Source organism: Pogona vitticeps, chromosome 2 (genome assembly GCF_051106095.1).
Source record: "Pogona vitticeps strain Pit_001003342236 chromosome 2, PviZW2.1, whole genome shotgun sequence".
In the NCBI taxonomy this organism is placed as follows: Eukaryota; Metazoa; Chordata; class Lepidosauria; order Squamata; family Agamidae; genus Pogona; species Pogona vitticeps.
This window is the reverse complement of record NC_135784.1, coordinates 245,897,337-245,969,425: the sequence shown is the minus strand read 5'-3', so window position 1 is coordinate 245,969,425 and position 72,089 is coordinate 245,897,337. Positions and strand designations below refer to the sequence as shown.

Here is a 72,089-nt window from a genome sequence, read left to right as displayed (position 1 = left end):
AGAGAAGGGGATGACAGAGGATGAGATGGTTGGACAGTGTCGTTGAAGCTACCAACATGAATTTGACCCAACTAGGAGGCAGTGGAAGACAGGAGAGCCTGACATGCTCTGGTCCATGGGATCATGAAGAGTTGGACACAACTAAACAACTAAATAACAAAAATTACCCAATTAAAATGCCTTTTTATGCAAATGTAGTACTCACAGATTACATGGCTATTATAAAAGGGAGTTGCAAAACACTGCCTTAATTGTTTGAGGTTTTGTGTCCCTGAAGGAAGCTTTTGCAGAAGTGACAACTACCTCCAGATGAGGCTTTCAGGGTAAAACCACACCCTCTTGCTCATGGAATTTTAAGGGATCATCATCTTCAGTTTATAGTTCTTCTGTGCTCTCCACCCTATTTCTACAATATACGGTTTCATAGAAAAAAAAGGTAAAATCGCTGTACATTGTGTAGGAGGAGCACTTCATCTGTTTAAAGCATTCAAATACTGTAATCATTGTTGTAGTCAGCATGGTTAGCATTTTTCAGTTGTATAGAATCATAGAATAATTGAGTTGCAAGGGGCCTGTAAGGCCATGAAGTCCAACTGCCTGCTCAGTGCAGGAATCCAAAGCTTTTGTGAAGCTAAATTAGTCTTTTTTGCTGTCTTCCATCTTTTTTTCTTGTTGGAATTGTTTGTAGTTGTGCCTTTAAAATTTCCTTTTTTTAAAACAACTCACACTCTAGGACTCCTTTCCCACCATGGGACTTTACCTGTCATAGTTCTGAGTTTATTAAAATTGACTTTCCTAAAATCCAGCATATACATGTGGCTATACTCTGCTTTTTTTTTCTTTTGAAATCAAGAACTCAAGTAGAACATGACACGGTTACTTTCCCCCAAGAGTTTCTGTTGACACTTCTTCCACCAAGTCATCTTTATTGGTTAAGATTAATTCCAGGATAGCTGCTACTCTAGTTTCTTTATCCAATTTTGTAGGAGAAAATAATCAGCAACACAAGCCAAGAATTTCTTGGAAGGTCTATATTTGGTGGAATTTGTCTCCCAACAGATATCAGGATAAATGAATATATCCTATTACTACTACACCATGTTTCTTTGAAATTCTTGCAATGTGTTTTCCAAAAGTTTCATCTTCTTGATTGAGTGCTCAGTATTAGATTTCAGATACCCTGGTCCTTTTGTTTTTTGCCCCAGTTATATTAATCCAGATGTTTTCAATGGGACAACCAAGCTCATCCTCCTATATTTCTATGTGGGGATATGTGTTTTTGACATATATTGCTATTCTGCCTCCCTTTCTAGTCTTTCTGTTCTTTTTGAACAATTTGAACAATCATTCAGTTCCTGTATTCAGTCATGGGAATCATCCCACTAAGTTTCAGTTATTCCTATCAAGCCATATTTACACTCCTGAGATAGGATTTCCAGTTGTTCTTGTTTGTTTCCCATACTTCTGGAATTTATCTATAGACACCAGAGATTGTGTGATTTGCAGCCTCCTTTATTTCCTACAATTTTTTGAAGATTGTTATTGGGTCCGATTAGAGGTCCTTGTTCTGTTCTTCTTTGTGTACATAAGGCTTCATCTATATTTATCTCAGAGCTTGTGTTTCCCGCCCTCTTGTAATTCAGTTTAAAGCCCTCCTAATGAAGTTCTTCATGCTGTGGCCAAGCACATTTTTCCCAGCTCTTGTGAGGTGCAACCCATTACATGCCAGCAGTCCATCTTCCAGAAAGTTTGGCCCATGATCCCAAAATCCAAATCTCTCATGTCAGCACCACCTTTGTAGCCAGTCAGTTACCCAAAGTATTTTCCTTTCCCTTACTATTTCTTTTCTGAGTATCGGTAGGATGGACAAGAAGGCTACCTGTGCCCCACATTCCTTGAGTTTCCTTCCTAGAGCTTCAAAGTCTGATAAGATTTCTTCATAGTTCCTCTTGACTGTGTCATTTGTTCCCATGTGGATGAGAAAGAAATATGTGTCTGTGGGTTTTATGCGTGATGGCAGTCATTCCTTCACAAACCTAATATGTTCTCCAAGGAGACAGAATACCTGATGGGTCCATGGATCTTTCCGGAATATTTCAGTTCCAGTCCCACACAGTAAGACGTGTACTACTACAGCTACTCTCCTCTTCTTCTTTTTGTGGGATGTAGGTTCAGTGACTGTGTGTTTTGCTGAGCTTCAGCCTTTCTCATGTCTTCCTGTGGGGTCTCCTATATGACTTCCTCTGCATGCTGTCTGGTAGGCTGCTCTTCAAGAATCTGAAAGCGGTTTTGCAGTTCCACTAGTGAAGAGTGTCTACTTCTCTTGCTCGTAACTGTGACACTTTCCCATGGTGCTTCCTTCTCTCTCCTCACCCTTTTCTTGGGTGCTGTTTGGTCTTGCTCCAGTGCCCCCCCCCCCGACTGCTACTGCTGCTGTAGAGTTCTGTCTAATTACTCTTCATCTTCTCTTATACTGTAGCCTTAAGCCTGGCCACTCAATCCTCCATTTCTTTCAATTTTTTCTTCCACAAGTGCTGTCAGTTTGCACTTCTCTGGCACAAAGACAAACAGTGCACGGGCCTTGCAGGTCACACCACTAAAGCATCTCTTCCCGCCATAATCCCTACCTTTTGGCTTTCTTCTGTTTGCCTATGAATGCCCTTTCCTTTGTCTTGTCTGTCTTAAAGTCTGCTGGGAAAGTCCACGAATATATGATTATATACAGAAATCAAATTTATTTTTAAAAAATTAGAAAAAAATTTTTTTTAAGGGCCTCTCCTGCTGAACTCCCCCGTCAAACTTTTGTTTGCTCTGTCTATTTGCTTGTTCTTGTTCTCTCTCCCTCTCAGTTTTATCCTTCTGCTGTTCTCTGTTAGGAGTCAGCAAACAGAAAGGATTGCCCCGTACTCCCTGCTGCTGCTTACTGCCTTCAGTAGCTATCAGGCCATACTCCTTTCCTTTAAGCTGAGCACGCAGTGCTTCTGAATTGGGGATTCCCAGGGGTTACTCTAGGTCACTTGTTTCTGTTAAACTAAATTCTTCTCCTCTCTACTTGTTCTCCTATTTTCTTTTGTATTTTTCTCCACTAGATCCTTTCCTTACTACCTTTCCCCCATCAAGCTTCTATTTGCTGTCCCTGTTCACTTGCTCTTGCTTGGTCCTTGGGGTCTATCTCAGTTTTATTCCTCTGCTATGTGAATTAATAAATAGGTAAACACAGCACTTTAGCTTTTTTCTTCTTTTTTTAATTGAAACAATCACAAATACATTGTATTGTCACGTTTTTGAATTTTGAATTTTTAAAGAAATAATTGGATTAAATTTTGTATTTTCAGAAAGCTGTCAAATTATGTCAAAATGTGGAATTTAAATGTAACCTTAGTAGGACCATTCTGAGCACACCTGCTCAGAGGTAGGTCTTGTTTTTCAGTGGATCTTATACTGTATTCAGTTTGATGTACAATATCTGACTCCCATTAAATCAATAAATAACCATAGGTAACAGTAAAAAGGAAGAGAGGCGAAGAGAAGAAAGACTTCTTTTTATGGTAAACTCTCGAGGTCTATTGTATTTGTGGGGGAAAGAAACTCACTTAAAGCAGCAGTTACTGTTTCCAGTATCTTGTTTCAGTATCATTTGAACTGCAGGCTCAGTGCACATTTACCACGCCTGTGTTTTGTTCCATTTGAAACACCGAGCTGGTTACAGTTAAGCGTTTTCTCCCTCTTTATGCTGCACAGTTCAGCACTGGACGCTGCAGCCTCCTATTGCAGTGCAGGTCACGTAGCTGTGAATGAACCAGATGGCATGAATAATGTGCTCTTTATTCAGCGATTGGATAAAAATGAATGCCTTCCACACCTACGTACATCCAATCTCCACTGCTTCCTGTGTGCTTGTTCTTCCTGAAGCTTTAATTATTTATCCTGGGAGAGAAGTTGACAGTTACAAGTAGTCACGACTCACCAGATTAACCATCCGAGCGCCAAGCTTCATTTTCATACCGAGCAGGTTCAAATGCCTCCTGGAATCAAACTGCTATTAGTTTTCAGAAACAAAATGTCTATTTAAAAAAAGACAATTCCAGTGTATATGGAAGTATACTGGTGTTTTTTTAAGAGAGAGCCAATGGCCAGACATTGCTTGCACGATAATTAATTTTATATTCTTGCTCATAATCATTTCTAGAGTTTAGACACTGATGTGGACTGTAGGTAATGAAGATGTATTTGAATTGTGAAGTGGGATTTAACATTTCATGTGCTGCCTTGCATCAAGTCTTCCCCAGAAGAAACTGCTCTGATTTCCTCCTGGTAAGAAGCCATTAGCTTAGAGAGCAGGACTAAAAATACAGCGACTGAGTTTTAGATCAAGAAAGTGTAAACAACTTGTTTATGCTTATTAATTAATTTATTATTTGATCTATTTTCTTCCAAATCTGGGCTTCTGAAGGCTCATAACAAGTCTAACTTCCACCCAGGTAGATTTTAAGGAATTGCACTGAGTAACTAATGCAGAGTTTTCTGACCCCATGAAAATTGTGAAATATTGTAGGGTACAAAAATGCCCTTAAAGGAATAAATGCTGAGCAGGGCTGTTGAGAATAGCACATTTTGGAGATTGCTCATTCATCAGGTCGCCATAAGTTGGGGGCAACTTCACAGCACATAACAACAATGAACACGTGAACAGGAGTGTTTGTGGGTGCAGGAACAAGGTATATCCAGTAATATCTGAAAATACATTCATATAAACTAGGTTGCTTGTTTCAAATAGTTGAAACCCCACCTTTTCTGCCACAAACTGTATACAGCACAAATTCGGTGCTGCTCTTATTATTTCCATTTCAAAATTACAAAACCTTCCAAGTTAGGAAACCAACAAAAACCATGAAGGAAAACAGCTATCTTTGTTTATTTGCAAGAAATCCTAGCAGTTATGGTCTTGTGGAATTATTTTCTCCTTCAATAATAAACCAGAGTTGGGTGACGGAAAAATCTGCCAATGAAAGGCTGTTAATCTTGGGACAGCTCTGATAGTTCTTTCAAACCATTTTTCCACGCGTGGTATATCACCTGCGGGCATTCTTATCCACTGCCCTAGTACAGGAGTAATTATCAGAGTTAGGTGAAATGTATGCCTTTTTCTGTTAAATGGTGCCAATGTACATCATGTCTTTGGTTAGCAGACTTTCTGGGAGTTCTCAACTGTACAAAAATGATCTCCCTGCACATTCAGTCCAACATGTCAAAAGGGTTTAATCAGTGTTTTCACCATACTGTAATCGAGCTGGATCCTATAAACAAGCTGTACATCTCTGATGGCTACAGAAAAACTACACAATTTAAAAGTTGACAATGAAGAAACTGAAATAGAGATTTTGTATACTTTGGTTCAACCATCAATCCAAATGGAGATTGCAGCCAAGAAATCAGAAGAAGGCTGACTCAGAAGGGGCAGCAAAGAAGGAACTAAAAAAGATCAAGTGTAAGAATGTCTCACTGGAGACCAACTTGATGGCACACAACAAAAATATATGCAACTGAGAAAGTAAATTGAGTGTAGTTGAAACCAAAATTCTTTCCTTCTCCCATATTCCATGCTTGTGACTCACACAGGTGCAACTATTGGGACTTCCTGAGTAAGCCATGCCCTGGGTGACTTATCCCTCTTTGTGTGACTCAAGGTAGTGAGCACTGTATAGTTAAAAGTCCAGACAAGAAAGGTTTCTACTGAAAGGGATGCTGAAAGGGATGCTGACACACTATGTGTGCATGCATTACACATCAAAAACTTACAAGTTTCAAGGAAAAAATATGAATTTTCTTCAAAAAATCATTTATCTATATAGTTTCCTCTAGAAGGAACTTTTGATATGGATAGAACTGTTCATCTTCACAGAGCATTAGAGTCAAGCCAGAAATGTTGCTTTCAACATTTAGAAGTGGCCATAAACATTCTTGTGCGTAAAAGGGCATATGTTTGTTTTATTTTGCACTTATTTTCCTTTTTTTAAAACGATTATTTTTGAAAGAGGAATTTTATCTTAAGCTCATTTTTTATTTTCTGTTCTGTCTTCCTTTTCACCGACACATGAGTATTGTACAAAGGAATCCATTGGAAACATCCTGCATTGATGCTGGTTACTGTATTGAGAAGTTATATGACAATGACTATTTTAATAAACAAATACAAGTTGGAAATGACATGTACCAGAACTTTGGTCTAAGAAGAGGGAGGGGGGATGCTTTTTATTTGCTTCTAGCTTAGATCTACAGTATTTAGTGCACTCCTATAATATTTTTCCTCTTTGGGTAGATAGTAATAAAGAATATGATTTCCTATTTGAATAAAGTCTAGAACTTGGAGTGAGCATACATGGGTTTTAGAAAAATAAAAGATTAATGATTGCAACAAAATCTTTGCTTAGTTTATGTTTGTCTATTCTTGTTTCCAAATACTCTGATGCATACCTGTACCTAAAATTACTTCATGTGGGGTTTTATATTAATAATATGTTTTTAGAATCTCAGCCCTTGAAAAATACCAAATATATATGGACTGATGAGAAATTCTGAGGTGGAATATGGATAATAATGTTAACAATGGATTGAAGGATTTGTTGCAAAATGCCAAAATGATTGCTGCTGCAAATCTTACTTTTGAACTAGAGCCCTTGTCCAGAAGGATTAATATTTAGTGCAAAAATAATGGAATTCATAAGTTTAGAGCATGCACAAATTTTAAAAAAATGTGTCATTCAGTATGTGAAGAACTTGAGAGCAGAGTCTTAGAGGGTTGCTTGGTGAGACAGATCAAACAATACCGCCTTGAATTGTTTCCTGTTCATTGTCTGTGTGACCGAAACTCATTTTTCTGATAGTTTTTCTTACGGAGATAATGCATTCATTTCATTTATCTATAAAGTAACAAGGTCCTTAAATGTGGCAAGTTGTTGAGTATATTCACACATGCCAATATGTGTGGGAGGACGGGCACGTACATATGCTGCACCATCAACTGCAACAACAGCAGATTACTAGGCTAAGGGAATAACTCTTGGGCAGAATTAGGAAAGAGGGGGAAAGAACACCTAAAAGTGATCTTTGAGAGGTAGAATGGTGTTGGATCAGATATGAGGCACTTCCCCTGGGGAAAAGTAACTGTACAACTGTATGGTAAAATGAGGAATGTGAGTGAGTGGGACATGGAAATCTATTTTAGGGGAACACTGGAATATGTGGGATCAGAGTACAAAATAAATGAACTTGCAAATCTTGAAGAAACCTCCAGTCAATACTTGATTCTCTCTTCTCATTTCTCCTTTATTTACTTTTACTGTATTTTATTTTCTTGGTTTTCACATTTTCATTTGTAGATTATGTAATTTTATGTAACTATGTGTTTTTATTAATTGATTGTATTATATTGGAAGCCACTCAGAGTGGTCATATAGACCAGATGGGCGGGATGCAAATCAAATCAAATCAAATCAAATCAAATCAAATCAATCAATCAATCAATCAATCAATCAATCAATCAATCAATCAATCAATCAATCAATCAATCAAACTTTGTATGAAACCTTGTTTTGCAGGTCTTTGGAAGTGTAAGTTCCGTAAACCTGTTGTTATGATCCCCTTTGGAGGATCCTATTCATCATTTATAGACATATTTATGGAATATAAATGCAGTGGTGCCTCGCTTAGCGAGGTTAATCTGTTCCGGATTAACCCTTGCCCAGTGAAACATCACTAAGTGAACTTAAAAAGCCCATAGGAATGTATTAAAACTGATTTAATATGTTCCTATGGGCTTAAAACTCACCGTTCTGCAAGGTTCCTCCATTGCTGTGGCCATTTTGGATGCCTCGTTAGCGAGGCAAAACAGCAGTCGCCATTTTGTTTTAGCGGCGGCCATTTTGGAACTGCCGATCAGCTGTTCGCTATGCTTTGATCGTGTCCACACGATCATCGCATAGCGAAAAAAGCCCATAGGGGCTATCGCTGAGCGAACGCTCCGGCGATGGCCCGCAACCCCTCGCTATGTGGTTTCATCACATAGCGAGGCGCTCGCTATGCGAGGCACCACTGTACTCTAATCCAGTGGTCCCCAACCTTGGGCCTCCAGATGTTCTTAGACTACAACTCCCAGAAGCTTTCACCACCACCTCTGCTGGCCAGGATTTCTGGAAGTTGAAGTCCAAGAACATCTGGAGGCCCAAGGTTGGGGACCACTGCTCTAATCCATTCCCTGTCTTAAATTGGCATCCAGGTGTAGTGCTGGGGTATTATTCAAACAACAAGGCAATAAAAATTATAGAGAGCTGACTAATGCGAAGAAGGTGGTGCAGGGCCAGAGTGCCTGAATTTCTCTGAAACACTAGACTGGCCATTCATTCCTCCAGTAGGCATTGTTGTTGCTATTAAGCCCCATCACGTCACCTCCGACTTATGGTGACCTCATGAATAAGCAATCTACAGAATGCCCTGTCCTCAACATCTCTGCTCAGCTCTTGAATACTCAAGTCTGTGGATACCTTTAGGGGGTCAGTCTGTCTCACATTTGGTCTTACTCTTTTCCTGCTGCATTCCTCTTTTCCCACCATTATTGTCTTTTCCAGAGAATTCTGCCTCCTTATGATGTGCCAAAGTAGGAAAGCTTCAGTTTGATCTTTTTTGCCTCCAGACATGATTTGATCTAGGATCCACCTGTTCGTCATTCTGGCAGTACAGGGTATTCACAAAGCTCTCCTCCAGCACCATATTTCAACAAAATCATTTTTTACCATGTCAGCTTTCTTTACTGTCCAGCTTTCACAACCAAACATAGTACAGTGGTGCCTTGACTTATGAACGTCCTGACATACAACCATTTTGAGTTGCGACCAGCTCCAGCTGCAAAATTTTGTTCCACTTGGCGGCCAGAGCTTCGAGTTGCAAACAAAAGAGGCAGGAAAAAAAGGCGGGAAATTCAGATTATAGGACTAACTGTTGGTTGGAGAACAGCTTCTTTGTAGCTCTTTCGCCCCAACAGTTAGTGTGCACGCGTTTGCAGAGAGGCTTCAGATTGCCTGGTGCTGCATTCTGCTTCTGGGTGTGAGTACATTTACAGGGTTTTGCAGGGTGGGTTTGGGTTGGGGGGTTATGTTTCTGTGCTCTGATTTTTTGTTTGTTTGGTGTGTGTGTGTTTCCAGACTCTCTCTCTCTCTCTCTGTGTGTGTGTGTGTGTGTGTGTTCGCGCACGCTTATTTCATTTTCTCCCCAGTCCTATCATGTTCCAATGGGGCTGGCTGTGGGGGGGGGGCTTATTTTTTTCTCAGACCCATTGTGTTCCAATGGGGCTGGCTTTGTGTGTTTCTGTGTGTGTGTGCACATACTTTTTTCATTTTCCCCCCAGCCCCATCACATTCCGATGGGGCTGACGGTGTGTGTGTGTGTGTTTTTTAAATTATTTTTCAGCCCCATTGCGATGGGGCTTGCAGTGTTTTTTGTCTGTGTGTGTGATTATTTTTTGTCTGGAATGGATTAATCGCATTCCAATGCATTCCTATGGGAAATGGTGCTTCGACTTACGACCATTTCACATTACGTCCATCTTCTGGAATGGATTATGGTCGTTAGTTGAGGCAACACTGTGTAAGGGTACAGTGGTACCTCGACTTACAAACACCCCTACTTATGACCATTTCAAGTTATGACCAGCTCCAGCCACAAAATTTTGCTTCAACGTGCAGCCAGAGCTTTCACTTAGAGTACAAAAAAAAAAAAAAAGGCAGGGGGAAAAGGCAGGAAATTCAAACAGTTGGTGGTGAAGAGGCTGCTTCTTTGTAGCTCTTTCGCCCCAATGGTTAGGGAAAGGGATGTGGTGGTGGCGGCGGTGGTGGTGTCTGAGCGCTGGGAGGCTAAGCTTGGCTGGGGTGGTCCCTTGGGCCTTTCGCCCCTCAGCAGTGGCAGCGGCGGTGTCCAAGCACCAGGAGGCTGACTTGACTGGGGTGCTTCCTCCAGCTGCTCACCTCCCGACGGGCTCCAACAAGGTTGGGGGCAGCGCTCCTCGCCGCCTTCCACGGGCCAATGCCGCCGCTGGTGCCTGACGCCAACTCCAACTCCAGCTCCAGAACTGGCACCAGTGGCTGTTTGCTGGGGCAGCTGCGTTGGTCCTTCCTGCTCCTCGTCGCCCTCCGCTATTTGAATGTCCCACCATCGGCCCACGGAGGGTGGCGAGGAGCGCCGAGGAGCACTGAGGACTGATGTGGCCACCCGGTGAGCAGCTGCTGGTGCAGATTCTGGAGCTGGAGGCGGTACTGGGCAATAGCGGCGGCATCGCCCCACGGAGGGCAGCAAGGAGTGCCGACCCTGGCCTCATTGGAGCCCATTGGGAGGTGAGTGGGCGGATGGAGCACCCCGGCCAAGCTCAGCCTCACGGCGCTCGGACACTGGCGCTGCCCCAGGCTCCGCCTCCCGCGCTGGGCCACCACTGGTGCCGGTGGTGCTGGTTCCAGAGCTGGAGGCCGTGTCGGGTAGCAGCAGCATTGGCGGCATCGGCTTGGGACTGCCTGGTAAGGTAAGGTGCCGGTTTTTAAAAACTGTTTTTGTTTTTGTTTTGTAGAGCTGGGTGGGTTATGTTTCTGTGGTGTGTTGTTTGTTTTTTGGGGTGTGTGTGTGTGTGTGTTTTGCAGTCCCAGCGTGGGCCTTGCTCTGTTTATGTATTTTTATTTTGTTTTTGAGGGGTTTTTTTGGGGGGGCGGATCAATCACGTTTCCCATGCATTCCTATGGGAATGCATGCTTCGACTTACTGTACGACCATTTCAACTTACTTCCATCTTCTGGAACTGATTATGGTCATAAGTTGAGGCACCACTGTATCTTGGTCTTTGTCTCCAATAATACGTCCTTACGTTTGATGATCTTTTCTAATTCTTTCATTGCTGCCCTTCCAAGTTTCAGTTTTCTTCTGATTTCTTGGCTGCAATCTTTGTTTGGATTGGTGATTGGACCAAGGTACACAAAATATTCAAACATTTCCATTTCTTCATTGTCACCATTAAAGTTTTTTCTGTAGTCATGATTTTTATCTTTGCCATGTTCAACTACAGTCCTGCTTTGGCACGTTCTTCTTTCACTTTCACTAACAGGTATTTAAAGTCATTGCTGCTTTCTCCCAATAAGATGGTGTCATCTGCCTGACTTCAATTATTGATGTTTCTTGCACCAATTTTTACTCCTTCATCTGAATCTTGTCTTACTTTCTGTACGATATGTTCTGCAAACAGATTAAAACAGATAAAATGCACCCTTGTCAGGTGCATTTTGCCTATAGGACACCATGCTGTCTCTCCATATTCTGTCCTAATGGTACCTTCTTGTCTATAATGCAGATTATGTATCAGGACAATCAAGTGCCAAGTCACACCTATTTCTTTCATAGCAACCCATAGCTTGTCATGATCCACACAGTCAAGGGCTTTGCTATAGTCTATAAAGCATAGACTGATCCTCTTCTGCAATTCTTCAATGCGCTCCAGTAGGTAGTGGATATTTGCAATATGATCTCGAGTGCCTCTTTCTTTCTGGAATCCAATTTGAACATCAGGCATTTATCATTTCATATAAGATAAAGGCATTTGTTGCAACACTGTAAGCATCACTGTGCTTCCATGGGAAATTAGAGCAAAGATTTTATAGCTACTGCACTCCTTGGCATCTCTTTTTTGGGGGTATTGTAATGTATATTGAACATTGCCAGTCTGTGGGTCATTGTTTTGTTTTCCATATTTGTTGGCATATTCTTGTTAGGATTTTGAGATTCAGTCTCTGTGGCTTGAAAGAGTTCTGTTGGTATCCTATCTACCCTGGTGTAGCAAGATTTTATGAGAATTGGGGTAGCAAAAGTTAATGAAAATTGAATTTGAAATAGTTGGTAGGTTGTCCTGTAAGGACACAGGTGTGGTGGTGGTTACTGTAGAGGCAAATCACAATTTTTATAATACACTTGTTGATCACCAATCTGCGTATTCCCTGTAGGAAAAAAGAGATAAGGAAATAGCCAGAGAATGAAAACACAGTGGGCTAGCTGTGTTTGTTGCAGGGCTACAATATGTGGTACTTTCAGGGCGACACAGTGTTATAAGCCATTTAGGACAGTAGCTCTGATGTAGCAGTGCCTTTGTAACTAATGTGTTAAAAAACCCCAGAAAGTGTGCTATTAGGGGAGACTTTTTTGACTTTTGTCCAAAGAATTTTGTGCTGCTACCTCGCTAGAGAGTGCTGTTCCAAGTCCTCCTTACAGAGCACGTTACCATTGTCTTTCGAGACTGAAGGATGCCTAATTTTGCTAGAGAGCAAATAATCAACCTTAAGTGCAACCTTTTGAAGTTACTTTCCCATGCTTCAACGCAGCTCAGCTCATCTTATTCCAGAATGTGAGCACCCTTCCTACTGTAAGCACCCTACACTTCCTTTCTTCGTGTGTCAAGTTTTTTAAAAAAAATGTTTTGTTGAATCCTGAGGTTGTAGGATAGAAGTCTGCTGCAGAATGTCATAACAAAGTCTGATTTTCTAATTTGGTCCAGAGGGAGATACTATTTGGGCTGAATGTCTGTTAGCTGCCTGGTATCAGCTATCCCCTCTGTGTGTACAAACTGCAAAAAGAAAGTATTTGCATTTCTTGTTTTGATGTATAACTTGTAAAGCTGTCCTTAAGTATCCAAGCTCTAGTTAAATCCATTTGATTAATGTAGAATGTGCCCATTCATACTCAGGGACTATGTTTTATTGCCTGTTACATCAGCCTAGTATAACTCTTTACACTGTGCTGTTGTGATTGCAGCTGCTCATCGAATCAGATTCGGGGGTCTTGCACTGTGGTTTGCCGGTGGTGGTACAGTATTGCCAAACTGTCCTAATTGAGAGGAACAAATTCCAAATGCAGACAAGGCTATAATGTACTTATTGGGCCCAGTCTTAGCAACAAGATTGCCATGGAAACCGTGTCTATAAAAGAGAAGTTACAAGGTTTTTTTTAAAACAATTGAAATATCAAATTCTAAATTCATCAAACAAACCAGAAATTGTATTCCTGCCCTCGTTCTGGTTCTTTCTGTTATGATTAGCTGATGATTACTTCATCCTGTTTCTACGTGCCCACTTTCAGAATGTTTTGGACTCGAAGATTTTGCTACTGATTTGAAGTTTGCTGCTGTTATGAACTCTCGAGTCACCTGTGGCTTATGGTGATTCTATGAATGGATGACCTCCAAAGTGTCCTGTTATTGATACAGTAGCTCTGCTCAGCTCCTGAAAGCTCGAGGCCATGGCTTGCTTTATGGAGTTAATTCATCTCATACTTGGTCTTCTTCTTTTCCTGCTGGCATGCATCTCTGGGTGGCTTCTAGCAAGCTCCCCCTCTGTGTGCTCATATAAAGCCACTTCTCTCCCCTGGCTTTGTTTTTGAAATTTGAAGGGAGAGGAAGCAGGTGGACTACTCTTTCCTTGTCTTTTTAAAATTTAAGACAAGTCACCCGGAAAAATCAGAAGCTGGAGCGTTGTGGTGCCAGTGCCCCTTGACTGATATACAGTGCAGCTTTTTACCAGATTAAAAGTTGTCCCACGAGGATGCCTACACTAACCCAAAACACCGTGTGACTTTGAATCGACTTCAAAAAAACCCCCGATTCAGCTCCTGATTCATGTCAACAGTGCAACTGAGTCCTAAGAGAACATTCATAAGGAAAGGGGCTGAGGTCCTATGCTGTGCTTAAGAAACCACAGAGTCTCCTGTGTCGAGAGGGCTTGGATGTTCAGCACCTGCCCCCTGGTGGTATCAACTGTCTTTGCACTTTGTTCTGCACTGAGCAAGCACCGCCTCTGTTCCACAGGTTTGTACTACTGCTGCTATTTCAGATGTTTTCTTGCAAAAGTGTCTTTCCTGTATGTACATACAAAACTGCAGCTTTGGATTGTGTGCAAATACAAGCCGTAAGAGCACAGAAAGAAAGAGCTCTGTTAGACCAGAGCATAGTCAGTGTCCTGCTTCCATGATGACCAAATGGATCTCTTTTTAGAAACTTACGAAAGTAGGATCTGAAGGTGACATTGTTCTCTAATAAATGATATCATTTCTAGCCATGCACACTGTGCGTACATACCTGAAAATCTGAATAGTGGCTCATGCATCTGGTGAAGTGGGCTACAGTTCATATTTTAAAAAAAGCAAAGTGTGCTGCTTATATACCACCCCATAGCGCTTCAAGCACTCTCTGGGCGGTTTACAAGGTAATTATGCAGGCCACACTTTGCCCCCCCCCAAGCATACTGGGTACTCATTTTACCGACCTCGGAAGGATAGAAGTCTGAGCTAACCTTGAGATGGCTACCTGGGACTGAACCCTCGGTCGTCAGCACAGTTTTAGCTGCAGTACAGCAGTTTAACCACTGTGCCATGAGGTTCCTTTAAACTTTTGCTACAAGAAATGTGGTAGACTTAGTCTTTAGGATGTCACAGAACTCTTTGTTGGCTTTTTAGCATCCTGATTTTGAAACTGGCATGTAACCTTTATGTCTAGTAGCCATTGATAATTGTTCCTCTATGAAATTATGTAGTTTCCCTTTAAAATACTTTACACCACTCACCATCACCACATTGTGGTACTGAAAACATACAGATCGGTGTGAAATATGCCCCTTGGTCTCGCTTAGATTTTGCACCATTTTGTTTCTTTGGATGACCTTAGGCTGAAGTTTTATGAGAGAGGGAGAAAAACTTCAGTGATCTAACCATTTGCTCCATAACATGCATAATTTTGTACACTTTAGTTATGTTCTCCTCCATTCATATTTAGCTTTTTTCTAAACTTAAAAACCCCAGACATAGTAGACTTTCCACATATAGCTGTTCCGTGCAAAGCCTGAATGGTTCTCAATGTACCTGAAAATGTTAACCCATAAATGTCAGGATACATATCGTCACGTTTCTATCTCAGTTTATTCTGCATAAACCAACCAAATGCATATTTGGGGGATGAAATATTTCCTTATCTGAACACAAACTACAAAATGTTATTTTTAAAAAAACTTGAAATTTTTTTCAAGGTGAGATGGATAGTAATTTGGAGATTATATATTTATCCTTCATAGTGCTATATTGTACCTAGAAAAATCCTACCTGTGTGTGAAATGGAATCGTCCACTATTTAGCCAGCCTTTGTTGAATGAGTCATCCAGGCTGCCTCTTATTGGTTCAGATAGTTAGCATCCAAGGGATTGCCTGGCAGAGGCTGCAAGGCCCTGCTTCATTCACAGAAATGCTGGTATGCTAGCCAGCTCTTTCATTCACATATATAGAATTCCATTCACATTTTCCAATTTTTTTATCTACTTCTAATGAAGGAAGTCATTTCTGAATGACAGAGATTTTGGCTTGTTACTGAACACAAGACCAGAAATGATCTGTACTATGTATATTTGCTGTTGCTAGGGTAGCAGGAGGAAGGAAAAAATGAATGCAGTGTGGATGCTGTAGCAGGTTTGCAGTGTGATGAAAGGCTATTCTGCAGATCACTAGAAACCCGCTTTCACAATGAATGGGACATTTTCATTCATCACTACTGGGATCAGAGGTGCTGCCTTCATTTATATGTCATCAATTCTTCTCATTGCATACCTGCATTGAAAACTAGCATTGTGCAAATAGCATTTTATGTACTTCAGTCTAGGGAGGGGGTGAGAGTGTGAGATTCCTGATGGGTAATTAATTGATTAATTGTGTATTGCAATTTTGTTTCTTTGCTTTTTAAAAAAAAAAGTTACAGTGCCATTATCCTGAATCTATTTTTTCAGAGTATAGTTACTCAACTTCGTCATTTGCTGTATAAATGAACCTCTAATAGTGTACTATTAGAATTTGATTTGCATGTTGATGTAAGGTTTTGCATGCTTCCAATAAATAGGTGGAATATATTATTAACTGGTGGTGGTATCTCTTCAAATCAGGAGTGTTAGGTTTATTTTATGATGGATGACTGAGACTTGAAACATTTATTAATAGATTTTTTTTCTATTTTTGAAAGTGGGGCACCAGCAAATTGTTACAAGCATTTTAAAATAGTCATCTAGCATTTCTTATATTTTAATATTTAAACCAAGTTTTGAGAGCTGAACTGAAGCTGCTTTTTTGCTGTGGATTGTTGGAATCAAGGGACTTTGTTTCACAAATCTCGTGCCATGGTCATATTTTTTTACCTTTTTTTCTTTCTAGCCACACCATCTTTCATGTAATTGCATCACTTTTTAAAAAACCTCTCTAACCTTGGCAATGGAAAAAGAAGAAAACGCAAAGGTGTGATGGTTTTCCTTTTAAAAAATCCTGCAGTGTGATAACTGTGAGGAGAACCTTTGCAAGGAAATGCATTATTTTAAGGGACACTCAGGTTTCCTGAAAGAAAAGACTTGATTATTTACTATATAGTTGTCTCGCCCTACACTGAATGTGTAATGTGTATTTTGGTCGTTGAAAATCATTGCCAGGTATCTATATGCTAGGATCTGCATGAATGCTATACACATGAAATTGCTGCTTGCTTTCCTGGCTAACCAAGGCATATTTTACGGAGTCATGGGTCTAAGATAAAAATACTAGTTCAGATGGCTAAAAAGTTAATGTGGTTACTCTGAGCTATTGCAGGCACTCACCTGTGGTTGCTTTAGAAAAAGGAATAGGAAGAAAAGCTGAGAGTAAAATATATGTTTAAGATAGGAGGAGGAAATTTGAGAATTGATTGGTGGTAGCGTGCTGAAAGTGGGTGGATTTTTTTCCCCCTACAGGAAGTGATTTGCAGCATTCACTGAGCCTTTTGTTGAAAAGGGTCCTTCTCATTTGTGTGAGTCATGCTTTTGCTGTGACAGACTTGGCAGCTCTGAGCAGGACTGGAATCTTTCCCTTGCACAGAAAAACTATCGCTCCACCTAGCCTGACCATGGAATCTCAGGCAAAATTCCTCTGAAATTCATTTTTGTTTTCCAAAATCCACTCCCCCCCATAGTCAATTTTTTTTTCACTTTCCATCTTCAGTATTCTGAATTGCCTGCTATGTTAGCACAGGGATTCTCTGGTTTGCCAGAACATATGCAAGACTCCAGATAGAAGGGCATGCTTCAACGTACCAAGTATAACCGCTTCAGGAATGATTCGGTGACATCCGTTGATGATCTTCTCCATAATTTGTCCATGAGCAGCAAGGTCTCATCAATTGGTACAAGTTCAACGCCATCCCCGTATCTGGTCTCGCCGGAGATTCTCCAGAAGGATCAAGATGGACCCAACAGCCTGTGCACTCTTATGCATAAAGTGTCCCACTTGAAGCTCTCCCACACAGGCAGCCTTTTGGGGATCAAGAACCTCTCTTCTGCCGTGAAAGAGCTGGCTGTCTCGAAGTTGCAGGGTCCTAGCCCAGCAGCAGAAGCTTCAGACAACACATGTAACCTTGTCCCTGCCACTCCATCTTCTCAGCAGGACAAGAGCAGGATGAACGCAGGGAAAAAAACATGGCCAGAGGAAATGCACCTGGGAGGTGAAGACTGGAATCAAGGGAGCAGCCTTGGCAGCAAATTACCCCAAGGGTGGCTGCATGCCAATGAGAAGATCCTGGGACCTGGAGTGACGTATGTTGTGAAGGTTGGTCCGTTTGATTTCTTTCTGTTCTCGTTCTCTCTTTTAATCAGGGAAGGACATCTTTTTCTGCTTTAGCAGCTGACTAGTTAGGCTGGAAGCATTTTCATTTGTGTGTGTGTGTTTTTCTGGGACTCTTGTGAAGACTGTTAAGTGCAGAAAGACATTGTCAGAAATCCATGGCAATTTGTTTTAATTAAGGAAATATGCATGCTGACTTGTTGGCAGTTAGCATGATTTAAAACTGTGGGAAAGGAATATTTCTAAACAAAAGGATTTGGTTTACTTATTTCTCAGAACAGCACATGTATGTATTTGTATATATGGGTTTTTTTGTGTGTCTGGTGCAACCTATAATAGATGAAGAGTGACACCTTTATGTATAATAAATCTGTGTTTATTCCTCACCATATTTTTTAGCTTCAGATATGTCCAATGGAATGTCTCTCTGCACGTGTGTGTGTGTGTGTGTGTGTGTGTGTGTGTGTGTTTTATATGCATGTACCTGTTCTACCATTTGTAGAATTTCTTATATTTTACAAGCAGAATTATTTTTTTTCCAAATGATGCAGCCAAAATTCAGTCTTGTTTTACATAACAGGCTTTCAGTCACTTTCAGTTATTTTTACACTAATAGTTTAGGTGCTTGAGGGGATGAGATGTCTGTATTTCTGGGCCAAGGTAGCTAAGATAAATGTCATTGTTGTTAAGGAGATCCTGACCAGGTGGAATGTAAGGTTTAAAGGTGAAGCTGATGGCTTGTTTTGCAGCAATGGGCAATTTCAGTGTGTACAAAGCTATCTGGCTGAAAAAAATTATACTGCTGAAAATAAGTCCGTCGTTCTCTAATTGAATAAATGCTTAGCAGCATCAACCTACTATATCACAGAGGACTGATTAGAAGTGGGATAGTTTAATACTATTTATTCAAAACAGACGTGATGGTATGGGGAGGGATTACAAAGTGCAATAGTATGCAAACCTTTAATTTTCACTGATTTAAAAGTTCAATCAGAATAATTTCATTTTAAATATCCTATTAAATTTCTGTTTAAAATGTATCTTTCAAATGTGATTTTGGCAGGAATGGGAATCAGTGATTGTGCAATGGTGGTAATGACAACAAGTAGTTTAGCTAATTGTCTACCATTTTAATGGGCTGGAATTTCTTCCTCTTCAGACATCAAACTAGCCATGGTGTGTCAAGTGAACCAGAATCCTCGCCACTGCCTTTCAGAAGTGTGTGGTCCTTGACAATGAAAGAGGCGCATAATTTAATGTTAGACCTTAGAGTAGCTGCTCTCTGTCATGATCTTATTGATATTCTGGTTGAGAAAACCTTGCCCACAACATTCATCTGATCCAGAACCTTGGCTAGTATTTTTGTTTTACTATTAAAATGCTGTTGCTAGTGGTTAAGTAGAACCTTTGGTAGGATAACTTTTCTTTTTATTGTCTGTAGTTACTGTAGCTAACAAGGATGCGTATTGACATTGAACATTAAGGTTTGTAGAGATGTTTGCAAAGGGCAACAGACTTGGCTATAGGCAAACCAAAAATAATACGAATACAAGAACAGTAGTAATTATTGCATGGCCCTTTATGTACTAAAAATAAATAAGAAATATAGAAACATAACTCCATGCATTCCAGTTATATATAAAAAGTAGAGCAATTATCAAGTCATGTGATGACAACCTAATCAAAATACAAGGTACTGCCTGGCTAAGATTTGTAGCATCAAGTGGATGGTCAGACAATTTTTTTTACTGCCAATTATCAACATTTAACCAACAAATCAACAACAACCTTCTTCAGTCATGCATTGTCTTCATGAAATATTCTTGAAATTTCATTAGCAAATGTTAAGTTTAAAATCTGCACATATAGGAACAAAGGTATGGTTCTCTCTTTTTTTAAAATGTATTTTTATATATTGGGACTGATGTGCAATCAGAGCAATACATATACGATACTTTTGCTTCTGTACTTATGGATGGATTACCGAATCAAAAGTCGAGAAATGTCATGGTAATATTGGCTGTCGGGGGTCTTGTACTCTGCTTAGATGGTTAAACCTTGCTGATGTATATTAATTATACCAATAGTTCCATTCATTATTAACTGTCAAAACTACTGTAATTTTCTGTGTGCTAAAACAATAAAGTAGCTTTTGGGGTCCCATCAAACAAATATAAATTATGTTGAGAAGTCTTCTCAATGACACAAAAGGCAAGAACGCCGTCTGACACAGTCCAATATGATTTCATAAACTTCCATCTTCATCCTTTCCCAGACTACCATGCATGGTGAATGCAATCACAGCGTATGAAAAATCTAAAAGAGATCAATTATTGTGGTCTCATTTTCTTGCTCTTTAAATACTTTGCCGCATAGACGTACAGGAATTAGATAGTGGAGGGTGATGTATGAGAAATGTGCTTCCTTTGCAAAACAATTTGTAGTGGGAGGAATAGCTTAGAATAAAGGTGGCATCTTTATCCCCCCTATTTTTGTGCGCATATCTATTCAGAACAAAGATAACAAGGTAGGGTAACATCCCATTGATGGTCAAAACAACACTTTTTTTGGCAGGAACTTTAGGGGGTCCTGAGCTATAGTTCCATAGACATAACTTGATGTCATAAGTTAATCGGACAATGACTATTGAGATTTCTTGGTCATGTTGTTGCTCTCTGGACATCACTGTTGACTTAAGTTTGTGTATGTGTGTGTGTGTGTGTGTGTGTGTGTGAGAGAGAGAGAGAGAGAGAGTAAGCTGTTTAGAGAACAATGCAAAAGGGAATACAGCTTGAATGGAAGTTTCAATAGTGTTTTTTTTAATTGTCTACCATCATCTTTTTGAGAGGGTAGAGAGAGGTTATGGTGTGCAGACGGATGCAGGCACAGAATGCCGAAGAGGGAGAAAACCACAAACCCAGAGTGTTTTAAATGCCCAAATTTTACAATTACGTGACAGCAGGCAATAGGAAGCAGTCCATTTGGGGTCAATTTGTAGTACTGTGGTTCCCAATGCTATGGCAGTAAGAGAGGCCAAGAAAGGCACCTAGCATGCCTTGTGCATTGGAAGATATTAATTCATACAGTACATGAAGAATATTTCCTCGATCCAGCAAAAGAAATATGATTGTGTAAACAACTTTGAACGGATAGCCAGTTCAGATGTGGACATACTGTTCATCTCCTTTTGCATCACAATGCTTATCTAAGCCCATTGAACTGAGTGGGTGAGTGAGACCTTGGATAAAACAGCTAGTGTTTATTTCCATTATCCAGAACACCAGCTGTTACATGTGAGTACTTGCCTGTGAATGGACCTGAACTGGGGACAAAAATTCTGTAGTCTCAAAATACCGTATCACACATATAAGCCTACACCTACTAGCTGGACTCTTATTATAATTTTACTCCAGGGCAAGTGAGATCACATATACTGCAGTGGAGAACTGCATCAAATTAACAATGTGCTGGTTGCATGCTTGGTTATGTGACTCGCTCATGACCAGGCATGTGACCAGTACATTGCTAATTAGCAGCAATTTGCTGATCCAATTTACGCAGTTTTTACTAGTGCCAGAGTAAAATCTCAACAGTCTCTCTCTCTCTCTGTAGAAAATGTAGTTTGTATAGTTTTTTTCAGCTAGAAAACAGAGAACATTTGGGCCACCTATCAAATTACCAAGGAACTTTTCTTTAAAAGTTATCCATACAATGCCATTGGTTATTATTTCCTTTACTTTTCAACCTGGAGACCTTGCACTTTTCAACCTGGAGATGTTTTAAAATATATTTCCTCCAAACCAACACTCACTTAGACGTTTATATATCTTTATGATTCCAGGGGATCTAGATTCTGATTCATCAGGGGAGCAGGAATCTAAACATATGAGCCAACAGATGAGATAAATAAATATATATTACACAAACCTGCAGTTTAGCATTGGAATACGTAACCAATAAGAACCATGGTTGCAATCCTGTACACATTTATCACAGAGTGAGACCCATGGAAGTCAATGGGACCTACTTCAGTGTGTGCATGTGTGTGTGTATGTGATGTGATTGTACTGCACTCATATACAGACACACATTTCTCTCTTCAACTATTTATTTATTGATTGATTGATTGGAGTAGTTATTTATTTAGTGGGGAAAAAACTGTGTATAACCAAAACCACGCTGTTCAGACCCATGCAGTTCAAGTGGGATGTGTATAGGATTGCAGTGTAAAGCTTTAATAAGTCTTACACCTTACTGAGGCGTAATGACTTTTATGAGAGAGAAGCTGAAATCCTGTTGCTTATTGTACCAAGTCACAACTAGAGTACTGAATCAGCAAGGCTTTGGTGAGTCAACTCCTCCATACTGATTCAGTGGGCCTTCTGCAATTGTGACATACTACGATTAAGCAACAGGATTTCAGCCATTGTATATTTATGCCATTTGTGAATAAGCAAAATGCATACTAAAGTAGATTAAAATCACTGGGAAGGAGAAGGAAAATGGCAAAACCCAAATTGCGTAGATAACTGAGGAGAGTTAGGATCCAGCCTGAAGCTGAAGTGAAGGTGATCTCACATTGTTGTCATTATCTCTAATGACAACAAACTGATGTGAATACGTTAATCAAATGCTGTGCATATGTAATTAGCTGCACCTGTCATTGCTGGCAATGACTTATGAGTAACTTTATCAATACTTTGTGCAATAAACAAAATGTATAATTTCTTGTATTTTAATATTGGTTTACAAATATGCCGCAGATTTTGTACTGGCTGCAGTGTTAGGAAAGGCAGATGCTCTTTTAGACCAAGACTTGTTCCAATTACCAGGAGAGTAATAATTTGTAAATCTTTAATGACATTCCAGAGCAGTTGGATAGCCAACTCACTCTGCCTAATGGATGGGCTGCTGGCCCTGCACCATACCTTTCAGAGTGGGATTTTGACAGGCAATGGTGGCTGCAAAAGGAGGAGGGGAGGGGAGCTTTATTTCCATTAACTTCCTTAAGATGCCAGCCAGAGTGACCTTGCCTGGATACACAGGTGAATGATAAGTGCTTATCCTCCGAGTGTATTTATACTGATATGCTTAAGAAGTGTTTGAAATACAAGGCTTTAGGATAAAATCCCACACTCAATCAAGAAATTAATTGCAAACAGCTTACAGCTATTTAAAGAATAGCCTAAAAATAAAATACAGTATACAGATTTACAGATTCACAGCCACACAGTGGAAATCTAAAGTATACAGTACCCTAATCTCCAAGGAATTGATGTACAGCATATGTTTGCAAAAAAGAAAACAGCAACACTTGCACGTCTTTCTGTATATTGAAACTTAATTTTTGCATTCTCTTGTGACATCAGAGTAAAATAATGTAAACATTTAAACAACAACAACAGACCTGGTCTCCTGGAGCAAGGTTTAGTGAAATCTTCGCTTGTTGAAATAAAATTAGGAACTTCTGGATTATTGAACACTTATTGTTGTTCCAAGTAATCTGTATGGCAATTCTCATTTTACAGATTGCCCTGCAGTCTTTCACTTGTGTCCCTGCCCCCCCACCCCACAATGATACTTTGAGGCTGGTCAAATGGTTAGTTAAAGTCTTCCACTGGGTCCTGCATTTGAGGCAAGAGACCATATTCCTTTTTCGGCAGTGATCTGAGCAATGACCCAATTAGTTAAAAGCTATATTGTTTACAAGAACAAAACAAACAAAGGGGTGGATCACAAGCTTTACAAAATGCCTAGACAAAGCTCTAATTTGCCGGGAAAGCTGGCAGACGAAGTCTGTGCACTATGGGGATTGATTTTTTAAAAAGTAATTTCTGGGATTGAACTCGTCCATTAAAGATGAGCTTTTATCCCCTCAGTCCATTTTACCACCCGAGTCCTTGCTAAATGTCCTTGTTAAGTAAAAAGGGGGAAACACTAATGAGTGTTCCTCAGGATCAAATTATTGATAACATCCTCTGGGACAACAAACCCTTTATGCATCTGAATTTGTCTTGTTTAGCATATCCACAGAGCCTGGAATTATATTTTTAGAAAGGAAATTGTGTTGTTTGTTTCAACGGGAATGCTGGCATTGCTATTGTTGCTCCATTTGCATGAGCAATTTGTTGTGTTGTGCATTGTTAAGATGGTACATTCCCACAGCCAACACCCCAGAAAAAATGCAGGAAAATACTTTCCAGCTCTCTCTAATGGCTGGTCTTGATATTACACATTGAAAAAGACTTCTCAAAATATGAAAGAATACACAAACTAGAATACAGTAATACTTCACCTACCAGTTATGATTGATAAGAGAATAGCACAAAATGGGGGGAAATCCTTTCAAAGTGCCCTTTAAAAAGGCTCAAAATGCCCTTTAAAAGTGATTTTATGTTATGTTTTTGAACTTAATTATATATTAGTTGTTGCCTCCAAAATATAATTCTGCAAGTACTGTATTGCTTTTGAAATGTAACTTAGTTACCCCATCACCCATAAAATAATAAACTACGTGTAACTAAGTTAAATGTCGCCAGTTACTTCTGAAGTCTGCACATACATACAAAGCTAGCTTAAGTCCCTCTACACCAGAATTTCTGCTTTGATTGATTTCAACCACTGTCAGAAATGTTTCCTATAACATTATTAATTTAACTCAACTATGGACCTTCTGCATCATAATCAGCAATCAGCTTTAGCTTCAATTCTTTATTTGGTCACTCATTTTGGAAATGATCAAAAGGCAGTTATGAAAGGAGCCACCAACTTGGATGTTCTGTTTCCTGTCTTATCCAAAAGTATATTTGCTCAGGATATTTATAGGTGAGAGGGGTAGCAAATGGGAAGAGTACCTTTTCTGTAATGGCACCTGTTTGTGTCTGCAACTGATTTGCAATCCTAGTTTGGAGAGGAACAGCAAATCAACAGATAAAGTTTGTCTGAAGCACCATATGATTAAATGAATAATGTTCACATGTTAAGTAAAATACATATTTTCTGATCTTATAATGTTTCCCCTGTGATCATGCAAATCCTGCAAAGGTAAATGCCTAAGAAATTAGACATGGAAATGAAGCCTGTGTTTTCCTTCTGAGGACCAATGACAGAACAAAAAGTGAATGTGCAGTACATAAATTGAGGCAAGCTCGTATTAGAATAAACAGTTTTACTTCTTAAGAGAGCTCTCCTATTGTTGCATTAATTGTACAGTGTCATCTAATTTGGCCCGTAATGTGTGAGGGGGAGCTGGGGTACACAAGCCTCTGGGACATTCCTAACCCACCAAGAGGATGACAAATTATTCTGAAGGCTAAAATGCAACATGTTAGACATGCCATGGAATTGTGTATAATATAAAATGCCAGTTACTTCAGCTTCCTGTTTCCTTTGCTAATAGTAAAATGTGAGATCGTTTGCAGGGACAGACCTTAATTTAAACATTTAGAGCACTCTCTAATAAAATAAGTAAATTGATATAAACACTAGTACAGTATGTAGCTGTTTGAATTCTCAGTGCAGTGCAAGCAAAAAAAAAAACTTTGAATTCCTGAATACAACCCTAAAGTAGAAATAGCCTGGATTTGGTTGTCAATGATGGCAACAACAAGGAGTACCCCGGACACTCCTCCTGTTTTTTTCTACAGTGTATCTACTAATGACTTAATACTTGCAATGTTTTGACACATGGCCCTCAAATAACCTGTCAGTTGCTGTAAGACCTGTTGTTCCTAAGGAGAATGGAAAGACCAGGATTTGTTGGTTGGTGGGTTGGTTTTGTAAACAGAAACTTTAGCAAAAAATAAATAAATGGATGAATTTTTGTGCACAAAAAAACTTGCATTTGGTGTAAGAAGTGCTTGTTTTGCACAAAATACAGAGTTCTGTGCAAAAATCACTCCTGTAAAATTTTCATCAAGAACTCTTGGAATGTGGGGAAAAAGCATAAACATTCTTAGAATTTTCCTACCAAGGAGAAAACGTTGAAAAGGAAGAAAGTAGGCAAAAATACTCATCCTTGCCTAGCGGTGTGTACTGCTAAAGCAAACAATGCCAAATATGTACTTAGCAAATAAGAATCCCTGGAGCTTCTGAGCAACATGTAACTGAATAGTCTACGAGATTAACTGACATGTTTGCTCTAATTAATTTATTCTGAGTTATAGCAAGTTTTTTTCCCCGAAGGCCTTCTCCTGTTTAAGAATGGGACAAATCATCCATCTTTGTTCTGTAAAGTTTCTGCCCTTAAGTTAGTTCTGTCACGATTGTGTCCTAAACCCAAACACATATTTGGCATGCTTATTCGTTCAGGTGATATGACTAGCTGGTTCTTACAAAAATGTATCCAGAGATCTTTCAACAAACCAGACTGACAGTCAGTTGTATCACTATCTATATCCTGCTTCCACCCCTTTCATCTCATGCAATCATCTTATAAGTGAAGGATGCATAGTTTCTGTTGCCATGTAATAGCATAGATGGATTGCCATGATAGAGTGGTCTTAATTGACTAGATAGGCGGGATATGAAATAAATAAATAAATAAATAGAAACTTCAGACAGCAGGAGGAAGGAATTGAATTCCATTCAATGCCCAAGGTCCAGAAGAACTTCACAATTAGGATAGCTTGACATTAGAGGGTGATAGCATGTTATCCCTCCAAGGACACATCTTGAAAACTGTAGTTTTTGCAAGATCAACATGCAAATGTATCCCGTTGATTCTGATAATTGTCAGACAAAGAAAGGTTAATTTGCTGCTTGCAAAGTTGTGGAAGACTTCAGAGGTAAATCACATGTTCTTTACTGATTAAGTCAGCTCTGCTTCTAGTTATGTAGCTCCCAGTGTCATCTGTTTTTGTTATCAGAAAAGGCATAGAAGCTGATGAAAAAACTGCCTGACTTCCCTTTAATCCTATAAGACTACATTAGATGTAGTAGTGCAGAATTTTGCATGGTTACTAAAGCAACGCAAATGAGACTTGAGCCACTGAAGTCTATTCTGCCAGATAAAACCTCTCTCCATTATCCTTTATTGTTCTTTATATTTGCCAATGTTTCCATATCCAGGTGGCCAAGAAACAGGTAGAGCTTCATCAACGTCTTCTCTTTTCTCTGTCACATGGAAGTCTTGCATGATGCTAATGCACAGTGCACTGCCAAATACAACTGCATCAGTACAGGAGCAAGATATCAGATCAGCTCCTAAAGAGACATTTGGACTTGTGGCATTGTGTCAACCCTGAGGCCATTGCAACACATTCTAGATATTTCAGTGTCAGAAATCCTGTTCATAGTCTTGGAACCCAGCAGACAGTTTGATGAAATTAGGTGACTGTAGAGTAATGAAAAATTGCTCTGGTAGCAATGTAATTTACAAGGTTCTTTAATTCCTCTTCACTTTCTGCCATCAGAGTGGTGTCATCTGCATATCGGAGGTTGTTGATATTTCTTCCAACAATCTTAATTCCGGTTTGGGATTCCTCCAGTCCAGCCTTCCGCATGATGTATTCTGCATATGTTAAATAAGCCGGGGGGGACAATATACAGCCTTGTCGTACTCATTTCCCAATTTTGAACCAATCAGTTGTTCCATATTCAATTCTAACTGTTGCTTCCTGTCCCAAATATAGGTTTCTCAGGAGAGAGACAAGGTGGTCAGGCACTCCCATTTCTTTAAGGACTTGCCATAGTTTGCTGTGGCCCACACAGTCAAAGGATTTTGCATAGTCAATGAAGTAGAAGTAGATGTTTTTCTGGAACTCTCTGGCTTTCTCCATAATCCAGCGCATGTTAGCAATTTGGTCTCTAGTTCCTCTGCCCCTTCGGAATCCAGCTTGTACTTCTGGGAGTTCTCGGTCCACATGCTGCTGAAGCCTACCTTGTAGGATTTTGAGCATAAACTTGCTAGTGTGTGAAATGAGTGCAATTGTACAGTAGTTGGATAATTCTTTGGCACTGCCTTTCTTTAGGACTGGGATGTAGACTGATCTTTTCCAATCCTCTGGCCACTGTTGAGTTTTCCAAACTTACTGGCATATTGAATGTAGCACCTTAACAGCATCATCTTTTAAGATTTTAAATAGTTCAACTGGAATGCCATCACCTCCACTGGCCTTGTTGTTAGACAAGCTTTCTAAGGCCCACTTGACTTCACTCTCCAGGACGTCTGGCTCAAGGTCAGCAACCACATTGTCTGGGTTATCCGGGATATCCAAATCTTTCTGATATAATTTCTCTGTGTATTCTTGCCACCTCTTCTTGATGTCTTCTGCTTCTGTTAGGTCCCTCCCATTTTTGTCCTTTATCATGTCCATCTTTGCACAAAATGTTCCTCTAATATCTCCAATTTTCCTGAACAGATCTGGTTTTTCCTTTTCTGTTATTTTCCTCTGTTTCTTTGCATTGTTCATTTAAGAAGGCCCTCTTGTCTCTCCTTGCTATTCTTTGGAAGTCTGCATTCAACTTTCTGTAACTTTCCCTATCTCCCTTGCATTTTGTTTCCCTTCTCCTCTCTGCTATTTCTAAGGCCTTGTTGGACAGCCACTTTGCTTTCTTGCATTTCCTTTTCTTTGGGATGGTTTTTGTTGCTGCCTCCTGTACAATGTTATGAGCCTCTGTCCAAAGTTCTTCAGGCACTCTGTCCACCAAATCTAGTTCCTTAAATCTGTTCTTTACTGCCACTTAAGTATTCATAAGGGATTTGGATTAGAGTACTGTATACCTGAGTAGCCCAATGGTTTTTCCTACTCTCTTCAGTTTAAGCTTGAATTTTGCTATGAGAAGCTGATGATCAGAGCCGCAGTCAGCTCCAGGTTCTGTTTTTGCTGACTGTATAGAGCTTCTCCATCTTTGGCTGCAGAGAATATAATCAATCTGATTTCAATATTGCCCATCTGGTGATTTCCATGTATAGAGTCGCCTCTTGTGTTGTTGGAAAAGAGTGTTTGTGATGACCAGCTTGTTCTCTTGACAAAACTCTATTAGCCTTTGTCCTGCTTCGTTCTGAACTCCAAGGCCAAACTTCCCTGTTGTTCCTTTTATCTCTTGGATCCCTACTTTAGCATTCCAGTCCCCTAGAATGAGAAGAACATCTTTCTTTGGTGTCAGTTCTAGAAGGTGTTGTAAATCTTCATAAAGTTGTTCAATTTCAGTCTCCACAGCAATGGTGGTTGGTGCATAAACTTGGATTATTGTGATGTTGAAAGGTCTGCCTTGGATCCGTATTGACAACTTTCTATCACTTTTGAGATTGTATCCCATTACAGCTTTTCCCACTCTTTTGTTGATTATGAAAGCTACTCCATTCCTTCTATGGGATTCTTGCCCACAATAGTAGATATGATAATCATCTGAGCTGCATTCGCCCATTCCTGTCCATTTTAGTTCACTTATGCCCAGGATGTCAATGTTTATTCTTGCCATCTGCTGTTTGACCACCTCCAGCTTCCCAAGGTTCATAGATCTTACATTCCAGGTTCCTATGCAGTAGTTTTCTTTGCAGCATTGGACTTTCCTTTCACTTCCAGGCACGTCCACAGCTGAGCATCCTTTCGGCTTTGGCACAACCACTTCATTAGCTCTGGAGCTACTTGTCCTTGTCCTCCGCTCTTTCTCAGTAGCATGTTGGACGCCTTTCGACCTGACTGGCCCATCTTCCAGCGTCATATCTTTTAGCCTTTTGTTTTTGATCATGGGGTGTTCTTGGTAAAGATGCAGGAGTGGCTTTGCCATTTCCTACTCCAGGTGGATTGCGTTTAGTTGGAACTCTCTACTATGTCTTGTCCCTCCTGGGTGTCCCTGCACGGCATAGCCCATAGCTTCTCTGAGTTACTCAAGCCCCTTTGCCACGACAAGGCAGCAATCCATAAAGGGGCATATAAAATTACCCACTGGTAAAGGATTACAGAAGACGAGTATATGATCTGTGCTATGGTTACTGGAAGAAGACAGAAGTGAGAACTGCTTGGTTATGGCTATACTTCCTCTGTGCCAAATTATTTTGAAGGACTCTTTTGGACTTAATGAAATGGTGGAGCAAAGGTGTGAGTAGATACAACACATATAATGGAGAAACATACACACTAGTGATGGGCACAAACCTGTTTGAGGGGTTGTGCTATTTTGTTGGTGTGGTTCCAAAGGTGCTGCATGACCACTTCCCCCACCCCTGCCAGCTCTCCTACTTACCAGCTAGCATACACAACTTCTGCTCTTTGTGTGATCATCCAGTCACAGCAGGAGCATGGACTTCCCTTCGCTGCCTCCTCCAGCAGTTGCCTACTCATATGAGGAGGTGGGGCAGAGATTCCAGCAGCTCCTTTGACTGAGCAGCTGCTGGAGGAGGCAGAGAAGGGAAATCCATTCTACTGCTGTGACTGGATGATCACATGAAGAGCAAGTACACACCGACTGGTGAGTGGCTGAGCCAGTGGGGGAGAAGCAAATGTGTAGCACCTGTGGTGCCATACTGATGAAGTGGCATGGACCTCCAAACTGAGATTCATGCCCCTGAGATACATGTCCCATAAACTCTTGGTTAAACTAATGTTGCCATAGCCACTTCACCAAATGCAGATTGGAAAGCTATGTTCCAATTTCATATCCCTTTCTTTGAGTTAGGCAAGCTGAGGAAGAAAAGCTGTATTGGACCAAAACCTCTGTGGATATGTTGTGTGCATGTTTTTACAAAATATGTCCCTTTGCTTTTTGAAATTTAAAAAAAAATGGAAGAGGTTGAGGTTAGCAAAGAATGTTACTGGAAAGCAAGGTCAAAATCAGGCATACTATATGAAAAGAAGATAGTGAATAAAGACGGGCAAAAATCAAGTCATTTGAAATGTGGTATTGATAGAGATACTAAAGATAGCCAGAAAAGCAGAGTAGTGGGTGCTCAGTCAAGTCAAGCCTGAACTCTCACTGGAGCAAAAATTAGTAAATGTGAACAGTCTAAATGACTGAACTATTGCACAGCATAGCATTCTGACCAATCAGAATATGTCCGGAGTCATGATTTCTGTCTTTTAATCTATGAGCACAAATGGGACCTATGGTTGGACAGTTTGGGGATCATCCTAGTTAAATATTGTGTGGAACCATGAGGATCCATACATCAGATCCATGTTTTGCAGCACTGCAAAACCATGCACCTGGGGACATATGATTTTTGTGGTTTAGTCTGTGGGTACAGATAGGCCCTATGACTAGACAGTGGTTTGGGGATGATTGTATGTAAAAATCATGTGGATCCAAGAAATGCTGGATAGCTTAGTAGTTTAGGTGAAGCCAGAAGTTGGGAGTTCAGTTCCCCACTGTGACTCCTTATCAGGGACTGATGATCCATAGGGTCCCTTCCAGCTCTGCAGTTCTATGGTTGTTATTGGCATTGGTATTGGTATGTATTGGTATTGGTATTGACTGTGCATTGGATCAGTCTTTTTACACCACTGCAAAGCCATGCACTGGGAGACTCATGATTTCTGTGGTGTAGTCTGTGGGCCCAGATGGGCCCTGTGATTTGATAGTGCTTTTGGGATGATCATATGTAAAAATCATGTGGATACGTAAGGATCCATACTTTGGATACATGTTTTTGTGCGACTGCAAAGCCATGTGCTGAAGGACCCACAATTTCTGCATTTTAGTGTGTGGGCAGAGATCCGTGCTTTGAATACATGTTTTTGCACCACTGCAAAGCCATGTGCGTGGAGACCCATTTATGTGTTATAAGCTTTGAACACAAATGGCGCCTATGAGTGGACAATAGTTTTGGAATGATCTGCAGAAAAATCATTTGGATCCATCTATCATCTCCATGTTTTTGCAAAGCCATGCACTAAAGGACTCATGTTTTCTGTGGTGTAGTCTGTGAGTGCAGCTAGGATCTATGATCTGACATTGGTTTAGGGAAGATAATGTTTAGAAATCATGTGGATATGTAAACCTGTGAGTAAACTGGGTAAATTTACTTACATGTAAATCAGATAAAATGTGCTTCAAGATCATTCAAGGCCAAAAAGGGAAGAAACAGTAATTTCACATTTTAAATGAGCGAGCTGCTGTATATTTCATCTATTTTTAGGATATTTCCACAGGCAGGAGCTGAGAATGTGTAGCCAGGAAGGAGTTAAATGCTTTCTTTCACACTGAAAGCCATGGCAGGGTTTAAAGTGGCAGACACCTGCCCTGGGGGCTGACTAGAGAAACATTCTGATTGAGCAGAATATTATGCTATGCAAATAGTTCCTTCAGAATTCTCAAATGTTATAATAACGGAGTAATTTCAGAAGTTTGGGGGCTTAAAAACCAGAGGGTTTGAATTAGAGTCATGAATCGCCCATTTCCTGTGGATGAAAAAAGAAGAAAAGTTAAAATGGAATTTCCCCCCAGATATGCAAATTTTCTCTTTTTAAAATCTTTCTTCAGTTAGCTGTCCAAATGGTCACTTGGTTCTGCATGGGGGTAAAACAGTATTACTTTTAAAAAAAAGAGAACTCAAAAACCTTTTGCCCAAACATCCCCAAATTTGGCACAGAGCAAGAGCAGACTTTCTGCTACATCTGTGCTAAATTTGCTGCTGATCTGAGGAAGATCCCACTCTTAGAGTGGAAAATGAATATTTAGTCTGATGTTTATAAGATACGGTGACCAGTATTTCAGTCTACAGTCTGTTCTTAAATGAATAGAAGTAAATGCCTATATAAAAATCTGACAGAGAGTGCAAAACTTGGTCAGATAGGTCCTAACTTCATTTTCTCATTTTGTTTGGTTTCTTTAGATTGGCTACCTCCTCCAAAAGTATTAGGATCAGGTGTTTCACATAAAAACATAATGTACAGATGCAACAAATACGTTTACTTTTGCCTGTTACATACTGTACAGAGATCTGCAGCAAAGAACTGAGACTGGGTGCTACAGCTTTAATGTGCCTATACATAATTGAAAATGTACTTTTGTCACTGAGCAGTGGATGAAACAGCTCTTAGTATTTTAAAATGATTTGCACTCACATTTTTATATTTTGCTTTTTTGTTTTGTAAATTGAATGGGTTATGGCTGCTTTGCTAAGGCCATGTAATTTTAAGGGCTATAGTGAAAGTTTACTCCGACTGAAAAAATGAAAAAAATCAATATTTAATGGGTCACCCTTTTTTCTTTGCATTACTGATTGAACTGATTTGATAACATATGTAGCTTCTCTTGTTTTTGTTGTTAGGCAAAGGACCAAGCTTGTTCTTGCAGTTGTTGCTGCTGCTAGTTGTGTGTGTGTGTGTGTGTGTGTGTGTGTGTGTGTGTGTGTGTGTGTGTGTGTGTGTGTGTGTGTGTGTGTGTGTGTGTGTGTGTGTGTGTGTGTGTGTGTGTGCGCGCGCGCATGTGACCCAAATCTTCTCTCATAAGTAGATCATAAAGCACCTCCTTTTTGCTTGTTCAAGTACATTAATCTTGGTATCTTCAGAATAAAGTGGGTAAAGAATTCTGGAGTTGAATGGCTGGCATTTGAAAGCTTTCTTGCTAATTGTGATGAAAATGGTCTATTGATACGGGACAAATTCTTAGACCAGTGAATCTCAGCTGGTCTGTTGTCAGGTCAATCCCTGAACAAGAGGCTACCTGGGCATCCTGTGTCTTCTGCCTTTGGATTTTTGGTGGAAATCTAGAACACATATGAAATAAATCCTGAATTTAAAAAAGATTTATTTAGGAGTTCTCTCACTTTGCCTCAGCATTTACTTCCAGTTTGCCTGTGTGGATCAATAATATGAAAAATGGTGCAGACAAAATATTATTGCTGTTATTTGACTTCCCATTCCAATTTGGTGCTTCAGCGTGTCCAAACATCATGGTCATTTTGATGGTGGTGGTGGTGGTTCTCCTCCTTCTTCATTATAATTGGAGCCACTTCTCAATGGTGTGGTCTTCACAGGGTGTTTTGCAAAATTCAGTGGCATAATATAAAAGCACTTTAAATTTAAATGATTTACGTTATACTCTTCTCAGCACTCTCTCTCTCTCTCTCTCTCTCTCTCTCTCTCTCTCTCCCTCAAGGATCAAAATTGATTGATGGGTCGGGGGGCATTTATCTCAGGGTCGGGGGGGGGAGGAACTGCAATTTCCTTTACCAAAGTGGTAAAAGAAATCTGCTTATGATTAACACATAGTTTTTGACTGCTATGTATCTTAGATTTTAGGATGTGGGTTGTAACTGGTGACTGGAATTTAAGCATAGGTCTAATTTACAAGTCTGATGGCTAGGAACACTTATCTCTGAGATAATCCCATTGTGGGAAAGATAATAGGTTTATCATTAAAAAATGCATTCACTTTAATTTGGACGCCGAATTGGCTCACATTATCTAGACTGATCATAGTATATACTTGCTAGGTTGCTGTTGCTAGGCAGAATTATCAGTGCTGTTACTAAGCAGGCAAGATCATATCTGTGATTTATTTTCTTGTACGTACATCCAAAGAAGTTTTGCTGAGGTACAATGAGCATCCGAAGTAGATTTGGATTTGAGAGTTTTGACTTCTGAGTCCTTCATTTTATATTCCATCAAAAACAGTTTAATAGCCAAATATTCTTTACATAGCTTTATATCACACAATAGACAGTGCTTATACATTTATATATTTGTTTATTTACTGGATTTTTATACTGACCACCTAGTGGAGACCACTGCTCCACTGGTTTATTACAGTACACACACACAAATAAAATAAAATCAGACAAACTGTACTCAGAACAATATAAATAATAATGACTATAATGCAGCAGGATAAGCAGCAGTAAAATTATTTGTAAAAGTAGGTATTGCATTTTATTTGTAGCTTTTTCAGTTCTGAGTTCTAATAACGGTAAATGGCAGCCTTAAACATTTTATGACTAGCTTGCTGCATTCAGCTGTGTTTAAGCCTTTTCCATTCAAATGTAATTCAGATATGGAGCTTATGTTTCAAGTGGTATTTCACATATGGAAATATCGAAACAATAGATATCAGTATAACTCCTGCATGTACAATTAACTAACTTTTTTTAATGAAGCCATTTCGATGTTATCACATTGCTGAGCAAGTAATTGGTTCAACATGAATAAATCTTGGCACGTTTTCAAAAATTGTCTTCTTTTTCCAAGCTGAAACTATTACAATACAACAGTGAGACAGATTGTATTTCAGAGGACTACAAATTCAAATGTGCCTAAGTAAGAATTTTCCAATTTTACAGGATTATTTTTAGAATAGTAGTTAGACATTTGGCTGTCTAGCAGCCTTTTCAGGGATTTACTGTGCCAACATTTAAACCAGCATCTGAAGATGCTGTTTGCACCATTAAAAAAAAGTATATATCTCGCTGAGCTTCTTAAAATGACTATGTTATGGTGTATAATGTGTTTATCTGCTTTTTTTAAAAAAAATCTAAAATCATGGTGCAACACCTCTGTATTCAGTACTCTGTCCAGGGTGGCATTTTAGAATTCAGCATGGAAGAGGAGAGTTTGATTTTTAAGAAAAGTTTAAAGGCCCAGTCTTGGATGTATTCAGAATTAATTGTGTACTTTTGCACATGTTTTTTTCTGACATATGGCCTATTAGTTCAACAAGAGTCACTCCAACACATGCAGAATATTAGAAACACAGGACACTTCCTTATACTGATTTAGACTCTTGGTTCATCTAGATCAGTGGTTCCCAAGCTTGTGTAACCCAGATGTTCTCAGAAGCCTCCACCACCAGCTGTGCTGACCAGGGTTTTTGGGAGTTGTAGTCCAAGAACACCTGGGTTGCCCAAGGTTGGGAACCACTGATCTAGACCAGTGGTTCTTAACCTTTGTTACTCGGATGCTTTTGAACTGCAACTCCCAGAAACCCCAGTCAGGACAGCTGGTGGTGAAGGCTTCTGGGAGTTGCAGTCCAAAACTCCTGAGTAACCCAAGGTTAAGAACCAGTGCACTAGACTCATATGGTCAACTCATAATGGCAGCAGTTCTGCAGGATTCCAGGCAGGATTCTTTTCAAGCCCTGCGTGGAGGCCTATGAAATTTGGAGACATAGTTCCTAAATGATTCGGAGGTAGAGAATTTCAAATTTGTGCACAGCTATAAGTCAAGTAAACAGGTCCAAGGATTCTTTTACACTCCTCAAAAAGCTGCTCATGCTCTTGATCAATAGGGTTGAAGGTATACCAGCTATTTGATCTTGCTGCAAAATTGGGAACAGTCTCATTAGTTCAGTAGTAATAGCGTATCCAGACCAAGGGTGAGGGGTGGACTAAATTGAATCCTTGACTGGATTTAAAAATATGTTGTTATGCCCTTTAACGTTGTTGTATAATTTTACTTTTCTCTAGGGACAGGGGTTAGGTAAATTGGGTTTTAGGTTTTTATACTGCACTTTTTTTTGGTTTGTCAAGCTGCTTCAACGAATTCTTGCTTATTGGAAAAGTATAAAAAGTTTGGTGGGAAAATATATGTATAAATAAATAGGTCCTTTTTGAGATTTCATTCTCAGCTTGCAGAAGTATGTATGTATTTGAAAAATATGAACCTTTGTTTGGATTTTTAATGTTATTTTTTATGATGAAGGTCCTTTCATTTATGGTTATATGTATATTTTTCCCTTGTAGTATTTGGGATGTATAGAGGTCTTGCGCTCCATGAGGTCTCTAGACTTCAATACTAGAACACAGATTACAAGGTAAGATTATGTGTTTGTAAACAGCTGCATTTTAAAAAACACATATCCAAAACCAGCACTTTCACTTGACAGAAATAAAAAAATGTGTTCAGCCCAATATGCCTTTCTCTTTCCAGGTGAAAAGACAATTGTATTCCTGTTGGTGTCCCAGTATAAGCAATACACATCCATCCATCCATCCATCCATCCATCCATCCATCCATCCATCCATCCATCCATCCATCCATCCATCCATCCATCCATCCATCCATCCATCCATCCATCCATCCATCCATCCATGAAAACTCTTTATTGTCTTTGTATATCTGGTTGTAAACAAATGATGGTGGACATTATTCTGATTTACATTAAATACAGTAGGACCACTGTATCCACAGGATCTGTACTCGTGTTTTCAGCTATCTACTGCCTGAAAATATTAAATTAAAAAAAAAATGAAATGTGAGTTTCCAAGATGCATAATCAGAACTGGCCAATATAGGGAACTCTGTGCTACATAGAGAGTTTGCATATCCGTGATTTTCAGTATCCATGGAGGGTGGGGGCTTGGAACTAGTCTTGAAGCAGAGAAGCCCATAGTGAATGGATTATTTGATTGCAAAATCTTACCAGGTAGACGGAAAGCAACAGAACATAAAGCACTGTGCCTGATGCACAAAATGGAAAAGCTGATGTTAGTAAAGTAAGTTTTAAGTGAGCATATTTGGTTTCTTTTAGAGCTTGACACATGCCTTCTTTATAGACATCAATGTTGTTTCCCCCCCAGTCCTATTGAAAAATCAGAGTTAGGCTTTGTATATTAGAAAGCAAATATATAATGACTGAAATCCGGTAGTACGTTGCAGATAGAGTAGGCCTATTGAATCAGAGGAGATTGGTAATTTTGTAAGAGTCACTGATTCTATGGGTGTGCTCTAGTTGTGACATTACCTGCTTTTCAGGCATGGGTACTGTAAAAGTTGTTTAAAATGTGTTTCCATTTATGCTGAAAAATGTTTCAGCATAAATGCCCATATATGAAGAAAAAATATTCAACTGTTGCTTTATTATGAATTTAATCTCTAAACCTGACTCTTATTTTCAAAACAAGATCCTTTTGTTACTTAATTTTTTTCAATATAATTTCTATACAATTTCAAATCACTTTCTGCATGAACCATGGCAATAGTGCTATTTTAAAGGTATTTCCAGAATTTCCAAGGATAATAACTGTTTCTGCAGAAAGTAATTGGTCTTCTATGTCCTTGAAAAACCTTGGCTTTGCTAAAAGACAATAGTGAATGCTTTGTCATATGTCTGCAATTACATACAAGGTGAAAATTTAAGTAACGCTGCCTGGTGAAATGAATTGCTACAAGTTGTATATTGCTGTGTCCTTTCATAGAATTAATTGTGTTTCCTTCCTTCTGGCTCCATTTTCTGAATTTGGTCACCTATGCTGTTTGAATGAGATAATTCTGTATAAGCCTAGTGAGAACTCTGTTAAAAACTAAAGGCAACGTCCGTGAAAAAGAGGTGGACTGTAAGACAACTGAACTTGAATTTGGACTGATTGTACTTTTGTGTTTAGACTTCTTTTGAACTCTTGTTTGCTCCTCTCTTTAGTGGAGTATAAAGCATGTATTCAATCATTCAACACCATCTACTGTGCCTTTACTTTCCTTAAAAAGCAATTTGTTTTGTTGACAGCTAAGAAACCACATTGTTTTTGTGATTGCCTTATTTTTAATGAATTTGTTTGGACACTACATACAAGAGCTTTTATTCAGGCGGGTATGTGGGGAGCCAGAGCAAGGTCAGAGTGCTCTCTTCTCTTTCATCAGTATGCTGTGATTTGGTTTTGGGTATGGAGGAGGACGTTTAGCCAGCTCACTGGCTGTCTATGCTGGGTTTCTGTGTAAGAGGCAATGAGAGACCCAAATGCCCCTGGATGCCAAACACAGATCCCTTCTGGCCACAATTCCAAAAACTGTTCTGTATTCTCTTCTCTATATATCCCCCGTTTCCCTGAAAATAAGACAGGGTCTTATATAATTTTTTGCTCCAAAAAATGCATTAGGGCTTATTTTCAGGGGATGTTTTATTTTTTTTCATGTACAACAATATACATTTATTCAAATACAGTCATGTCTTCTTATGGTTGCTGCATAGTGGTAGAGAGAGGGGTTTCACTTAACTGGGGCTTATTTTTGGGGTAGGACTTATATTATGTGCATCCTGAAAAATCATACTAGGACTTATTTTCAGGTTAGGTCTTATTTTAGGGGAAACAGGGTAGATGCAGATGGCCTGGAGCCTGCTCAGCACAAAGCCAACAACTGCTTGCCTGCCTCAAGAGAGGAGTTGGTTTGGCCTCTCTCTGATTTATTTTTGTCTTTGACTTTCTCTCTCTCTTTTTTTGGCCTTGTTTCTTGGAGATTTTTTAAAAGTACTGCTGTCTCTTTGTTTTAATAGATTTGTTTCAGAATTGTTATAAGCCACATAAGACACTTTTTACAATGGATGAGAACACAATTTTGAAAAGAAAAAAGAATAAGGGAGATGATTAAAATATCTTAAAGCCTTGTTGCTTATTTCCTGTCCATAGGTAGATATGGACAGTATTTGCCTCACAATTTGCCCAACACAACCACTTGCCAAGGATTTAAGCTCTTTTAATACATTAATACATGCACACCATATCTATATTTCTTTTTCTCACCAGTTTGACCTAGAGGCAGAAGTCTTAAGCCATTTCCTCCCTATAAGTGCAATTCAAGAGTTTTGCCCTGTGTGTTCCTTGTCTGTGCAATGAAACCTATACTGGGAAATGGTACTAAATTTTACTGCTTATTTTCTCTATAATACTGAAACAGCAACATCTACGTTGGCTTGGGGATGTCGTGAGAATGGCTGACAGTTGGATTCCAAAAGATCTCCTGTATGGAGAATTAGTGCAGGGAAAGGAAATCGCCCCGGAAGGAGACCACAGCTGTGATACAAGGACCTCTGCAAGCGGGATCTGAAGGCCTTAGGAGTGGACCTCAACAGATGGGAAACCCTGACATTGGAGTGTTCAGGCTGGAGGCAGGCGGTGCAGCATGGCCTCTCCCAATTTGAAGAAACCCTTGTCCAGCAAGCTGAGGCAAAGAGGCAGTCCCGAAAGCAGCAAAATCAGGGAGCTGGACAGGGGACAGATTGTATTTGTCTTCAGTGTGGAAGGGATTGTCACTCAGACCTCTAGTCAGAGCACGTTACCATAGTCTTTTGAGACTGAAGGATTCCTACTTCTCTATAACCTTGCTAGGTACCTTGTAATGGTTTCTACTGCATTTCTACTGCATTTCTTTAGCTTACGTTGGGCTAAAAAGAAGAATAAATGCTACCCAGCAAAAATTTTTGCTTACTTTCCATATAAGGAAATCATTAACTGGAGTTGCCACCTTTACCATACTTGCCTGGAAATTCAAGACGGCTTCTGAGTAAACTTTCCTAGGCCTGTGGTACTGGAGAAGGTTGTGGTGACAAGCAGGTTTGATAATGTCTTCCTGGAAGATAGAATATACAACAGAGTTGGATGTTATAATCTGTTGCATCGATATCTAATTCATTTTTATGCCCCAAAATATTAGCCTTGCCATGGTAGTACTTGATGATAATCGTATTGCCAGCAGACAGAAACAATTTCAGGCAACAGTTGAAATTCAACATGTGGGCCAGTTTGTAATCCTTCCTGTCATTGCCCAGAATCATACTGGCCAGAATCTTACTGGTGGCAAGTACCCAAGTGTAAGCAAACATCAACAGGATTACAGGCACTATTTTGTAAAGCTTCAGAGAAAGTAAATTCAGTACAAAACAATGTTCAGCTGGGATTGTGGTAATGAAATTATTTGCTAAGTAAAATGTTATATGTGTTTTTAAAAGGGTCTTTGGAGGGTGTCAAGAGGCTTTTAAAAATAACTCTTTTTTTTTTTTGCTTGGGGGGTAGGGAGATGATATGACACCTCACCCCACCCCAAGATCCAGGGTTGGCACATGTAGCCCTCTGATGTCTCGAAGTTTCCCATTTCTTTGCATCAAAGTGACCATTAAGTTTGGTTTGAACTGAAGTAAATCTTGTTGATCATTAGCAGTATCAGAAAATACCCTGATTATGTGTGTTCAGGTCCATTCATTAAAATATATATTTGGCTAAAAACTCAATTTCATTTTTAAAGTGCAATGATGTCAGTAGCCAAGTATTTCTTACAATTAACCTTATTAATGAATAATAATAAGGGGGAAATCATAGCTATTTCCAATATTATTATTATTTGTCTCTCCAGGGAAGCGATCAGCCTTGTTTGTGAAGCTGTGCTGGAAGCCAAAGGAACCTTTAAAAAAAGAAAGGTATCTGTCTTGCTTTCTTAAGAACATAAGAAGAGTTACGTTGGATTGGACTTGTTGTTGTTTAGTCGTTAGTCATGTCTGACTCTTCGTGACTTCATGGACCAGAGCACGCCAGGCCCCCCTGTCGTCCACTGCCTCCTGGAGTTTTGTCAAATTCATGTTGGTTGCTGTCCAATCATCTCGTCCTCTGTCATCCCCTTCTCCTCTTGCCTTCACACTTTGCCAACATCAGGGTCTTTTCCAGGGAGTCTTCTCTTCTCATGAGATGGCCAAAGTATTGGAGCCTCAGCTTCAGGATCTGTCCTTCCATTGAGCACTCAGGGTTGATTTCAGGGTTGGATTGGACTAGAGGTTGTCTAATTAGAGGTATACAGACTAATTAATTTACTAAAGGATTTGTTTCAGTTATGACTAGCATCCTTTCACATCCTTGTCTATCTTCCATTAATGTGGCTATCCTCTTAAAGCCATATAAGGTAATTATCCTCATTACTTTCTGCATTCTGCGTTAGCAAATTGCACTAATTATGCTATAGCCTCTGCTGGCAGAACAAAAAGCAACAAATGTATACAAGAAAAGACTAGATTCACTTTGATGAGTTATATGCTGTGTAGTCAATGGAAAATAAATTAATGCAGTAATTTTTCCTCAGAAGAGAGTTGATTCAGTCCCTTTATCATGTTGCTTATGTTTTTGGCTCCTTTTCCACCACTGTGGTATCTTTCTAAGGTGAATTGATCAGAAACATACACATCTCAACAAGAAATACAAAACAAATTGAAAGCAAAAAAGTTGTTGGCACTTTAAAGCCTAACTGCTGTATTTTAATGGAAGCTGTCATGGAACACCATCCACTTCTTCAGACATATGAACCTTGTGTGAAGTCTCTATTCTTATTCATATGTCTGAAGAAGTGGATGATATTCCATGAAAGCTTATATTAAAATATAGCAGCTAGACTTTAGCGTGCTTTTGTTTTGTGGTTCTTATTGAAATGTTTGCACAGACTAACACAACTACAACTGCGAAAACTAGAACTGCACACAGTATTCCAAGTGCAATAGCCCCAATGGTGTGTGTAAGGGAATCTTACTTCTTCTCTCCCCACCCTCTTTGCTAATGGTATTCAACATGGAATTTGCCTTTTTCACACCCATCCATCCATCCATCCATTAGGTCAATGTTTTTACTGAGGTATTTATCACAATTCCAAAATCTACGTATATACATACATATATATTTAGTGTTATTTGCCATTTTATTGCTGATTCATCCATTTTTCCATTTAACGTAACCATATTAATTATATATCAGATCAGGTCCAAACCAGATGCAGTGTTAAGCACAAGTAAGCATTCCATATCTATGATTTTTGTTCTTTTAGTAACCATGAGGAGAAAAGAATATTGACTATGGAGAATGAAATTAATCGCTTTGCCTACGTGCCACAGTCCTCCTGTCAAAAGCAAGGTCTCCCAAGCTCGCTGTCAGTCCTAGGAGGAAAGCTTCTAAAGATGTGTTTTAGCTGAGACCATGGCACACAGGAAAGAGTTAAAGCCAATCTCATAAATAACACTACAGCAGTCTGCAAAAGTTTTTACTAGCCTGTTGTTTAAGAAAATACAGTGGTGCCTCGCTTTACGAGTGCCTCGTATAGCGATGAATTCGCATAGCAATCGCGTCGGCCCCTATGGCCGAAATTCGCATAGCGAAGATCGGTAAGCGTTTTGCTTACTGACCTTCGCTTTGCGACCCGCGGATCAGCTGTTCGTCGGGTCCAAAATGGCCACCGGAACAGCCGAAATGGCCGCGGGCAGCGTTTTCGCACCCTTGGTAAGCGAGGGGAGGGCGCGAAAACGCTGTGCGCGGCCATTTCGGCTGTTCCGGCGGCCATTGTCGACCCGCCGAACAGCTGATCCGCGGTGTCGCTACGGCCGAAATGGCCGCGCACAGCATTTTCGCGCCCTCCCCTCGCTTACCGAGGGTGCGAAAATGGCTGCCGGACCCAGAAAACATTGCTGTACGGTGAGTTTTTGACCATTTGGAACGCATTAAACGATGTTTAAGGCGTTCCAATGGCTTTTTTTGATCCGTACAGCGATGTTTTCACATAGCGAAGGTTAATCCGGAACGGATTAACCTCGCTATGCGAGGCACCACTGTAGTCACATTCCGTGGATTGTGTGTGACCTGGTATGAACTTCAGGGCTGGTGTAAACCCTTGTGGTGAGTGAGGTAGAAAAACTAACTAGTGCTCCCTGCTCATTCAGACACCACCACTATCAATATTTCAAGGTTCAAGAAATTTGTCACACTTTAATGGTACCCTAGATCTGCCATCTGAGATAGCTTTTCTCTCTGCTTGATGATAATGTTGGTTCTGGATAGTTCACATGGAGTGATCCTCTCTGCCCTGTTGTAAGAAGAAGATTTGATTAGTCTCAGAGTAAGACTTCTCCCTACAAAAGGAGGGGAAGGCCCTCACAGGTGCAATTGTGCAACCACAATGTGTCCTGGCATCTCATCACTAACCCAGTTAGCTGCAGCAAGGCTTGTAAACCTTACCTGAAGATTACTTATTTCCATTAAGCAAGAAATTATAAAATCAATGCAAATTGGTAACACTATTGGAAATAGTGTTAGCAGTGAATCACAATGCAAAGTGCACATCATTTGATCCTTCACAGGCATTCAAAAACAAAAACACAACCACCAAATTACCACCAATTACAGGAGAACATGTAATTGTCATCATCATTATCAGTGCTTAGTGGACTTATTAAAGCTACTTCAGGCTTAGAGGCAATTTTAAATCTTGGGAGCAACCATTAATCATTCAGTAAGTGTTTGTATGGATCAGCTCACTACTCAACTCTCTTTGTGTCAGCACAAGTAACAGAAGGAGTTTTGGCCTCAAATGTTGCATTTTATCCTGTGTAATACTTTTTCTTCCCCTCAAAATTTGACTCTCACTAGCCAGATAAAAGCATTTGCACACTCTTGATTAAAATGTCACGGTCTTGACTACTGAATCTCAGAGGCTTCAATTTATTCCACATGGAGTGCTATCACATGCCAATGTTGTAGTGATACTTATTGGTGGGTGATTTTTATTTTATTTATTTATTTATTTTTGCCATTGCAGGCACCAAGTAAAGTTCTTTCCAGTATTCTAGGGAAGAGCAACCTTCAGTTTGCAGGAATGGACATAACTCTGAATATATCTACCACCAGCTTAAATCTGATCACACCCGATTCCAAACAGGTCAGTACATTCTCATCCCGGCCTGTTCTTATTACACTTCCATGATACTGCTTTCCACCTGCCAAGTTATGCCTGTTTCTAATGATTATTTTATTCTGTAAACAATTACATCCAAGGAGTCTGATTCAAATCAGTAAAACTATGTGTACACTAGTATATCTGAAGGACTGAATTTTATAGTATGAGCCTGCCAATTCACTGAGATAGCCTCCTGAGCTTCTTTCTCCCTCTTCTGTGCCGTGTGCTCTCATCATAGGGGTAAGGGAGCAGGTCTGCTTTGGTTGTGGCATCAACAATTGAATGGGCTTTTTAGAAAAGTGTCCTGGGCACCTCCTATTTTATATAAGAGCCTCGTGGTGCAGTGGTTAAAACGCTGTACTGCAGCTAAAACTGTGCTCACGACCTGGGGTTCAAATCCCAGGTAGCCGGCTCAAGGTTGACTCAGCCTTCTATCCTTCCGAGGTCGGTAAAATGAGTACCCAGCTTGCTGGGGGGGCAATGTGTAGCCTGTATAATTAAACTGTAAACCGCCCGGAGAGTGCTTGTAGCGCTATGGGGCGATATATAAGTCATATATATATATATAAGTTTTATATATAAGTTTTATATATATAAGCAATGCAAAATTATAATAATATTAAATCCCACAACGCTTAATAACTTTATTATTCTCCAGTGCATAGTACAACTGCTATATTTAGTTTGTTCATATATGATGTTGAGGAGCTGGCATCTGCAATGTACTGTCAGTGAAGATTCAGGTTGATATAATTGCTTTTCTATTTGGGGGTTCTGATTTTGTTGCACATAATGTACATACTCAAGAACACAGTTACAAAAGAGAAGGAAGCTATACTGTATGTAACATTCACTTTCATCTTTTCTGAATTGACCACAGATCATAGCAAATCATCATATGCAGTCCATTTCTTTTGCATCAGGAGTAGATGTGGTAAGTACCTCTTTAAAAACCTTTGTAGTTATAGAAGTGGTAGCCATTTTAGTCTCTGCAAGCATTATAGGTAAAAGCAAAACAGAAATAAAATGTAAAAAAAAGAGACAAAAATGTGGTGGCGCCTTAAAGACAAACATTTCTATTTTTCAATGTGAGCTTTCTAAACTTCAATCCAAACTAGAGGTGGGGGTATTCGTATTAGTATATGAAAACGAATATCTTCCCACAGGTGGAGATAATGAGGGTCCGCCCCCCCTGGGGCCAGACCGACCACTCACTGTTCCCACACTGCTGTGGGCTCTGCACTCCCTTCTTATCGCTCTGGAGCTTGCGGTGGATTAGCCACTCCTTGCAGGAGGCGGGATGATGAGCCTCTCTGCCAGGTTGAAGAGTGGCTCACAGTTTGGGTGCTCCAGAGTGATAGGAAGGGAGCGCGGAGCCTGAGGCAATGGCAGAACGGAGAGTGGTCGGTCTGACCCATTTTGTTTTTAAAAGAAGATTTTTTTTTCTAAAAACTGAAGTGATTGTCCAGTTATTTCTGTGTTTCTGAGAGGGGCTGGTATGCCCTAAGGTGGGACAACAGCCCCTGGAGGCTCTGAAGTCTCTCACAGCGTGACTACAGAGCAAGGAAAATGCAGATTCACTCGCTGTGACATTGTACTGAGGAAGACGGGGAAAGCCCTCTTATTGATACTCTATTGAAGCTCACATAGGTGGTAGAGTACATAGGAGCTGCCTTAAGAAGAGTTTCCTTCCTCAATTACTCATTTCCTTATCTTATCTTTAAAACGAAACTTGCCCATGGAAAGAAGCTTCATTAAACTGTAAAAAAAGTTTTGCAAGAGAGGTTTTGCTAGAGAGAAAGAGAGTGCTGGCCTCTGTGTGTGTGTATATGGATGGCTTGTCCTCCGTCCTGAAGCAAGAGGAAAAGGGGGAAGGTGGTTTGGCAAAGCACCACTTGTGTGTGTGTGTGTACGTGCCCAAGTTTGTGCACATGGTTCATCCTCAGTCTACATCAGTTTAATTACATTTCAGAACTGATGCAAATGGATCTGATTTTTGAAAAAGTAGAAGCCCCAAAGGTGGAGTGGAGAAAATATGGATTTGGGAATGTGGACTCTGAACTGATTCAGATTTTCCTTTGTGTCATATGATCAACAGTAAAAAAGAGAGAGAAATCAGGCCATCCCAAATCCATTGTCTTTCCTGCATTTTTTATCAATACAGTTGCCCCTTCACTCCTGCTATAAGGGGATATACTTATGTTGCTTAGGAAATACGGGTAGCTAAACTTTTGCCATTACATTCTGTGGGAGATTTAAAACAAAGCATCCTTTTTTCCAGTTCATTGTGAACAATCATATGTCATATGAAAGTACTCCAATGTTAAACAAGTTAAACAATGTCAAACCAATGTTTTCTAATGAATGAGAGTAGAAGAAGACTCCAGATTGTCCATGGTACCGTAGTATGAATATTAACTGATATGTGGCATATCTTGCAACTGAAAAATGTCTGCTGTGGAGCAGAGGAGAGGCTCAGTTCAAAGAATTATAGTACTAAAAAAATCATAGGGGTAAATCCAGTTCCAATCATTGCTAAAGGAGATCCATTTGAAATCAGTGGGAATTATATCTGTGTTGACTAAAAAAATCCTGTTAATTTCAAGAGGTCTACTTTGGTTAGAATTAAAACTGGATGTCGTCCATGGCTGTAAGTCCTGAGAATTTATGCTAAAGAAAACTTGTTAGTTTTTAAGATGTCACAAGACTCTTTGTTTTCTTTCTGTAGTAATCCAAGCACTGAGCCACATCTTCCCCAGAAATTTCAACACCTGATAACTTTCAGCTGAATATTTGAAATTTCCTCTTTTAAAAGATTTGCATGAGTTAATGTTCAGTGATGAGTAGGTTCCAAACTTAGTGATTTGTCAGTGATGGTTCATTCACACATTTGTACTCATTGGCTGCATCATCTAGCAATGAACTGAACGTTTCATTCTCACATGTGTGAAACATGCTCACATATCATCTTTTGTTACCCTTGCCTTTCCCTCCTCTTCCTTTCCATTTTTCTCACTCTCTTGTATAAATCTGGGTTGTACACTCTTTAAGAGTAAGACCTTGTCATTTATTTACAGTATTTATATACTGACCAAAGCCTGCTTTTCTTCCAAAACCAAACTCACAACATGTGAAACATGCATGGAAACATAGCTGCCTGGTTACACACACACACATATATATATATATATACATATGTAACCAGGCAGCTATGTTTCCATGCATGTTTCACATGTTGTGAGTTTGGTTTTGGAAGAAAAGCAGGCTTTGGTCATATATATATGGTTCTACACCCACACATTTACAAACATAACTAGGTAGCTGTGGTTTTTTTTTGCATATTGGACTATATAAAGTGTCTTGTACTGTGTTGTATCATGCTGCTGATCACAGCAATGACAACAGAAACAAAGCAGATGCTGAATAATAAAACTAATCATGCTGCACTATGATTATTTGAAAACCAAGGACTGACAAATCAGTTGGACATAGAGTGGATTAAAATCGATATTTTTTTAAAAAAATAAATCAACTTTTTAAATTTAGATGGAATGTTTATTATTTAAATCAAATTTATTTTATGAAATGCTTTCAGAGGAAAAATCTATCTGAAGATAGTTTTCTCTTTAAGATTAATTATAGTTCAAAGGTTATTCAGCATGAAATAGAACTTAGTTATGTAGCATGAAGCTGTATATTCATGCAATACAGTAGTTACATTTTTGGTAAACTGATTCAATTCATCCAAGTTATACAAGCAGAGATAACATGTACTTTTTCACAGTTAAAATGGTATAAAATGAACAAAGCTCAGGAGAAGACCTTAATCCAATTGTTGTTTTGCAAATGAACACAAATGAATACAAGCAATGAACACATTGATATTTAAGCAAATATAAGAATATGTATGCCATGCAACAGGGGTCCCCAGCCCCCGGTCCTGGCCCGGTGCCAGTCCATGTACTTGGCAGGACTGGACCGTGGAGACAGATCTCCTGCTCCCCTGCACGCACTCCCCCGACACATGCCCACCCGCACGCACAGCCCATCCACTTGCATGCACAGGTGCCCTGCCCACCCTTGCAAGCATACCCCGCCCACCCGCAAGCACACCCCACCCATCCAAAGTGCACCCCATCCACCCATGAGTGCAGGGAGTGCCCTACTCCTCCCACACATGGATCCCACCCCTCCAACCGGTCCGCAGTTCAGAAAAGGTTGGGGACCGCTGCTATACAATGTTAAATAAAACAAACGTGAGTGATTAACCCATTAAACTAAAATCTGTTCTGATATAGCGGTTTACTAATCGTGACAGATTATTATTCTAAAAATACATCTTCATCGGGTTGCAAATATTAAAGATTATAACTACCAGTAAGAATGAGTCTTTACATTTAAAAAATAATGATTTCAAGTCTTACTAATAAGTGATTGAAATCATGATTTTAAATGACTTGATTGGACAAATCTTAGTAGACAAGTTATTAGAAAATCATTGGCAAGATGAGATAAACTCAATTGAGGAATTGAGGGAGTAGGAATGTGCCTACGCTACATTGTTATGCCAGATATAAGGCATATTTAAAGAGTTGGACTTATTTCTGACTAAGCGAGCACAGAATTGAGCTGCAGAAAGGGACAAGAATTAAAAATCCTTTTAAATGTGAGAATTAGAATTAGTTCTACTTCCAAAACCTCCATTCAATAAATAGTTTGAAGAGCAGCACTATTTTGTGTTATTTTGTTCTTTGAATCAATTTTCTTGTGCTTAGTACTTGCTCTAATACTTCCCAGGGCTGCACATCTGAGAGTTTTGGGCAACCTGCTTGATCAATTTGCCTACTCTAAAATCAAAACAGTTTGCTTGATATTATCACACACTTGCAACCATGGTAATCTGAGCACAGATAAGCAGTTACAAACACTTGAATGAAAATCAGTGCACCTTTGTTTCAGAATAAAAAGACAACTTACAATATCCATGACATTCTTCCCTTTTCTTCTCCTTTTCCCTGAAAACAGGATACAACAGACTATGTTGCATATGTAGCTAAGGACCCTGTTAACCGTAGAGGTAAAGTACTGCATAACATTCAATCTATCCTTTCTTTTGGAACTGTAAGCTATTCATATTCTTCTTAAGGTGTTCTATTTATAGTGGCTTTATGCAGATATCTACTTACCATGCACCAAATACATGGTCTGTTCTGTAATTTGTTACATGCATATCCCACCCTAAAAGATATCTATAAAAATAAAATCTCCCAGTTGTTTGAGGATTTGAGCCTTTTCTGCATAGAAATGTATCCAGAAAGCTGAGAAACTATAGTATTCAAACAATTCATATAACCTCATTCTAAACTCATGCTATCTAGGCAAACCTTGCAGCATTTAACTTTACAAAATGCCTCATAGATAGGATTTTAGATGGTAAAGTCTCCATAATTCTCAGTTATCAGTAACAGCCCTTGTGATGGATTTAGGAAGCACTGAAGGCTTGTACTGAGTGTTGGTCAGATCATGAAGGTAAACACTGGCTCTTGGTTGGAACAACAACCTCGGCACTATGCAAGTGTTTAATAGTTATAGTCCCTGCACAAGCACAAGTGAATGACGTTCGAAGCCTGCCATGTGACAAGAAGACATCTTGCCAACCCCTGCACCATGCAGCATCTCTTGATAAAGGAATGAACTCCTTCTCCTGGTAATGCTTCTGACTACCAGTCCCTATCAAAACACATCAGCCACTTACTGACAGGCGGAATTTATGGCCCTTGAAGTATGTAGCTCTAGAGAAAAATAATAAAGACAATGGTTTGCATACCTGTTATTATTTGGAAAACTGTTTTGAGTATTTTTCATCTTCAGAGGCACATGGCCTTTGTTTTCTGACACACACGCTGACTCCAAACCATACGAAGGGAAAGTTGCCTTTGTGGACCACGGTTTCCAGAATATCTTGTGATATTTTGGGAGCTGTAGTCTAGAAAAGTAAAAATGACCCATCTGTGTTGTGAAGCAGAAGTCTCCATTGTTGATGCATACTTTACAAGCCAACCACATAAGGTGTATGTAGATACTGAGGAAAAAAAGGGGTTTCACAATTGTAATAATATTACAGATATTACATATTAGGGACAATATTTGGGAGTACTCTGCGGTCTTCCTAAGCAGAATCATTTATGCATGTTTTCCGACAAAAAGGATACTGCCTTCATAACTGAACAAAGCTCTGCTTAAACAAAAATCTAATTAATGGTATATAATTATTATGAAGCTTTGTAAAGAATAAAAGTAAAGTGTGGAAATTATTTCTTCAGGAACTGATACTCGAATTCTGTTGCTATTTTCCTGCCACTTCAGCATGTCACATCCTGGAATGCTGTGATGGCCTAGCCCAAGATATTATCAGCACGATAGGGCAAGCCTTTGAACTTCGTTTTAAGCAATATTTGCAGTGCCCCTCTAAAATTCCTGCTCTTCACGATAGGTGAGTGGTACAACAGGATTTTAATTATGTTTAGAATGGTATTGTCTTCAGAAATCAGTCAAATGAAGTAGGGATTGGTTTCTCATGAGAAGAACTGTTTCATTTATTTAACACGGATTTCAGTGACATCTATCCAAGTCAACAAAACAATGCCCCAAAAGGACTAGATTCATTTGTTGAGTAGAAAAAACAGCTACTACTATTGTGACTGTGGTTAACTAAAAAGACATTACTACCAGTGACTGTCATTTTACTCTTCAATTATTGGCCCAATTCAAGTACCCCCTCAATATTTTGGATCATGCTACTTAACGAAATTCTGCCATTGACCAAACAAAGTACAGTAACTTATTTTGTTAATGGACCAGATTGATAAACAAGAATTAAAACCAAGAAGCAAAATAACAGAGCTCCTTTCTGGCAGGATGCAAAGTTTAGATGAACTTTGGATGGAAGAAGATGTGGAGCCAGCAGAACATCCCTATTACAACAGCATTCCAAACAAAATACCTCCCATTGGGGGTCTGGTTGATGCAAGACTTAAAGCCAAGGTTCCTGTTTCAGATTCTGCTCAGGTAGGTAAATCAGCCCATGCTTGATTGCACTAGTTGTTATTTTAATGGATTGGCAACAGCTGTATACACTATTAAATAAACGTAGATGGTGGGAAAGAATCTTGCTAATTCCTTTTGGGTCCTCTGAGGACGAAGTTATGATGCACCAGCTCAAGAGGGAATTCCATAGAGTGGAGGCTACCACTAAGAAGGCCCTATTACTAATGTCCACCAGCTGTACTTGTCTTAGTGGCTAGTCTGTAAGTAGAACCTTAGGTAGAGATAAGTTCATGTGAATGTGAAGACACCAAAACTGTTTGGTCAAACTGTGCAATCTAATATGTTTCTGCTGATAACAAAGTACTTTCTTTTGTTGGCTGGTTTAACAGATTTGCCACTCGAGGAATCTGCCAGTTATGCTGCCTAAGATCTGCTAGTTGGGTGTAACTAGGACTTAATACATGTATGAACAATCTCCTACCACAATATAGAAAGTTCTTCCTGTTGGACTCTACACAGCATTTAATTATGTCCCAGTTTGGATTATATGTCCAGCATCATTCTCCCTTAAATGATGGGGAATGAAGTTGATCTTCTACAGCATATTGAGCTAATATGTCCTGACCCATCCCGAAAGACATTGGACATCTGCATATCAGCATAAGATCTGCATATTGTGCCAGATGACAACTGAGAGAATTGCTCTATTTTTTTTAAAGTCTCCAGATGGTGAGACAAATCATAGGGCCAGCGGCACTGGAGGCGGAGTTAGCTTTATTTTTGGGAGTAAGGCAGGTTTTAAGGATAGGCAAAAGGCTGGGCAAAATTGGGTCTTTCAGTGCCTTGTACCCCATTTTTAATTTAAAAAAAATGCTCACCATGTTTCACCATGTTTTGGATTCTCTTCTGCTGCCTTTTTTATGTTGATGAGAGAGCTGTTGAAAAAAAACTAAACTAAACAAAACAAAAACCCAGAAGTTGTTTAGAACAGCTTGGAAACAGCAAAAGAAAAGAAAAGAGTGGAATTGTTTCGTATGACACCTAGATGCTGCGACGGACCTTTTTCAGTTTTTTTAAAAAATTGCACATATATTTGAGTTTGGTAGCAGGTGCAGACCTTGAAGTTCTAGGGAAGTGTTGTGGGCAGCCCTTGAACTTCTGAATTTTTTTCATCCCTGCTTAAATTCTTAACACTTGTCTCTACCCATTCCGAGTTAGCATAATGGGGTATTGCCCCAACACAATGTGTTTATTTGTATGTTGCTCCCAAAGATGTAATGGGCGCAAGTGCATGCACCCTTTGGCTTTCTCCCTAGTCCCCTCCCTTTGTTCCTGAGTTTTTAGTGCAGAAACATTAGGTTCCATCATGCCCTTTGGAGCAAGGCAGGGAGGGAAGCACCAGTGTTGAGACTCATAAGGCTTTTTGTTGCCTAAGGCCTGACAGCAATGATGTAAAGCCTAAAGAGGAGGAGGGGCTCCCTCTCCCAGTCTTGCAAGCCTGTATATCATATCCAAGCCATGTAGACTTGAACAGGAGGATTCCGGGTCCGAAAAGGACTTGTGTAAACTTAAACCATTTAGAATGAAATAAACTGGAACCTCACTTATGACACCAGCATTTAGTGGCTCCTCTTGCGTCAAAGCTTCCGACAACAGTTGGCCTTAATGTGTGCTAGAAATACTGCTGTCCAACCAAATTGTACACTGCAAATAAGCCATCATTAAAAATGAAATCATAACAATGTTCCCAGATGTGATTTAGGCAGACCTTTGTGCATAAAAAACCAACTTGCAAAAGAAGCCCTTGTTTAGCTTCCAGTAACCACTCACAAAATGAAGCAAGCTAATGTGTAAACTGCTGTATATCAGATGAGAAAAACTCTTGCTGTAACAATCAGATATTTTAGCAGCTAAGGAATTCCCACTTCTAATGATGTATTACATATACCCCGTGGTTCAGCCCTTAGGGAGTACAGACATTTACAAAGCTACCATGACGTATATTATTCTCTGTTAGTAAAGTATAGAAATAAAAATGATAAATTCTGGTTATGCTAACCTTAGGTTGTACAGGGGTAGATGAGAATGTTCTGGCATTTCCCACTGCCTTCAAATTAGAGACAAAATTCACTGAGTGGGACCAGTCTACCCTTCTGTATCCAACAGGCCCGGTGCTTTGTGAAAGCTTATTAAGAAGAAGTTAAACGTGTAAGAGGTCCCTGTCCATCTAGTTATTTATTTATTCAATTTTTACCCTGCCCCTCTAGACAACGTCTACTCGGGGCGGTTTACAAAAATTAAAACACATTAAACAATGTAAAAAAAATAACTAGCATAGTGCAATTATTATAATTAATACTATCCAAGATGGCAAAATTAAGAACCAGAAAAAAGGAAAGAAAAGAACTTAGGTGATTGGGGGGAAGGCCTGTCTGAATAACCAAGTTTTTAGTTGGTTTTTGAACACACCCAGTGAGGGTGCCAGCCGAATTTCAGTGGAAAGTGTGTTCCACAGCCGAGGGGCGACCGCCGAGAAGGCCCAGTTTCTTGTTTTCTCCTTCCGGGCCTCCCTCGGTGTCAGTTCCCTCAGCCGTCCCTGCTGGCTATGTCGGGTGACTCGGGTAGATCTGGGTGGGAGGAGGCGATCTGCCAGATACTCTTGGGAAGTCCCCAAGCAAAATGTGAACCCAGCCTTGGTATTCAGAGGTATATTGCCTCTGAATCTGGAACTAATTAGTAGTCAAGAAAGTCTTTAAAGTAGCCTTTAAAGGCATCTATGATTCTAGTGACTCACCACTATATCTGGAAGCAGCCATTCCATAAATTAATTATTGTGTGGAGACACACTTCCTTCAGTCTCTCCTGAATCTTCAGTCAATCTTTTTAATGGGATGACCTTGGGCTCTGGTGTCATAAAGAACAGAGAAATGCTTTCTCCAAACCAGTCATAAACTTCTCATGTGGCTCCACGCATCACTTTTTTCCAAGCTCAAAAGCATTGACAGGCAATGCAGTACTTTTTTGTAGAGAACATGCTCAGCCTCCTGATAATTTTGACTGCCACCTCTTCATCTCTTCCAGCTCTTCAATATCCTTTTTGAAAAGGGGTCATCAGCCACCATCAGTTTGTGGGGGAGTATTATGATACTGGTAGTTTAATTCTTGAATACTTCTCTAATAATTGTTCGCATGGAACTTGCCTTGTTCGCAGCTGCTACATATATATTAACATTTCCATCTATCTATCACAATGATCCCAAGATCTCTTTTTTAGTTAATCACTTCACTTCTATCATATCTGATGTCAGAAGGTGATTTTGACTCCACAGTGCTTGGTTGGTTTAAAGTAATATGAGTACAGTTTCTAAGTTTATTTTACTAGTTTATTTTATGCATGTATAACTGAAATAAATGTATGCAACTGTATCTCACATTGATTGCCCTCTTAATTATTATTTATATAATATTGCACTAACAGGTCAGATAGACTTACTTAAAAGTAGAGGGGCTAGAAAGTGTACTGTATTTCTTGTTATAGCACTTTGTGTCTACATTCATGTGAGATTAATCAGAGTAATCAATTTCAGTAAAGATTTGTAAATCTGGCATTAGTTATTATATATAATTTAGAATTTTTAAGAAGATACTTGGTTCATGGTGCAGCATTCTTTTCTTTTTCTCTTTTTAGTTTTTGAAGTGTTTGATTAGAATTATTTGGCTGCCAGATTTGTTCCATGAAAGGATGATTGAGGTGGTGGAGTTCCTTTTATAGATGTAATATACCTGCTTTGTCATTTAGAATTACAGGGGTTAATAAAACAGGAAAGGAATGCAATTTCCCTGAAGGTCATCATTGCTCCCATCCTCCTACGCAAACTCATTCATAAAAGAATGTTCAGTCATATTTTCATACATGATGAATGAACGAAGACTGGGTTTGGGTAGAATTGCATCTGGATCACTCATTAAAAAGATCTACTGAAAATGCATTACAGTTTTTAAAGGTAGAGTTTGCATGAAGAATATTTTTACTACCACCTTAGTCTGCATCAGCAACGGGAAGAGATCAAACATACTACCAGAGCCAGCTCATCAGAGACCTATTTAAGGAAGACTGGCAAGAAGGACCCAGTCGACAAGGTAAGCTACACTTTGAAATAATTACCTTTTTCTATGAGCTCTTTCTAGAATTGCAGATGGACTCATTCATTAGAAGCAAAGCGCCCTAAAGTAGCAAAAGATATCTGATTGCCTTGACTCCAGTGTGTTGCAAATTAACTCCCTTTTGTTTCATGAGTGGCCATTGGGAGATGAACACAAGTTTCATTTGCAGTTGTGATTGTGGAGGCATGGCACTTTGAAGGAACTGTGTGCCTGGAAGGAAATATAATAGGAGGAAGTACACATTCTCTTTAATGTGTAATATGACTCATAACCTAATGGAACTAAATCCCTTGGCTTTGTTTTTTTCTTCTACTAATGCATCAGCGGAAGGCTTTAAGTTGAGAGGAAGAGGGTGGAGAAGAATGCTTTAAGATCATATTAGATCTGAGAAACTACTAAAACTGATTTAAAAGTAAACAAAGAAAAAATCAAACAAACAAAACAGAAATAAGTTTCATATTGCATATGGGGAACATGCCCTAAGGTGGAATTATTTTTTCTTCTTATTTTCTGTTATGTATTTATAAACATGCCATTCCATCAGTCCTTTGAGAATAACAAAATAATTAGAATCAATTCATCCCTTCTTGAATCAATAAAAGCTGGATACATTCTCCATGAAATAAGGAAATGGCTATAGTCAAATCACACATCAAGAACAATGTGTATTTCCTGCTAATATCCCATTTTCCTTCTAGGTACACAGTTTAAAGACTTGTGTACCTTACAGAGAGTGAGTAATGCTTGATGTTCAATCTGGATTCCGAAAAAGAAGAGACACTTGTGATCATATTGCAAATATCCGCTCACCATTGGAGCACAGCGAAGAATCCCAGAAGGAAATCACTCTATAGACTACAGCAAAGCCATTGACTGTGTGGACCATAAGAAACTATGGGTTATTCTGAGAGAAATGGGTGTGCCTCCGCACTTGATTATCTTGATCTGTAACCTGTATTGTGAAGAAGAAGTTACCACTGGTTTCCTCTAGGCAAAGGTGTTGGGAAAAGTTGCATTTTATTCCCTTATTTGTTAAATCTCTATGTAGTACATATCATATGGAAAGCTGGACTAGATTGAAATGAAGGAAGAGTGAAAACTGTTGGAAAATCAATAATTTAAGATATGCAGATGAAACCATCTTACTGGCAGAAAGCAGCAATGATTTGAAATGGCATTTAGTGAAAATGAAAGAAGAAAGTGCCAGAGCAGGACTGCAGTTGAATATTAAGAAGACAGAAATCATGATGACAGAAAACTATACAACTTCAAGGCTGCCAATAAATAAATTGAAATAATGAAGGTCAGTGTATACCTTAGTTCAATCATCAATCCCAATGGAAACTGTAACCAAGAAATCGTAAGAAGACTGAAACAAAAGAGCAGCAATGAAGGAAATAGAAAAAATAATCAAGTGTAAGGATCTGTCACTGGAAATCAAGATCAAAATCATCCGCACTTTTGTATTCCTGATCACCCTATATAGGTGTGAAAGCTGGACAGTAAGGTAAGCTGATAGGGGAAAAAATATTCATTTAAAATGTAATGCTGGAGGAGATATTTGCAGATACCTTGGCCTTCCAGAAAGGCAAACAAGTGGGTCCTCAATCAAATCAAGCCCAAACTGTGTCTGGAGGCAAAAATGATAAAACTGAGGCTGTCCGACTTTGAGCATATCATGAGAAGGTAGGAGTCTCTGGAAAACACAATAATGCTTGGAAAGGTGGAAAGCAGCAGGAAAAGAGGAAGACCAAGTCCAAGAAGGATTGACTCCCTAAAGGAAGCCACAGACTTGAGTTTGCAGGAGTTGAGCAGGGCTGTTGAGGACTGGGCATTTTGAAGATTGCTCTTTCATAGGGTTGCCATAAGTTAGATGTGACTTAATGGCATGTAACAACAACAACAACAACAACAACAACAACAACAAATACTTTGGTTCAATCATCAATCCAAATGGAAACTGCTGCCAAGAAATCAGAAGACGCCAAACACCGCCCCCCAAATGAAATGGGGGAGGAAATGCCAGATCGCTCCAGGAGGCTGAACTTCTGGGAGAGGTCGCACTGTGCCTCTCAGATGTGGAGGCTGGGTAGTCACCCAGTCCCCAGGAACACTACAGGGTAAAGGCATGACTAAGGCTTGAAGTCTGCAGACAAACTGTTCAGCTGCAGGGAAATACTTGTAAGAAGTGGCCTCCTGAAGTGTAGATGGTGTACTTAAGGGAAAGCTCTTCCTCCCTGTTAAGAGTAGCAGACCAAATCCTGCAAGCTGAGCTCTAGATGGGGCTTCAGCAGCTCAATTATATTGTCCTGAGGCTTTGACTGGCAGTTTTGGTGGAGAAAACATCTTTACTGGCTCCTGGTCTTGCCTTCTGTGTCTCTTGACCCTTGCTGCTGACTCCCTGACTGTATAAGATACTTTGAACTACTTCTTATAGTCTCTGTGTTTTGGTGCCTATTAGACCTGCTTGACTTTGTATGCTCTTGAACCCTGGCTTCAGATCTCCTACCTGATTAAGAACATAAGAAGAGCCCTGCTGGATCAGGCCAAGGGCTCATCTAGTCCAGCTTCCTGTATCTCACGGTGGCTCCACCAGATGCCAGTAGACCTCTGCTTGTTAGTCCCCTTTGTTAGCTTGTCAGCCTGATTGTGGGGAAGGGGTGTCTAGTGCATCTTTGCTGGAGGATTTGTCCAGTGTGACAGTTTTTCGGGCCAAGATCCCAGATACAAAGTGTGTCGTTGCCAGTTTAAAAAGAATAACAGAAGTGGCCATACTGAGCTAGGTGGACAAATGGTTGGAAGACTGCTCAAGCAGAAAATCCAAATTAGACCACTAGATAACACTGTTGTGCTAACAATGTTTTCACTACATTTGATGGTAATTGTGATGGTATCAAGGAACTGAAATCTGAATACGATGTTATAGAATCTGTTTATCCCAAATGCAAAAGGTGCTTCTGTCTACTGCTGCTAAAAACTGAGGGGAGAAGGGAGCACTGCTGCAATAAAATAAATTTTGAATTTTAGGATAGGACATTTTCCTATCTGTCAGGCTTATTATCTTCATCTTTCACTGAACAAGTTCCTTTTTAAAGAACATCCACTTCTGTTAGGCGAAGGTCCCAGTTAATGCATAGCATCTCCAGTTTTGAAAAAAGACAAAATGTTTTGTTTTCATCTGGAGCAGACGTTTTTTCCACATCATGAATATTTCTTATTTAATCTATTGGTGGTGCACACCTATCTTGCAAATACTGCTATAGCATTACCTAGTCAGTTTTATTCAGCGAAAATCTGTTTCTTTTATTTCTGTCTGTTCAATTTCAGTTAGTGCTGAGGGCAGGAGGCATTAATTCCTGGTTTCCTCTTATTGTTTCTCTCATTTAGTGTCTTTGTAGCAAAATGGTGTTGTTTCACTATATAAGAACATGGAAAGAGGAAATAGTTACAGAAAATCAGTAAATTGTGTGTGAGAGAGTGAGACAGACAGAGAGATTTTAAGAATCTCTAAAAAATAATTCCTTGGAGAGTGGGGATTGGAAAGCTAGAAAACATTGGACTAATAGTGATTGAGATTGTCCGAGAGAGAACAGCAAGTGATTGTGTTGGCTACTGGATTCTGAGAAAGAAAGAAAGAAAGAAAGAAAGAAAGAAAGAAAGAAAGAAAGAAAGAAAGAAAGAAAGAAAGTCACACTTCCCATTTTTTGCATCACCCATAATAATGAACCCATTTCAGACGAAACTGCCACTGTGAAAACATCCTAAAACCACAAGATTATTTTTGACTGAATGGTGTACAGATTGGGAAACAAGACTCTTATTGATTTTTACAGGGTCTTTGGATAACTACAGCATACCAGATGTAAAGTCTAATGTTAATTCACCAGGAGAGATGCCAACTTATGTGAATACAAGATGTATAAATATGGAAACTCTACAAGCCCTTCAGGCAGAGGCGGAAAATCTGCTTAGCGGAACAACAGAACATACCAAAGATAGAAGCCCAGGAAAAGATATTTTTGACATGAGTGAGTTCCTGTTGAAAATTTTACTTGGAATTAAGTGTTTTCTTACATTTTGGAATTCAGTTATTATCAGCAGTTACTGTTAAATCATCAATTCCAAAGGAACATGGTCAATATAGTGTGAATTTTAAAATAGGGTAGAAGAGGCTGATCAGGAAAATTATAAGCTGATGAGCTTAGTGTCTGTTCTGTGTAAACTGGTGGAAAGAATTATGATGCCAAGAATGTAGAATTTCTGGAATTTCCAGCAGGATAATTCCTGTTGAAAATGAATTGGAACAGCTGCAAAGATAAATCCTCTCTCAATAACCCTTTAAAGTTCTTCGAACATTGTTTGAAAAGGATTTTCTGGGAGATATTTTTGTTGGATTTCCAAAGATTTACAGCGAAGTCTCTCACCAAAGACTGACCAAAATTAGTAGCCAAATGGGATTAGAGGTGATGTCCTTTTCTATTTTGGTAGCATGTTAAAGAACAGAAAGCAGTCAGTAGAAATAAACAGTCAGTTCTTACAGTGGAAATTTGTAAGTGGTGGAGTTTTCTATGGGGCTGATGTTTTTAATTTTGGGGGGTAGAACAGTGAGGCAACCAAGTGTGTTGCTGATAATAAATTGTCCAGTGTGGTTAAAACAGAAAGGCCTAAAAGCAATTTATAATCTCAATGAGAGTAGGCCCATGGAATAAGCTGGTCACTGTAGAGTCACCACTTATGTAAATCCAATTTATTCAGTGGGTATACTCTAGCTGAAATTACCCATTGGGTTCAGGACAAGCATAGCAAGGGTCTTGCTGAACTGAGGGAATGGACATTGAAATGGTAAAAGAGATTCAGTGTAAAATGATGGCCACTGAGGCAAAAAAGAAAAAAGAAAATGAAGTCAGAGGTGGTAGTGAAAGAACTTCTTAAAAAAAGATTGGGTGTGGTAGATAATAAAAATGTTAGCCCTATGTGTAGCTGCTTTGAAAAACCAAAAATCCACACTGACCAAAGTGGAAAGGGAATTTTTAAAAACAGAGTTAACAATGTTATAATACCCAAATAAAAAATGTATAATGGTTTATATCTCCTGTGAGATCTAGAAGTTACAAACTAAAAAAATAAATAAAAATAAAACAATTTTCTGTTTTTGGGCAGAATCTGGAATCTTCATTCTTTCTCTGAGCATTTAGGACAGACAATGCTTAGAAAAGGTAAAAGAGAGTGATTTCATAGTTCCATTTTTGAAATCAGTTAGATTCTGGATTCCACTGAGTTACTTTTTTCCCTCTGTCTGTTACTAATTCTTATCTGTTACCTGCCCTTAATATCAGGTCCCTTTGAAGATGCTCTGAAGAACCAAATGCCTAAGCCCATTTTGAACAAGGCTACCTCAGCTGAATGTACAAGTCCTGTTCTGTCTAGAGCAACTGGTGCAGCAGGAGCAGAAGAACTGAGCGCAGAGCCGTGGTATCAAGGAGAGATGACCAGGAAGGAAGCAGAGCAGCTCTTAAAGAAATGTGGAGATTTCCTGGTTAGGAAAAGCACCTCTAATCCAGGCTCCTATGTGCTGACTGGCCTGCACAATGGACAAGCCAAACATCTCCTTTTAGTGGATCCTGAAGGAACCGTAAGTATTTGACAGTAATGAGATATCTCGTATTTCAGACTGTATTAGCACAATACCCCCTTCCCACAGATTCCCCCCCCCCCCCTTAGTAATGAATGTGTCATAGCTGTTCTTGTCTTTGTGAGAGATTGTTTGGAGTGATCTGTGTAGAAACCACAAAGACTCCTGTGGCACTTTAAAGACTCCTGCATTTATTATGGTATGAACAGGGGTGGCAATGTGTGGTCTTCTAAATATTTTTGGATTACAACTCCCATCAGCCCTAGCTAGCATAGTCAGGGCTGAAGAAGGGAGTGGCAGTCCACTCTCACAACTCTGTGTGCAATGGAGATTTCTTAACTTGATTCCATTTGCCTCCAGAATTTATGTCTTTTGCAAAACAGTACAATGAGATTTCATCCAATATTCATGAGGCTTATGTTCCTCATCTCTGGCCTAAGCTTTAGGAAATTTGATAGCTTTAAAGTTCTGACAGGAGCGTTGATATTACTGCAAAGGTTTGGCATATCTATCCTTCTCTTTATCAAACGACTTTTTATTTTGAGGGGAGAGGACTGTAGACTTACTATTTCTTTCTGATATTGTCCATAGCTATAAGTTATATCAATATCCTCCCTTCCCTTTGGGGAGCTCAAAGCAGCATCCATCTCTCCCTCCCCTCTTTACCCTCACAATGATCCTGTGAGGTAGGCAAGGTGAGATTGTGTGGCTGGTCCAAGACCACCCAGTGAGTTTCATGGCCAACTGGCACTTGAATCTGAATCTCTGAAATCTCACTTAAACTACACTGGACGAGAGTTTGTATCATGGGATGCAGCAGGAAAACCACCATCACAACTACCAGAAGTTGCTCCATGTGCCCAGGTTCCTAATTTTCACTTCTAAGCCACTTAACCCAGTTCCCTTATTTTCAGGTAGATTTGAGCCTTGCCGAATCCAGTCTATTTCTCCTACAGTGCATCAGCTTTCCAGTCTTTTCTTCTAACCCCTTTTCAATCACAACTCTAAGAGTGGGTCTTGCTTCAGCCCACAGTAACAAGAAGAATGTTCATGAATTTTACATGACTAAAACCTACAGTCTTTTCTTAGAGCCCATTGTCTGCTATGGCCTGTATCATCCCCACATGCTGCTTAACAGAAGGACTGCTGTAGTGAAAAGGAAGCTTTGTTAAGAGGCAACTATCTTTTTATGGGCCTGAGATTTCAATGCTGGTGCACAGCATGGTGTCTGGCATTAGATAAAAAATTAGAAGAATCCATGGAATCCTTGCACCTTTAACACTAGAGGACAGTGAAATATTATTTTCATAATAATATCTAGCAAAAATAAAGAATTGCTGGTATTTGTGGTTACTTGTACAGTATTTGTGATCACTTGCGTATGCTTCATGGGAAAAGAAAAAAAAATCTGGTGTCTTTGAAAGGTATTATTCTCCCCCCCCCCTTGCTGGTCAAAACAATTATGATTCTTTCGCCAAGACTTGCAAACAATATTTTAACATATTGTGTGACTCAATATGTTAAAATCTGCAACTAACTTCTTACTGTGACTTTTTTGCTAGCCTACAAAAACACTACAGCAATATAGATTTCAATGGTTTTGTTATGAATAACACAGGTACCTCTGTTTTATATAGTCTGAAATAATGTATTTAAAGCCCATCCTTGTACCAGTACTGAAGCTCAACTTTACTGCCCTCATGCAAAGTATTATTTATGTATTCATATGCATATATACATATGTATATACTGTATGTATATGTACATATACATATAAAATTATGCAGCCTTAAAAACTCTCTCTCACTCTGTCTCTCGCTCTCCCTCACACACACAAGCATATCTATCTAGAAAAAAAATTCAGGCATCAGGCAGCCCTAGGGATGTATATATAGTTGCAAGAGCTCCCTTTAATACCCAGAAAAGCCATGTTTCAAAACTAGGTAAGTATACTGTATTTGGTCCCTTCTAGTTGTATTCTTCTGATTCTCTCCTCTCCCATTTTTGGCACTTTCCATAGAGTCCTGAGGTAGAATATTGGTCCTCAGACCTGCCAGTGTTGCCCACCCACCCTAGCTTTAGACTGCAATTCCCATGATCCCTCAGGCTTCATGGCAGTTGCAGCCCAGCATCTGGAGGCCACAATTAGCCACTACTGCATTAGAGCAAGAAAATATATATTCAAACTCCTGTTAATCCATGAAGTTCACTGAAGAGTCTTGGACCAGGCAGTGACACTCTTTTAGACTAAACCTCCACCCTCAATAGGAGTACTGGAACGTCATGTAGCCCAGTGCATGTGGCTGTCCTGTTACGTCTGGTTGATCTGATAGTTAAGTAGTCAGAGTTGCTCCCTGTAGTGAATAAATATCTGACTCTCTTAACCTGCACAATCTCTTTCTCAGGTTCGAACAAAGGATCGTGTATTTGACAGCATTAGCCACCTCATTAACCACCACCTTGAGAACAACTTGCCAATTGTCTCTTCTGGAAGCGAACTCTGCCTCCATCAACCAGCAGAGAAAAAGGAAGAATGACCCCTTCAGCTCCCTTCATAAGATGTACAACTTTGATCTCTCACAAGACACGACTAGAAAGGAAGTGCAAATCTATGTCCATGAAGGAAAAGAATATCACCTATTATAGTTTCTGTAGGTTAAAGCGATGCAATTTCATGTGATACCAAGAAACAGGAAATTCATACAACTCTCTGGGGACAACAGAGTATGGTAAAAGAAACAGATGGAAGAATTTCCTTTTAAAAGGCTTTAGTTAAATGTTCTGAATCCATAATATGAATATTGACTATTTACATACACACATACATTCTTTATAAGTACAGTAGATAATATTTATATTTTTGAAGTCAGTCTGCTGAAGTTACAGAACAAAATATGTCCTGTTCCATGCATTTTTAACTGAGGAAAAGATGCCAACTGTGTGTGATTAAGAATGTTAAACTATGAGCATCAGAGATTATATTTATTTCCTTGAGAATACGGATGCTGAAAATCTCAAGGATAGTTTTACCACAGTTATAAGCACAACAAAGGGGAAAAATCAATAAAAAGCAGTGATTAGAAATCACGAGAGAAAATTAGCTGAGGTGAAGAAACTTTTGAAATCATAAATTGTCACTTAAGTAGAATATCACTTCTTCCCCTCTTTCTGATGACTCATTGAAATTCTTATATACTGCTGTTCCAAATTGTAATTTGCTTTAACTTTGACTTAATGTGATCTCTCTGTGTATGAGGTACATGCGTTGATTTTTCTAATAATAGACCTTACGGTACAACTTTGATTTATTAAAACAATATTAAGTGTTCAATATGTAATTCATTTCTTTTAGTTATTATCTATGGCAACCGTTTCCCTCAGAAGATGCCAAAAAAGTGTGCCTTTATGTGGTTTTTCATCCAATATGTCCCAGTCAAACTGTAGCCACAGGCACATAATCTCATACAAAAACTGTTTTTTTTTTTTTGTTTTTTTTTTTTACAAATGCTGAAGCACAGATCTATCCTCATCAAAAGTTGTTTCTAGAAGACCCAAAGGACTAAGATTAGAGGGCGGATGGAAACTGACATCTAGATGTACAGTGGCAATGGCAACCCATATGGAAGTGAGCCAAATTTTTCTCTCATTAGATTAGTTGACTTAGTTCAAAATACACTTGGGTATCTGAAAATCTAAACTTGTTTCTGATACAATACAAAAGCCCTATTCAGGTTTTATAGCCTGTAACTATGTAGGCCTTTCACCATGGTGGGGATGGAGACACAAGAAGGAGTCATGCATCCAACTCTCCAAAGATACCCAACCCTTTGGATGTTTCCATATTTGTGAGTCCTGCATTGCATCTCTATGTATCTGCCATGCTTAAAGCCTTACATAAGTTCAGAATACAACATCTGAATATCAGCAAAGGCAAAAATAGATGCCAAAGTCAGAACATCCTTAGTGAATTCCCTAGTGTTTTATTTAAGGGACGTGACATATGTTTTCAAAATTATCCATAATATGGAGAGGGTCATCATCTAGTTGTTTAGTTGTTTAGTCCTGTCTGACTCTTCGTGACCCCATGGACCAGAGCATGCTAGGCCCTCCTATCTTCCACTGCCTTCACACTTTCCTAAAATCAAGGTCTTTTTCAAGGAGTCTTCTCTTCTCATAAGATGGCCATCCTCAGTTTCAGGATCTGTCCTTCCAGTGAGCACTCAGGTTTGATTTCCTTTAGAATGGATAGGTTTGTTCTCCTTGCAGTCCAGGGGACTCTCAAGAGCTTCCTCCAGCACCACAATTCAAAAGCATCAATTCTTCGGTGGTCAGCCTTCTTTACGGTCCAGATCTCACTTCCATACATCGCTACTGGAAAAACCATAGCTTTGACTATGCGGACTTTTGTTGGCAAGGTGATGTCTCTGCTTTTTAAGATGCTCTCAAGGTTTGTCATCGCTTTCCTCCCAAGAAGCAGGCGTCTTTTAATTTTGTGACTGCTGTCTCCATCTGCAGTGATCATGGAGCCCAAGAATGTAAAATCTGTCAGTGCCTCCATATCGTCCCCTTCTATTTCCCAGGGGGTGATGGGACCAGTGGCCATGATCTTAGTTTTTTTTTTTATGTTGAGCTTCAGACTGTTTTTGCACTCTCCTCTTTCACCCTCATTACGAGGTTCCTTAATTCCTCCTCACTTTCTGCCATCAGAGTGGTGGTATCTACATATCTGAGGTAGTTGATATTTCTTCCAGCAGTCTTAATTCTGGCTTGGGATTCCTCCAGTCCGACCTATCATCTGCATATCGGAGAAGCCATTTTCTCTCCTGTTCTCTTAATAGAATAGCTTGGACATACTCAGCAAATTCTACATTCCTACACTCATATACTTGGGAATAAGTCACCCTGAATTCATAGGGGGGGGGCTTCTGGGTAGACATGCACACATTTGGAGAGTAATTAGATTTTCTGTATATTTGGGACAGACAAAAGAAAGTCCTTTTGCACACTGTGCACACTTAAATCAAGGAAAATCATTCCAAACATGCAGTGATGGTCACTAGCTTATACTATTTAATAAGTAGAGACAGTTCAGTTGATCAAGGGCTATTAGTTAAACATCCACAAACAGTGGCAGCATGTCTGAATATCAAATGGTGGTGATGAACAGTAAGGATGACCATTACCCACCTATCCTGCTTGCTGGCTTCCAGGAGCATTTTGGCTGACAGCTGTTGGGACATAAAATTGGCTTGAATGGGTGCTAGTTTGTACAGCAGGGTAATTTTTTGTTGATCCTCAACAAATGGCTGCTTTTGTAAATGAACTGTGTTATTAAGTAACCAGCATTTTACTGCTTCTTGGCACATTAAATTCTGTCTAAGGCTCAGGGTCAACCTATGTGTTAAAAGGAAATGTGAATTTTCTGCAGTTGCAACATTTTCTCCTCAAGGTGTACAGTTTTTTCAAAGCTCTATCCCAAAGCATGAGACTTGCAAATGAAGCTCATATTTACTTCCCAGTGATGTATAAGAAGGATAAACAAGACATATTTTAAAGGATCGATACTTTTAGTACCACTGGGTCATTTAGTTTGATTCTGAATAAAAAGGTTGGGTGGATTGACTCAGATGCATGCATTATTGCATGAAATGTTCATTCAGCACACTTCAACTAATATACTAATAGGCATCTCAGACAATGCTTTTATCATGTTCTAGGAACAAGAAGGGCAAAAAAGTTCCAAATATACACTACATAACATAGAAAGAATCTCTACAATCGAATATCAAACATGAGTAAAAGCTAAACAGACAGTGTTCTTAGCCAGCAGCCCAACTAGTAGAAAGATCTTGCATGCAGTATGTTAAGATTTGAACATAATTTATTTCCACCTTATTTCACAGAAAGTCACAGATGATAGATATCTTAGAGTTGTATAACTAGTGACAAATGACACAGTCACTTAGGATTCAAGAGGCATCACATAATGCAAACAGCTGCTAACAACCATTCCAGTTTCATCCAAGTGGATCAGTGGCTGCTAAGAATCAGAAAGAAACAGAAGAAAAACAGTTGCTGGCTGCATGAAAAGATGCATGGAGGAACTGCATTGTTTTGCTGTCTACAGCTTCAGCAAATAGCAAGCTTTGAAGAGTCAGTTTTGAATAAAGAAGTCACACTTGTTTCTTTCTGTAAGCTTCATTTTTTAAAATAATGAGGAAGGAATGTGATGATGAAATCAGGTGATTGTTGAACAGGTTGTAAGAAAGCCATAGTAGGCTCATACTAACATCACTTTACCTTGTTTGCTTGGAGTTCAAGTGGAAATCTGAAATCAAATGGATTAATACAAATACTGTTGAACAGCTTCAAAAGAGATGAGGAAAGAAGTGGAATATCTCAAAAATAATTCCAGTCACTATTACATGTCTTTTCTTGATTAAATGCTTAAAAAATTACAACCCAAATGAAGTGGCACTTCAAATACACAGGAGCCATCAGCCAGAGATATTTCCAGATGTTGATTTTATTCTGTAGTTCTGACTCATGCAATTGCAGCCCCAAACAGTAACCACAACTCTCCCCCCCCCCCCGCTGCTGCTTTCTCTCTCTCTCTCTCTCTCCTTACTTTTCCTTACAATTTTTTAAAAAGCCTTCTAGGAAAGACAGAGGAAATAACATATCAGGCAAAACCAAAAGAAAAATTAAAAAGACAAAAAAAATGGTGGCAACTAACTACAATATTTTAATGTGAGATTTCGTAGATCTAGTCCATTTCCTCAAATATAAGACTGATATTACCTGGCAAATTTTTATACATTTATACATATTCCCCAAATAAAGAGATATTGGTTATTTAACAGGTATGTTGCAAATTGTGTGACTCAATATGGTACAAAGTTATGAACATGATGTCTTGAAATTGGCAGTACTAGGACCTGTCCATTTGGAAGCATCCTAGGAATATGTTTACAAAATGTCTGTTGTTCTTGCTACCTGATGCCAAGGCTCCAATTTATGGTAGCCCCATGAATGAGTGACCTCCAAATGTCCTGTCCTCAACAGCCCTGCTCAGCTCTTACAAACGGAAGCCTGTGACTTCCATTAGGGAGTCAATCCACTTCATATTTGGTCTTCCTCTTTTCTTGCTGCCTTCCATCTTTCCCAGCATTATGGTATTTTCCAGAAAATCTTGCCTTCTCATGCTATGCCCAAAGTAGGACAGCCTCAGTTTCAACATTTTTGCCTCTAGAAATAGTTCAGGCTTGATTTGATCAAGAACCCACTTGTTTTGGCAATCAAGTTCTGATATTAAATGTTATTTATTTATTTATTTATTTATTTATGTATTTATTTATTTATTTTGCACAAATTTGAAAATCTAATTTTGCAATTTTATGTTCTGAACATCTCACTAGAGCTGGGACACTAAACAAAAGATCCAGGAGAAAAGCTCCCAGTTCGTCCCAGGTTGAACAGACCCACATAACTCTCTGCTCAGCAACTGACGATAGGAAATGCACTGCTTGCTTGACACCTGGTCTCAACTATACATCTATGCTGTGGTTTTTCATTTTATTGTTAATTATTATGCATTATGCTTAAATGCAACTTTTGGGGGATCTCCTTTTGATTCTGGGTGCTGAATGTTTGAAAATGCAGATTACTTTTCTCTTACCTGTTCCCCTATTTGAGCGATCTGCCTAGTGTGATGTAGTAGATAGAGGGCTTGCTTGCTTGCTTGCTTGCTCGCTCATTCATTCATTCATTCATTCATTCATTCATTCATTCATTCATTCATTCATTCACTCACTCACTCACTCTCTCTCTCTCACACACACACACACACACACACACACATACATGCATGCATGCATACCCTACCTTTCTCTATAAAAGGACCCAAAGTGGCTTACATAGTTTAAAAAAGATACCTAAAAACAATAAATTATTCACATATTTAAAAAGAATTAAATAAACATTGCATTTAAAATGTTAGTAAAGTAGATTAAAAGCAATTTACCCCAATTTAAAGGAAAACTTGCCTGAAGAGAAAGGTATTCACCTGCTTGTGGAAGGACAGCAAAGATAGGACCAGCCCGGCTTCCCATGGGAGGGAGCTCGACAGTCTGGGAGCAGCAACAGAGAAGGCCCTCTCCTATGTCTTCACCAAATGAGTAAGACTCAGGAGGCCTTGGTTCGAATCTCCACTCATTCATGGAAGCTCACTGGGGGTGCGGACCTATAGCAAAACCACTCACTTACCTTGAAAGCCTTATTATAGTGGCTATAAGTCAGCTCTGACTTGGCAGCACACAACATAATAGAATATGTGGATTATCCATTCCTAACCAAAATTAAAAATGGGATTCCTAATTCTTTGGCCCATTACTGTGCGTTCTCAGAAAATAAGCTGTAATTGGGAAATAGCACATCACAATTTGGAAGTATGGTATGAACAGCAAATAGTGCACAAAGAAATTGAAAGATAGATGTGAGAGTTTGTACAGGTTTCTCACAGTTTTCCTGTATCATCTTCACAAAAGGGTATTCTTTCTCTTTGCAGATTTGAAACAGATCAAATACATTGAAAAAGACCAAACTTGCTTACCTTGAAAGAGAATAGTAAGTCTCAGCTGCTTTTTTTAAAATATTTATTTTAAAGGAATCCAAGCATCTGGGACTCTAAGACTGACTTTGAAAATAGCCATTTGAGAGGCAAAAATCCTCTGAGTTTCTTACTTTCTTATCCATATGAACATTCTAAACATCATTCTTGCAAGCGTTGGGGTGGGATGACCTTTTGACCCCGCCAACCAGAACCAAACTAAATGACTCTCTCTGTTTAATTCCTGGTTGGTTTCTATTTCTGGTGTACTAAAAATACCCTTTTCTGCTCACTGCCACTCACACTTATTGAAAAACACCACTGATAATTGCTTTGTGTTTGGGTGAGAACTAGTTAACTGATGAAAAAAAGGAGCCACTGTAAGGGATTTTCACTTTGTAAATGAGTGTGACTTCTTGACTGCTGCCATTGATGCTGCTAACGTTCAGGCTCCCCTTTGCTATGTAAAGCCTGGCATTCTTTCTCCTACTGTCAAAGCAGGCCCAATATTGTGCAGCAATATTGGGCCATTTCCTGGCTTTTTGAATCATGGGTACAGAAGCATAATATTCCACATTCAGAAACAGGAGGTATTTTTGAGAATTGAATATATGTACAAGGCAGTTTAGAAAGGAAAATGTTTTGTGGGTGCAAATAAATAGAACCAATGCTTTCCATGTGTATGGGATTATATGTTACACTAACAAACAGAAAGTTGACTATAGAAAAGTAAAATTGAAGTGCGGGGTGGCACAATAAATCCATTCATAGTTGAGTGTATTACTTCCTGTGAGTGAGGATAATATAGAGTTTCTGCTTTCCATCAGTTTCTCAACGTAATTTTCAAAAAGGCTTTCGCTTCCAAGACTCCTGCTTGGATTAGGGGTGTTGTTTGCTAAATTGGATGCTGTGAGTTATGTTGACTGTCCTGAACCCCAGGCTTTTCTGCCTCTAAAATTCCACATGAAAAATAAATCGATGTGCTGCAAGGTTAGGCAAAGAGGAAAAACACAGCTTCAGCATGAAGTGGTAAAGATGGAGGGGCCATAACAGTCCTAAATTTGAATGTAGGGATTTTCCATGTGGAGAGCATGCATGGATAGCAGTGTCTCTTTCAGGTCATTGCCATCCACATGGAGGATGGTGGCAGAACTGGAGATAGTGAGGGGGCTAGTATGCTCTCCTTCACATGTTTAATCTAAATATTAAGCAAATGTCTTAACTAAGTCTTCAGGCAGGATGTAAACCAATCTTGTGATAGGTACACACACTGATTAAAAGAAATAGGTCTTGAAAAAGCACTTCTCCCTTGAATTGCAAGGGGTCTGAGCAGCACATTTCTGGTTATACACAAATGATGCTTTCAATAAATAAATTAAATAAATATTCAATAAATACTGTGTTGTTATTCATCCCGAGGAAGTGACCTGGGAAAAGGAGGTCTCAGAATTCTAGAGGCTCTTGTTGGCAGTGCAGCAGCCCCCGTTCCGATGGCTGTGGACTGGCATCCTCCTCTCCTGGCCTGGCAGCTCCATGTGGTAGCCAGGTCGAGTGTTGGGGAATGTCAAGAGGCTGACACGGGTTGGGTGAGGTCTGTATGTTTGTCACCGTGGTAATCAACTGTTTATGCTGTGTAGTTACGCTTTTTGAGGGGGGTATAAAATTTATACATGGATTTTGAACTACATGGAAGTCAGGTGCCCCTAATCCTAGCGTTGTTGAAGGGAAACATTGTACTATAAAAACCTCTGAGGAAAATACTATGGCTGGAACTGAGGACTGATATTTCCCCTCACACACACACTCTGACCCCCGTCCCCCTCTGAGTGGTGGACAGCATAACTGTAGTCTGTCACAGCCATAGAAATACATTTGAAAAAATAAATGCAAGGGAGAATTGCTGCCATAGGACATCAGGTAATAGAAAGCAGCCCAGTAATATTTCCTTAGGGTCTGACCGACCACTGTGGATAATATTTGGAAGGAATGAAACATATAGACATATCAGGTAGGCAGCCTGAACGTAAGGTTTGTTTTTTACCTCCCCTTCCCTGCTTGGAGAAATAATTCAGTGCCATTTTCTTTTTCTGCGGTGCAGCTGTTCCTCTCAGCCTGCTGTGGCTTGTGTGGAGACGGATGGGTGGATAGTCCTGGCCTTGGCAGAGGCTTGGCCCAGATGTCTTCTTACTCCTTGCCAACATGTCATGATCAAATAACAGCCTTGACTCTCTCTCTCTCTCTCTCTCTCTTTTCATTTTGAATTTAGGAGCAGAGATGTTTGCCTGATGTATACCCATTTTCACATTTGTTCTCTTACCCAAAGACCTTTGACGCCAGAAACAGATTTTAAAGATAGCCCATGATTAGAAGGGAGAAATTATTTGTCAGTATTTCTGGAGCTTCTCTCACCTCTGAGAGTAAGCAAATTAGTTTGCAAAGGGATTCCTTTGAAGTCTTTTTCTCTCGCAGATCTGGAAAGCCTGCCTGTCTCAGTCACTTCTCAGCAACATAATATGCTCTCAAAAGTCTCTGAGGTCTGTTTCTGGCCTCAGAGGCCAGCCATTTGTTTTCAGAACTACAGGATGATATTGTTCTTGGCTAA

General features: G+C 39.5%; 1 protein-coding gene and 1 long non-coding RNA gene across 3 annotated transcripts; one reads left to right on the top strand and one right to left on the bottom strand.

The window, feature by feature from the left end:
* Positions 1-15,240: 15,240 nt before the first annotated feature.
* Positions 15,241-64,210, top strand: SHC3 (SHC adaptor protein 3). 2 transcript variants are annotated; one of them, XM_078386205.1, is made up of 13 exons: positions 15,299-15,619; positions 16,824-17,673; positions 36,311-36,381; positions 40,689-40,752; positions 43,899-44,018; positions 44,917-44,970; positions 49,062-49,113; positions 50,403-50,529; positions 50,954-51,104; positions 55,127-55,223; positions 59,081-59,275; positions 60,584-60,879; positions 63,285-64,210. In XM_078386205.1, the coding sequence occupies exons 2-13, from the start codon at positions 17,149-17,151 to the stop codon at positions 63,414-63,416; spliced, it is 1,884 nt and encodes a 627-aa protein (XP_078242331.1). In that variant the 5' UTR covers positions 15,299-15,619; positions 16,824-17,148; the 3' UTR covers positions 63,417-64,210. The 2 variants fall into 2 exon arrangements, with proteins under 2 accessions (XP_072848471.1, XP_078242331.1); XM_072992370.2 differs by having other exon boundaries at positions 15,241-17,673.
* LOC144586982 (uncharacterized) lies at positions 39,814-50,024 on the bottom strand. The gene is made up of 3 exons (XR_013542096.1): positions 49,864-50,024; positions 49,014-49,051; positions 39,814-39,908 (listed from the first exon to the last, which is right to left on the bottom strand). It is a non-coding gene; the product is annotated as an uncharacterized LOC144586982 (long non-coding RNA).
* Positions 64,211-72,089: the final 7,879 nt, after the last annotated feature.

Coding starts and splice junctions, on each gene's coding strand:
- SHC3 (XM_072992370.2), top strand. CDS start 17,149: ATGCTTCAACGTACCAAGTATAACCGCTTCAGGAATGATTCGGTGACA. Junction 17,674..36,310: donor GAGTGACGTATGTTGTGAAG/GTTGGTCCGTTT, acceptor TTTCCCTTGTAG/TATTTGGGATGTATAGAGGT. Junction 49,114..50,402: donor GGACCCTGTTAACCGTAGAG/GTAAAGTACTGC, acceptor CTGCCACTTCAG/CATGTCACATCCTGGAATGC.